Source organism: Sinohyriopsis cumingii, chromosome 2 (assembly GCF_028554795.1).
Source record: "Sinohyriopsis cumingii isolate HCF-2022 chromosome 2, ASM2855479v2, whole genome shotgun sequence".
NCBI lineage: Eukaryota > Metazoa > Mollusca > Bivalvia > Unionida > Unionidae > Sinohyriopsis > Sinohyriopsis cumingii.
Window position 1 is genome coordinate 82,774,550 of NC_142962.1, and position 60,948 is coordinate 82,835,497.

At 35.6% G+C, this 60,948-nt stretch overlaps 1 long non-coding RNA gene across 1 annotated transcript; it reads left to right on the forward strand.

Annotated features, from left to right (window-relative positions):
- The first annotated feature begins 12,139 nt into the window (after positions 1-12,139).
- Positions 12,140-52,716, forward strand: LOC149805289 (uncharacterized). The gene is made up of 3 exons (XR_016414849.1): positions 12,140-12,273; positions 17,987-18,135; positions 51,929-52,716. It is a non-coding gene; the product is annotated as an uncharacterized LOC149805289 (long non-coding RNA).
- The last annotated feature ends 8,232 nt before the right edge of the window (positions 52,717-60,948 follow it).

The following is a 60,948-nucleotide window of genomic DNA, read 5'->3' on the forward strand; positions in this document are numbered from 1 at the left end:
GTCACTGATTTCAGTGTTTGCCTCTGTCACTGTTCCTACAAAAAGATGTTTCTTCCTCTTCACTTGAGCATTCTTGCATATCACACACCTATTTTGTCTTGCAGCATTTAAAAAAATGATGCTGTTTTCAACACCTGTAGCAAGATTTTACATAGGCTGGACACCTACCTTTTGCATGTAATGTGACAAACTTACCACAGTTGAATAATCTGGAGTCTGATTTCATATATAAAATTTCCGCTTTCTTTGGTTGTGCCATTTTCTTTTCTTTTTTCTTTATTTTCACACCATGAACTTCTGATGCAGCTGCTTCATTTTGCATAATTTGAATCTGCTTTTTGGATTCTTCATCTGCTCTGAAAATAGCCAGTGGTTTTTGTAATGTCAGTTGATCTTCTTGTGAAAGGCTTTCTTTTACTTTCAGAATTAGTCCCACAGATAACTCTATCTAAATCATTTCATCCTGTAGATTTTCAAATTTGCAGTTCTTTGCAATCAATTTAAGTTCAGTTGCATATTGGTCAATGGTTTCATTCTTTTGTTGGATTCTTGTATCGAATCTGTGCCTTTCTACTGTAATGTTCTGCTTCTGACTGTAATAGTCCTGGAACTTCTTGATAAGTGGAGCAATTTTTTCAGCTTAATTGGCTTCAAATGTAAATGTGTTGTAAATGTCTCTACCATCCTGACCAATTATATATAGGAAAGCACTTAATTTTTCTTTATCTTCTTTATCTACAAGTGCAACATCTAAGTAAAACTGCATAGTCTGCTTCCACATCCTCCAAGTTTCTACTAGATGGTGTGAATTAAAGTCCATTTCAGGTGGCTGATTGAGTTTCTCCATGATGTCACAATTAACACATAAACATGTGTATCCAAATTTTAGTATTGTTATGGAGATATACTTCTTAATAGTATAAATCCAACTTATTCCAAAATTTTCACTTCTGACACCATGTTATGTTTTGATAAATAACAAAAAACATGGTTTGGTCTAACTACTTTAATGGCTAGGTTCAACTGACTCCAAACAGAAAATACCCATGCACCCTAGTTTCTCACACTAATGTTATCATGAGGCATATAGGGTTACAACTGAGTGAAAGCCTGGTGCTGACCTTAGGTGACCTGTAACTGTCAGACCATTTGTAGCAACAGAATGTTAATACCACAAGGCCCTGTAACAGACTTATATCATCCATCATATGCCCCCACCCCCACCTATCTCTCTATATGACTGTACTAAAGGCATATTCACATCATGTCAGCAGCTTCCATATTAACTGAATGTGTTTGACAGCTTTCCTATAGTTTATATTGTAAGTATCACACTTGAAATAAATTCTTTGAACATCGGCAATATGCAAAGTTTAATTATCCTAAGGGATAAAGACGTCAAGAAATCGTGTAGGAATTTTTCTTAAGACACTGTGAAAAACGTGTCGTAACAGAACATATACACTTTCAAGGAGTCCTTAAATGGGGTTGGTAGGGTCTTATCCAATCTTGTTATTGAAAATACTTTTCACAAGCAGCTGCTAGTTGGATCACCTGAAATAAAGTCAGCTCAAATAAACAGTGAGTGACCTTAGAAAGCTGGCTCAATAAAAATCAAATATTGACCCATGTTAAGCATGCCTCAGACTGAGATCAGTATAGACCCAGATCTACTGCTTCACAATGTGCCAGCAGATTGGCGATGACATCGAAAGAAATCTAGTCAGTCTGCAATTTTCCTGCAAGAATGAAAATATAAGGGACTACGAGACTGAATTTGGAAGAAATTCTCTCATAAAACATTGGTCAAGTTGACCGGATGTCTGGAAATTCAACGGACACAATTTTGGCAGTAGAAGCAAACAAAGCTTGAAATCATAAGGTATTTGCAATTTTAGATGATTTCACGTATGATAAAGACTTGAATGTGTGTATTCACTGAAAATAACATAGTTAAACCATGTAATGAATTTCATTCATTCATTTGTGTAACTGAGATGAGAACAGAGCCGTTATGTCTTGTTTAATGTTAATGGGAATCAGTAATGAAATAGCCATTAGGAAGTACATTAATCTTGTGAAACTAGGTTTGTTTATGGTCTGCCATGTTTAGCTTGACCAGATAGCCTTTGGTCTGTTTGCATTCGGATAGAATGATAGCTGACATAATGAGAGGGGAGTAATGATCTGTTCCCAGTAGGACAACTGACAGACTATTTAGGTTGCTTCTCTATTTATTTTGTATGGGGAAATAGCTCCATTGACATACCAACTGATGTATCCATGTACCTACTTATCCAGGTATCTATGTACTTATGTATCCACCTACCCACACAAAGCTTGAGGGCCCAAAAGAGGCGAGACAGCAAGGAGGTAGGAGAAGGGAAAAAGCAAAAGGACCTCGAGGAACCACCACAGTGAAGTTGGAGTGGACTGTAACAAGCAGGTTATGAAGTTATACAAGGCAATACTTCAATCGTTCACTCGATTATGTGATGAACTAATTCTATCATTTAAAACAGATCAGCTATTTATATAAATATATTTGTGTTTGAAATTTGATGAAAGATTTATTCCAAAAAGAAGTGTATCTTCCTAATGTAATGTATTATCCAGTTGTTTATGTAATTGATTAATTTTTTTTTCATGTATGGGGCTCATGTCATTCTGTTCTATATATCTATTCAGATCTCTATTTATTCCATCTATAATTTCACATTTTATTTTAAAAACCAAACCGTATCTGCCTTGTGTATACAATCTACATGGGTATGCAGCTTTGAATGCATTTTCACATACTGGTATCTAAAAAATATTTTTTTAAAATTCTGCATGCAGAAACAGTCTGGGCATTCCAAGACTTATTTCAACCTGAGAGTGCAAGAATCCATGGGAATTCAAAGTGCATTTCTGCTGTGAAGATGACTTTGAAGAAAGCAATAAGTGATACAATATTGCACTGTGCCATTAAAAAGATCCAAGATCAAGATTCACTCTCACAAAATGACCAATTGATGATATATCAGTGAGTCTGTAAGCTATTATATTGAAGTTACTATGGAAACATAACAAGAATTGCCCTTTCAATGGTGATCTTTTGTGAAATAGGTACTATTTTAGTATTTATTACACAAATTTGGAAAGACATTTTGTTGCAATTAGGATCATCGACATATTAGGACATACTAAACTGATTTAATGACAATCCTGTAATGTCTTTCTTCATTCTAAGTAAGACAATCAATTTCAGCCTAAATACCCTTGCATCACTATAATGACTTGTATCAAAGATAACTGAACTGAATAGCTTGGGGCTGTTCATCATTTCATTAAAATGATCCATTTTCTGGATAAGTCAAGAACTCTAAAAAACTGTTGCCATGGAAACATTCACAAAACAATGCATATAAATTTTAATATACAGGTATGCCCCCAACTTACATTGTGCTAATCTTATGTTATACATGATTTCGGATGAAGTATGTTTTCATTAAATTTTGTAGTGAAAACAAAAGAGATAATGAAATTTTTCTAAAAGCAAACAAATTAGGATTTGTAAAATGAGTATACATACATATATATATATATATATATATATATATATATATATATATATATATATATATATATATATATATATATATATAAGAGAGAGAGAGAGAGAGAAAGACTTACCTACAAGTCATTATCTAGTGGTATTGGTCATAGTTACAAAGAAATATTCACTACTTCCATAAGTGTTAAGCATGTGCCTGCATTCAATGAACAACTTCTGACAAAGGCTGAATAAAAATGGTGCTGGGAATCTGATGGTTACCAGAATCCAACAACTGTAACCCTTTCTACCTGACACCAGTGCTGTTGAATCCAACAACAACTGTAACCCTTTCTGACACCATTGCTGTAGAATCCAACTACAGCTGTAACCCTTTCTATCTGACACCAATGCTGTAGAATCCAAAAACAACTGTAACCCTTTCTACCTGACACCAGTGCTGTAGAATCCAACAACTGTAACCCTTTCTACCTGACAAAAGTCCTGTCAAATCCAGCAAAAACTGTAACCCTTTCTACCTGACACCAGTGCTGTAGGATTCCAACAATAACTGTAACCCTTTCTACCTGACACCAGTGTTGTAAAATCCAACAACAACTGTAACCCTTTCTACCTGACACCAGTGCTGTAGAATCCAAAACTGTAACCCTTTCAACCTGACACCAGTTCTGTAGAATACAACAACAAATATAACCCTTTCTCCTGACACCAGTGCTGTAGGATTCCAACAATAACTGTAACCCTTTCTACCTGACACCAGTGTTGTAGAATCCAGCAACAACTGTAACCCTTACAACCTGACACCAGTGCTGTAAAATCCAAGAACAAATGTAATCCTTTCTACCTGACACCAGTGCTGTAGAATCCAACAACAACTGTAACCCTTTCGGACACCATTGCTGCAGAATCCAACAACAATTATAACCCTTTCTATCTGATATCAGTGCTGTAGAATCCAACAACACATGTAACCCTTTCTGACACCAGTGCTGTAGAATCCAACAACAGTTGTAACCCTTTCTACCTGACACCAGTGCTGTAGAATCCAACAACTGTAACCCTTTCTACCTGACACAAGTGCTGTAAAATCCAACAACTGTAATCCTTTCCACCTGACACCAGTGTTGTAGAATCCAACAACAACTGTAACCCTTTCTACCTGACACCAGTGCTGTAGGATTCCAACAATAACTGTAACCCTTTCTACCTGACACCAGTGTTGTAGAATCCAGCAACAACTGTAACCTTTCTACCTGACACAAGTGCTGTAGAATCCAACAACTGTAATCCTTTCCACCTGACACCAGTGTTGTAGAATCCAACAACAACTGTAACCCTTTCTACCTGACACCAGTGCTGTAGAATCCAAAACTGTAACCCTTTCAACCTGACACCAGTGCTGTAGAATACAACAACAAATATAACCCTTTCTACCTGACACCAGTGCTGTAGGATTCCAACAATAACTGTAACCCTTTCTACTTGACACCAGTGTTGTAGAATCCAGCAACAACTGTAACCCTTTCAACCTGACACCAGTGCTGTAAAATCCAAGAACAAATGTAATCCTTTCTACCTGACACCAGTGCTGTGGAATCCAGTAACAACTGTAACCCTTTCTACCTGACAACTGTGCTGTAGAATCCAGCAACAACTGTAATCCTTTCTACCTGACACCAGTGCTGTGGAATCCAGTAACAACTGTAACCCTTTCTACCTGACAACTGTGCTGTAGAATCCAGCAACAACTGTAATCATTTCTACCTGACACCAGAGCTGTAGAATCCAACAAAAACTATAATCCTTTATACATGACACCAGTGCTGTAGAATCCAACAACACCTGTAACCCTTTCTACCTGACACCAGTGCTGTAGAATTCAACAACAACTGTAATCCTTTCTACCTGACACCAGCACTGTAGAATCAGTAGATCTAACTCTCATCCACAGAAATATATGTATAAAGAATATCTGTATACATCCAAAAACTTAAATTGCAGATAGAAAAAAGCAACATTTAATTATTGATTGATGATAATAATAAAAAGGAGGCTAGTGATCACTAGTTGCTGCTTTTAAAATATTCAAGAGAGAGAGAGTCACTCGAACTGACCTTTTATACAAGGTATCAGTGAACCATTCCTCTCATTCTCTTTGACAAACATTCATCGCTGAATGAGAATCTTAACATGTACATGCACTTCCACAGTAGCGAAGTAGTGTGTATTACTACTGTAGTATTGAGATTTTATCCATAAATTGTACAATGTGTATATCTGTACAGTACTCAGGTTTCATTAATAAAATGCACAAATGTGTATTACTGTACAGTACTCAGGTTTCATTCATAAAATGTACAAATGTGTATTACTGTACAGTATTCAGGTTTCATTCGTAAAATGTACAAATGTGTATTACTGTACAGTATTCAGGTTTCATTCATAAAATGTACAATATGTCCAAAAAATTCAATATTATGTTTTGTTTCAATTGAGTTATTCCTTTACCACAACCACATATATGCTTGTTTTCAAATAAATAATAGGTTATTGACTGATTATTAAAAAATTTGGCTCAGGAATCCTGTGCCACATGACCCTGGGGCCCAATATTTTGCAACCTATACATGTGTATACAGGTTAACCCTACAATAACAGAGTGCATGTAGTTAGGGACTTGAACTGCTCACTGCATTATGTAGCAAACCATGGTATAGTAAAAATGATAAAAAAGTAAACAAAATAAATGACAGTTAAACATATAGTAATAAATTAATACCTGCCAATTTATATCTCAGTCAATGTCAAGATGGCCTCATTTTCGATAACAAAAGTACCAACATTATGTTCTGTAAGCCATTGCTTTCTGAAACTTAAATTATTTTGACCTATTTATCATAAAGCATTTAGAAAAACAACAAAAATAGAAATAAATTATTGCATGTCTAAAATGGGGTCTATGAATAAGGTGAGCAAGTTATCAGCACAATAGTGCTATACTGTTTGGTATGACCTAGTTGTCTACATCATTGCATGTAGTCTGAAGTATTGTTTTATTTCTCATTTTGAGCTTTAAATCTTAAATATAACTGCCACTCTGAGACACAGAAACATATCCAATCTTTAGTCAATCCCATGAACATTTACTGTCCAAAAATAATAACTGTTACTGAGACCTTTCAGTAAAATCGCTGATTGTGCATACCATTCAGAAGTGAATTATGTGTGTGCATATGTGTGATTTGGATTTTTAATGTAGCTTTAAAAATATTTCAGTCATATCACTGCAATGTCTACAGTATGGCAGTCTGTAGTGATGTTTAGCATAGGGGCATCATACTGAGCACATGGTGAGGCAGCTGTTAGTACTATTTTTATGTCTTTGGCATGACTCAGCCAAGGTTTGAACCTCCAACTTCCTGCATCCGAGGTGAATGCTGTAACCGTTAGGTCACCAAAGCAGTCAAATTACAGTCCAGTCAGAAATAAATTAGGACTCAGTGACTTTTAAATATGTTTAAGAGATGTAAAAGCGTATATAGTATTTCATCAGTATTCTAATCTTCTGGCATGAAACTTCTCCCTATTTTTGCCAATTTAACTCTGATCTGGCTGGACTGAAAAGCCATGTAAGCGGGTGTCATGCTACCCATGGTCCACTTTGTAGAAACCTTACACAAAGTACCCTCTTCTTGCAAGAGGTGTGGGTTGGCGGATTGTACCTTCTTTCAAGGTGTCCACTTAATTTGGATTTTGTTATCTAGAGGTTGACCGCCCTCGATATTATTGCCCGGTTCGAGTAAATATAAATATAAGTGGTGAAACTTATAGATGGAAAAAGTAGAGATCTGAGCAGATATATAGAACAAATCAACACGAGCCCCTGTACATATAAATAAACAATTTAATCAATTACATAAAACAACTGTGAGAATTCATTACATCAGGAATATACTCTGCCTTTAGATATAAAACTTTCACCAAATTACAACAAAAAAAACCCCCACAAATATATTTAAATGAAATAGCTGATCTGTTTTACTGATTGATTTATTTCATCATAGGATCGAGTGAACAATCAAAGTAAATGCCTTGTACAATTGCATAACCTGTTCGTTCACTCCACTTCCACTGTAGCTGTTCCTTTGACTTTTGTCGGTCTTGCCTCTTTTGGTCCTCACTCTGTGCATAGCACATAGACACATAGATTCACAGATACCTGAATCTCAGGATAAGTATATCTCACTATATGTCTCAGAATAATACGTCACAGGAGCTATTTTCTCACTTTGCTTTCAATGATCCTTGCTCTATTGCCAAATTTGTTCGTCAGTTTTCCCTTGACAACAGTCCTCTTGGCTAACAGTTTTATGAGAGAATTTCTCTCAAATTTCTCTCAGTATCTTCTTTACACTTGTTTTTCTCTCGCAGAAAAGCTTAGATTAAAAATTTTGATGTGGGTGATATTAAAACTAGGAAATTTAGTGTGGGAAACATGCCCCTTATTTAGCATAACCAATCAGGATTAAGTATATTTGCCGATTTTTGCAGAGGTACCAAATCTGGGATTAATTTGACCTTCTATGTTGCGACTACTGGTCACTGGAAATTCTCAATTTGTGACAGTTTTACCATGAAATCAAAGTTTAGCATGTCCCTAATAGTCTGGCTGCTATGTAAACAAATGCTTAATTAAGAATAAAATTCTCCCCTCGAAAAGACATCACTGATCATGGCAGTATGGCGATTTGATATGTGCCTGTTCCCATAAATCTAATCAATAGTTCTCTGGTCTCAAACTAATGTGTTCTTCATAGTTTGCCAGAAATTTGACCCTTCACATAGGTCCCTCTTTGAAGAGAAAAATTAGGGATTTTGCTCTCCAAATTTTTCGAGATCTAATCTGATCAGTTACACATCCTCAGGTGAACCCTTCACCTCAGACGTCCCTATTCTACTAAAGTAGTCATCCCATACATTCTCACTGCCTTTAATATATCTTACCTGGATTTGGTACTGTTGTAGAAATAATGACCATCGCATTACTCATCCATTTGTCAATTTAGCTTGAGCTAAATAGGTGAGTGGTTGGTGGTCAGTTTCCAAAATAAATTTTTGTCCATACAGGTGACGTTGGAATTTAGATATCCCAAAGATAATTGCCAAGCATTCTTTCTCAGAGACCGAATAATTGCGTTCTGCAGTTGACAATTTCCTGCTACTGAAAGCAGCTGGGAATAAGCTTCCATCATGCTCTTGTAATAGCACAGCCCCATAACCTCTATCACAAGCATCACTACATAGAACAAAATCTTGTGTCACATCAGGCAATTTCACTACTGTGTCTGACATCAGTCTGTCCTTTAACATCTGAAATGCTCTTTCACATGTGTCTGTCCATATAACTTTCATCTGAGCTTTTTCCGAGTTAAGTCTGTCAATGGGCTTGTAATAGCACTGAAGTTAGCAACATATCGATGATAATACCCTACCAGTCACAAGAAAGATCGAACTTCTGTCTTAGTGGTCGGTCATACTGCATCTCTAAGTTGGTCGACCTTTGAACTATCTGGGGTTAACGTGTCTTCGGTGAGGGTATGACCTAGGTAGGTTAGTTTTCTAAATCCTATATGGTACTTAGATGGTCGTGCGGTCAGTCCCATTTGTCGAAGTAGCTCTAAAACGTTTTTCAGCAGAATGATATGATCATCCCATATAGCTGTCGCTAAGAGTAAATCATCCATGAAGTTTGAAACTCCAGTCCCTCTTAATGGTTCAAGTAATTTTTGCATCATACGTGTGAAGACAGTTGGAGCACTCTGGACCCCAAATGGCATGACTACCCACTGGTAGGTCCCATCTGGAGTTGCAAAGGCAAGTTTTGCTCTGTCTTCACTTCAAACTGTTATTTGCCAGTATCCCATGGACAGATCGATTTTTGAAAAATACTTCGTATTGGTCACCCCAGCAAATAGGGACTCGGGTCAGGTAAACGTTCTACTTGGAATTCTGTGATCCTGTTCAACTTCCTGTAATTGACGCAAAATCTTTGTGTACTGTCTTTCTTCTGTACCAACACAACAGGAGAGCTATACGCCGACTCAGTTGGTTCTATAACTCCCAAGTCTATCATAGCTTGAATTTCATTTTGGACAGTTTCTAATTTCACATAGGGTAGCAGATATGGTTTCAACTTCACTCTTTTCTCATCCAGTAATTTCAGGGTGAACTCCTCCAACTCCATCTTGCCAGGTCATTCTGTCAAGACACTTGAGTAATCTTGGAGTAACGCCTCCACTTCCTTACGTTGCTCTGACGTTAACATCCTGTCAAGCACAACATCGATGTAGGTTTCTTCCCTCATCAAAGGACAACTAGGGAGTACTTCCGCTTCTCCTCCATTGTCATCGAGTTCTTCAGTTACAACCATAGCAACCATGAACTCTGTGAGTGTTTGTCTTTCACGGTAACATTTCAGGAGATTTACGTGATACAGCTTCTCTTTGTCTCCTACCTGGATACAGTAGTTCTTCCCACCTTTTTTCTCCATTACCATGAATGGTCCCCTCCATGAGACTTGAAGTTTGTTGTGCTCTAACGGTAGCAGCAGCAAAACCTTGTCACCCACCTCGAAGTGACATTCCTTCATCCTTTTATTGTAGTATTTGGCTTGACACTCCCTTGCATCACAGAGATTTCTCCTGAGCCAATTTAGAAACTTCTTCCAGTTTGTTGCGGAGATCAACAACATATTGGTATGTTGTTCGCACTTCCTCGGATGCTTGCTCATCTGTCCATAATTGTTTTAACACAGCCATGGGTCCCCTGACTGTCCTCCCATAGACTAATTCAAAAGGCGAAAAACCCAAACTTGCCTGTGGTACCTCTCAATACGCAAACAGTATTGTGGGAAGGTATCGATCGCAATCCCTGGGTCGACCTTCACAGAGCTTCTTCAGAACCTGTTACAATGTCCCATTGAAATGCTCCACCAAACCATTGCACTGCGGGTGATATGGGGTAGTTGTCAGGTGTCTAATAGACAGTAATCTATTTACCTCTTCCATCATCTGACTCACAAACTGCATTCCCCGGTCAGTCAGTATCTCCTCTGGGACATCAACTCTCGACCAAACTACTAACAAGGACTCAGCCACTGTGACTGAGTCAATGTTCTTCAAGGCCACTGCCTCCGCGTACTGGGTGGCATAATCAACTATCGTTAGTATATAACAATTACTGCCTTCTGCCACCAGCTTTATTGGACCTACCAGGTCCATCGCCACTCTCAAGAAAGGTTCGTCAATCAGTGGGGTGGTTCCTAGAGGCACTGGGCAATGGGAGGTCTTAGGTGCCACCTGCTGACACTTGTCGCATGACAAACAAAACCTCTGAACATCCCCATACACACCTAGCCAGTAGAACTCTCTCACTAACCTATCTCTGGTCTTTGCCACGCCCATGTGGCTTCTGATTAGACCCTCATGTGCAAGCCTAAGCACTTCTGCTCACTTTGCTCTGGGCACAACAACTTGCTTGAACATATCAGTCCCTTTCTTGGCATACCGGTACAAAATACCGCGTTTTGTTGTGAACTTCACCTCTAAAGAGAGAAATGAACATCTTAAACAGACATTCAAGCAAAAAGTGCATTAATATATGTTGCTCAATTATCATTTATAGAGCAAAATCAGACAAATGCACAAGAACTCTAATAACTGAAAGTGTAAAAATAGTGGAATTTGACCTTACCTTCACCTGCAGCAGTATTCAAGCATAAATAAATATCTGGAGACCATAGTTGGGAAACAGACAGCTGCCAACAATAATGGACAATTAAATTACATTATCAGATTGTTCATTTACTCCATGGTAGAGATTACTGGGAACATGAGAAAATTATATTAAGAGCTCCAAACATATCTTAGAAATCAGTTTGTCAGAGTCTTACTTAAAGACTATAAATCCCTTGGAAGTAAATGAATTTAAATGTACATTAGAGGAAAGAGAATAAAATTCAAATGATACCAGGAAACAAAAATGCCAAGTCACTGTTCTTTATTTTTAAAAAATGAATGGTTCAAAAGATTAGTATCTTTTAAATACAGTGCTCAAGCAAAAATATTCTTTTCTTTTCAAGAAGGACAGTAACAAAGTTAATTAAATAAGTAAAACTGGTTTCCATGAAAGTTGCATATCACCTGATCAATTAGATCTAAAAAATATGAAGTAAAAAACCTGAAAGCAAAGTCCTGTTGATAGATTAGAAGAAAAAATTACTAGAATAAATGTCAGACTTGAAGGCTGAATATGTGTGGGTCTGCAAGATTGCTAATATGTCAGACTTGTAGGCTGAATATGTGTGGCTATGTAAGATTGTTATGTCAGACATGAAGGCTGAATATGTGTGGCTCTGTGAGATTGCTAATATATCAAACTTGAAGGCTGAATATCAATAGCTCTCGATGATTATACTAACATGTCAGAATTGAATTCTGAACACAAGTGGCTCTGGAAGATTGCTAGTATGTCAGAATTTAAGGCTGAACATGATTTATTCTTTCAGATTGCTGAGATGTCTGACTTGATGGCTGAATGTGAGTGGTTCTGCAATATTGCTGACATGTTAGACTTGAAGGCTCAACATGAGTAGCTCTGAGATTACTGTGATTACAGACTTGATGGCTGAACAAGAGTGGCTCTGTGAGATTGTAGAGGTAGATGTCAGACTTTAAATCTGAACATAAGTGGCTCTGTTAGACTGGTGATATGCCAGACTTGAATGCTGTTCATAAGTGCTTTGGGGTGGGGTAAAACTAATTATAGTTATGCAATACTTAATCATCACATTTGTACAGTTTACTTTTTTCACTTCAGAAAACACCATCCTTACATTGTGAATAAATCCTCCCAATGAGTGGAGAAATGTCACCAAGACATGGTCCACTCATTCACCTCTAAAGCGCAGGTGTAAAAACAATCACCATTTTCATGCAGACAATGATTATGCCAGTACACACAAGTGGGGTGGGGAGAAGGCATTCAACAGTAGTGATGGACAAGTATTGCATAATTTAAAAATATATATATTTTTACCCACCACCACCAAAAGAACTATGTTTTAATTGGAGCAATAGCTTACCCATAGATATTCTGAGCTGAATTTGTCTGTTAGATGTTAAGATGATATATTGAACTAATCAAAATCAGGGAAAATGGAGTGTACTCACTGTTAAGGGAGATATCCACTTTACAAAATGTCTCTCAGCCACATGCTGTGCCACAACTATGGGTCCCAGAGAGAAAATGCCTTTGCTTTGTTGTGCTAATGAGTGGAGGTAGAAAGAGAAGTATGGGATTGCCAAAATGCTGCCTTCATTAGTCTTCCAAGGGAGAATGATTTAGATATGCCCATTAAGCTGTGACAGTTTCAAAATTGTGGGGTTTCAGTTTCATAAAAGATATGTTTCAGTTGAAAAGAGACTGACAAGATTTTTTTGATTGTGATGACCATCCACCATGAGATGGTGGAGGCTGAATATCAATGGTGAGCTTAAGAGAAAGGAAAATACATTTCTTACACTTCTTTTTCTGGAGCTACGGGAAGGTAACTGAATTTTTGCTCATTATGCTAACTGGGCATGAAGACCTATCTTGATCATCTCCAGCACAGATTCAACTGAAAGGAGGAATTTCTGTAGGTGATGGAGCTACTGAAGGTAAATGAAATTTAGCTCATTATGCTAACTGGGCACAGTGATATGTCAAGCAGATCTTCATGTTGTTAAGATGGTGAAAAAAAAGTTATAAACAATTGATCAATTTCATTTTCCAAAAATGCTAAAAGCAGATTTAATTTTGTCACCTGTTATTCTGGTGATTACTCATTTCTAAACAAACAATAATTAAATTTCTGACCTTTTTAATGAGGATTAGGAACACATGCTTTCTTTTGCACAATATTTCAAATAATGTTTTGGGGTTATTTTTTTCTCTCTCCAGTTTGGGAGATTTGACACAAAGAAGACCAAATCATCTGATACAAATAAAAGTCTTATGGAATACGACTTAATAGACCAAGAAAAGTACCAGCTGAAATCTTGGGAGCTGACAACATTATCAGTATTGGTATTGATTTATATTTGTTAAATCTTTCTCTGCCACACCCAGAACTATTTCTTGGACAAATAACTCATCATACCTTGGGCAATGGTAACAACTAGAACCATCTCATTGTATGGATGGCACCTATAGTTCCAGCAACAATGTTTTATCAATTGGATGTAAATTACTCCCCTGACCACTATCAGAATCTATTTTGTCTTAATGGAAATTAGGATGTGGGATGTAACATCTCTCATATGTTGGGATGGGGGTGCCTGCAAGCTGGTGTTCTTGAAGAATAAAATCAATTCAGATAAGTATTCACCATGTCTGGGTCACTTTATCTACTACTTATCAATAACAGTCTGGGTCACTTTATCTACCGCTTATCAGTAACAGTCTGGGTCACTTTATCTACTGCTTATCAATAACAGTCTGGGTCACTTTATCAACCGCTTATCAGTAACAGTCTGGGTCACTTTATCTACCACTTATCAATAACAGTCTGGGTCACTTTACCGCTTATCAGTAACAGTCTGGGTCACTTTATCTACTGCTTATCAATAACAGTCTGGGTCACTTTATCTACCGCTTATCAATAACAGTCTGGGTCACTTTATCTACTGCTTATCAATAACAGTCTGGGTCACTTTATCTACCGCTTATCAGTAACAGTCTGGGTCACTTTATCTACTGCTTATCAATAACAGTCTGGGTCACTTTATCAACCGCTTATCAATAACAGTCTGGGTCACTTTATCAACCACTTATCAATAACAGCAACTTAAACACAGATATGAACCCTTTCCAAAGTCACACTGCAAGTTTTCCAAGAAATGTTACAACTGTGGACACTGGCCCATTGTGAACATTTTCTTTAGGTTATGCCTCACACTTTACAGTGGGACCCTTGGTGGATGGGTGGTCTAAAGCACTCAATTTTATCGATCGCTGCTGCCTCAATTCTGTCTGCATTGGTTTGAGTCTCAGGATTGGCTTACTTGGGTATGTGAGAAAGCTTGCCAGTAGCGTCCTGTAGGTCAATGGTTCTTTCATGGGAAAACCTGCTTCTCATGTGCTGAAAAATGGTGTTAAGCCTACAACAACAACTCACCTTACAGTGCAGTAATTAGAGACAGGGAATTAATTAGTCCATAGAAAAAGGCATTTCTGCAGATCTATAACTTTTTTCTCCATGTCATTGCCACTCTTAGACAATCAATTATCTGCAAAAAAGCTACTGTTAACTCCCAGTTAGCTCAGATAATCATTTTTTTTGGGGGTACCTACTCCATTACTGATCTGAGAAAATGTCTACCCATATAATTTAATGTAAGAAACTTGTACACTGAATGGTAAACATAGGGTAAAAGTCTTTAATGAGCAATAATTGGAAAACAAATCAACTGAATAATAGAGTGCCTCTTGCAGCTTTAGTCACAGTACTGCCTTTACTTGCTCTAAGTTGGGTCCAACTACAAACAAAATAGAACCTGATCTGCTGCCACATAATATTCCAGCAGATCAAGGACAATTATATTTGTCCTGCTGATTACTCCTAAGAAACTGAAAAGACCCAGATCTGTAAGCACATCTGGGTCTATGCAGTTTCCAGACAGATCTGACTTGTGAATATACAGGTATATAGTAGTTAATGTTAGTTCATGATCAAGAGAAAGAAAAATGTTGCTAGTTTAGCTGGAAATGTTTCTTTTGTTGTTGGAGGAACTAATTTTAATTATGCAATACATACCAAGCAGAAATAGGGAAGTCCTTGCTATTGCATGGCTGAATCCGTCAGTTAGGTGGGTTCGTTGATGTGGTAAAACAGGTCAACAGCAGAAAAAAATTGTACATGTATTTTGATGTCTCTCCAGACCACATGTTGTGTCCCTGAGAAACAAATACATGTAATTTTGTAATAAAGAGCCAAGATAGAAGGAAAAGACATTATGTGATTGCAAAAATGCCACTTTCTTCAAATTCTCTAAGGAAAAATGATTTAAAGAGACCCATGAGGCACTGATACCTCAAAGGACCCTGTGTTTGATGCTATTCATTATTCAATGTTTTGTAGGGTTTTTTTCTTCTGCAGAAATGAATTTATCCATTGTAGTGCCCGACAACAAAAATATAATTATAAACTGTCAGGGTGGAAATTTTGCAAATTTCTTTCTTCATCACTGTCATACTGTACTTTTCATTCAGTAATCCAATCAATACTTACTGAATGATAGACTGATTGGTATATTTGATTGCTTTATTTAATAAGGTTTACGTCCTGATTCACAACATAACAATTACAGCAGATGTAATTTAACTTGGTGCTGATCAAACATGCTTGATATCTGGTTTCACAAGATCTGCACATCTACAGGTCCATTTGATTAAACTGAAAACAAAAGATATGTTCAGAATTTTCATAATTTGAAGGAAAAAAAAGAACATGAAAATGCATTCAGTAAGCATGAAAGATCGTATGCTGAAAAGTCAGAATTACAGATATCAGTATTTATGTGAAAATTCTGCAATGTTTGTGAAACTGAAACCTATAGCAACCTTACTGGCTAAGCATTAAAAATGTTAGAAAAAATATACTAATGATCTATCAGATAATAGAGTAACCTGATTTTTATCAAGGACCAAAACTGTCAAGAACAAAACATATTTCTTTCACTTTCACAAACAATTTAAAACAACAATCCAGATTAAACCAAACTAAAATGACGATGACATAAAAAGTAATCAATAAACTTTATTGGGACAGGTTCTTGCTCATTTTCTGGAAGTCAGAGTTCAGAGGAATGGCTATGTATCAGACTTCGGAAAAACAGCTGGTGAAATACATTGATAAGACTGGATTGAGATAGCAGAGAAATTAACAAAATCATTAATACTGTGTAACACATGGCTGAGATGCTGATATTAGAGCCATCCTAATTAGATGAAAGTTATGGGACTTGTAGATACCTGTCAAAGAAATAATGGAAGTCACAAAACCACATAAATTGGTATGGTATTTGGATTGGTATGGTATCTGATATTTGGATTGGTTTTGTATTTTATTGCACCGCAACACAGATAGTTATTTAGTGCTGAGAAAGCTGAAGTAAAGTACCTTGTCCTATTCACACCACGGTAACTGAACTGGGCTGATCTGATGGTAGGATTCAAACCTGCACCCTTTCCATAATGTGTATAACATGCTAGCCACTTAGCCACCATGACTGCTGCATCAATTTGTCAACTATTACAGTGCATCAGGCCTATTCTACATACCAGAGCTGAGACAGAACTGAATCTTTCTGTAAAATGATCTCAATGTGTATATAGCAAACCAGACCCCTTACTTTCAAAACACTCAGAGTACGAAACACAGGCACAAGCTCAGCCTCTCAGTAACTTTCATAAGAAATAGGTTAGAAGAAAAACCTTTCAGGATATAAATAATTGTGAAAAATTTGGTAGGTAATTTCACGGTACATTCTGACATGGTCAGTGTCACACACAAACACAAAGTTTGATGAATGGGCTAGATTCACAATAAACTGCTGACTGTGAGGGATGATATCTGCTCTGTTTTGGTATGAACTGAATTTTAATTTGAGTCTGTTCAATTACGGCCCAACAAATATGTCAGTGTAAGGTCATGTAAAGGGAATGACAAACCTGAGACAAGCCAGTGCACAAATTTTGTGAAATCTTAGGTCATTTAAAACAGGTGTCATAAAATGATATTTTTCAGAATAATTAATAAAGGCAGACCAGACTAGAGAGGATTATTCTGACCTCAATGGGAGTTTTTAAAATTTTTGGCACTTAGAGAAAGTAATCCTTATTGGCTGAGCTAAGCAAAGTGTGTTGCCAGACAAAATTCAAGGTTTAAGTAAAGCCCCCTCCAAAGTCAGAGAGACCAAGCCTCTGATCCAAGCCAGAATTTAGCTCTGGGAAATAATAAGTATTTCCCATTAGATTGCCCAAGGGGAGTGTTGGAAAGTTGAGTAAACAAGAATGAGAGATTCAGCTGCATAGTAAGGGCAAGTCTCAATGAAGCACAAGGTTAGTCTCAATGCATACAATATGTTCTTTGATGTAAGTTTGTAATTATTTGTTGAATTTATTTATTTTATATTCATACTTCAATTTTCCTCAAGTTCAGAAGTTATTGGTTTGCATGCATTTTGTCAAATGTTATATAACTTATGGATTATATGAATTTGTTTGAATTACCTCATTCAGACATAACAGAAATCATGTATTGTAAGAATTCCATGCATTACTCTGATACGAATTGTGAGAATTAGGATATATATTTTTTATTTGAAGGAAAAAATAGCTACATATCTGTAGTGGACAATGGAAAAGAGCACATACTGTAACCCAGATGGCTGGTGACCTGAAGAGTAGAGAGAGAAGGTATAGGGCAATGCAAACCTATCACCAACAGTGATCTGGAAAAGAACGGAAGCAACCAGGTAATGCTGACATGCCAACAATTTGAGTTAGATCAGTCACTCAGTTATATGTATGAAATTTGTTCTATTATTATAATAGAAAAACTAACTGAATTTCACTTAACCTTTTTTTACTCTATTTCTAAGAGAAAGTGTATCATTCAAATGTCATTTTCAAACTCATTTTGTTTATGTAAATGATTAAATTGTTATATTTTACATACAGGAGCTCATGTTATTCTATTCTATCTCTCTGCTCAGAATTTTGTTATTCCATCCATCAGTTTCATATTTTATTACTTCCTTTTTCCAAGCAATAACATTGTGATCAATCATCTCCTAAATAATGATAACCAAACCAAACCAAACCAAAGGTCTCATAACAAATGGCAACCCTAACAAATATAAAGAGAAATAAACCACACAACAAACTTTGCCATATATAATTTCCGAACATATATGTGTAATTTTTTGAAAACATTCTGTATGGTTTATTAATCTATAAAAATTTTGCTTAAGTTACAAAGCATGATGTGTTGTAGCTTAAAATACAAATTTCTATTTAGCGGTTGTTTATTGATTCGTGTTACTTGAAATGGCCACTTACATCAAAATTGCAGAAATGCATTGCCAGTTAAGAGATGCATAGTCACTTCATTCAGTGAGAAAACACTGTAGTCTACAACCTTACAAATTTTGTGATAACTTTGGCAACTAGCTTATTTTAACAAAGAAGTTTAATCAAAGTTGATGTTGTGTGTGCACAGAATTAGTCCCGAGTTTAGACCTTAACTCTTCCAGAAAGCCGGTGTGTACATAATACTGGGGCAAACTCTTCCAGTCTTTGATGGTCCACAGAACAAAAATAAATGTAAATATATATATTAATATTCTAGAGAATCTACTTTCCTTGTGTAACTGTCTTTCCAGTATGGCTTAATATAACAGTCATCAATAGGCATATCAACAAGAGCCTGTATTCAAGATGGATCTCTGATATGAAGAATAATGTGGAGCTAACAAGATTGCTTGATCATGTAACGTCATGTTGAATGAAATGTCATATCAAAAGCTGCAACTGCGTCTTTTTACCAGACCATTAGGAAATTAGTATAGTTCATTTAACATGTGCCAAAATTTTATACAATTTTACAGACAAGTTCAGAAAAGATTAGATGAAAACATGTGTTTAAAAGGCAGGGCTCTCCTAACAATAGTGGGCTGAACACATACTGGCCACTCTCTTTTATCGTCATATACTTACTGCATTCAAACTTTGGGATAATAATATTGAGATATAATCAGAAATAATAATAAAAAAATCTCCAAAGAGAGGAATTGTTTATGAATATATTAAGAACACAACAGTAAACTTTCACTTGCCAAAAGCTCAATACTGTTTCTGTACTTAATTTCAAACATTGCAAATACTGCACATTTTAAATAGATTTTGAAATTGGACCATTCCATTTGAAAAACCAATAGGGAGAAATAGCATCATAAGGCTTGAGGCAGTACTGCTTGATTGACAATTTAATTACTTTATAATTAGGCTCCAGCAAAGTTCACTACGGTTCTACAGAATCTCTCAGATAAAGAATCAACTCACTAACTGTGCACTGGAAAAATGTGGAAATGAAAGGCTAACATAATCCAAAGTTACATTTCCTGTATTTTCGTAATTTGCTGTTATGCAATAGTTAAATATGCACTCTGTATACCGGTAGTTACTTAAATAATATTCATTGGTCTGATATAACTTGCAATAAATTTTGTGCTGATCAAGATTAATGAACAATGTGCAAACACAGCCATTAAATTCTGTCTTCCAATCTATATCCATTAGGTACTTAATAATGATATTAATGAACAATGTGCAAACACAGCCATTAAATTATGTCTTCCAATCTATATCCATTAGATACTTAATAATGATATTAATGAACAATGTGCAAACACAGCCATTAAATTATGTCTTTCAATCTATATCCATTAGGTACTTAATAATGAGGGGAGAATCAGTAAGGGTCTTAATAAGCATGACATCTAAAAATGTTACCTGTGAACAAAATTAAATCTGGACTGGTCACAACATTAAGAAAATGCATTTTTTTGTTCTTTTTTCTATTCCTTTTGTTTTTGTTGATGCTTTGAAAAATATCTAGAGTAGCTGGCAAAGAATAGGGTCAGTGGGAAACTAGTCATAAAGCTAGTTTTCATTTGGATTCATGGAACAAATCAGTATAGTGATATCTTTCACCATGAATAATTGTCAAATTTTTGGCAAGAAAATTTAGTTTTAAGAATTTAAATTTAATGATATTCAATGTACTTCTTTGAAGAACAACTTGTGAGTCTCTCAGCTGGACTTTTACAAAGTTTTTGCATAGTTTCATGTGGAATAAACCTAATGTGTAAAGACTTCAATGAGACTTAATTTGCAGCACTTTAACAGAAAAATAGCTGCCATTAAGTATTGATTGAAGCACAATTGTATGACAGGAATATAGTGCAGAAATGCAGCAGTGAATATATGGGATGTAATCTGCCTGAGCTAATTAAAAAATTCACCAAGTCCATCTGGACATAGAACACAATTAAATTTACTATATGTTCTCTACATTTGTTTCTCAGTACTGACCTTTTCACTGTGTGACAATCAATACAAATCATATGTTAATCTAAAATACCTTCAAAGATGACTTCAGGGTGAAGTTCTCGTCAAAGGTTGACCTGCTCTTTTTTGAGATGCTGGACTGTCAACATAGCAGCATGTAAACAGAACACAGATTTCACTTCCGGATCATCACCAAGGCCTTATTACTCACTGTGCACTGTCGCCGAAATACACACAGACAACAACACCCTGAGCTCACATTATCAAGAATAAACAGTTACCTTTAAATCACTACCAAAAATGCATAAATAAAACTCTTCTATCACCACCAAAATGAGAGAGGAAAAAATGTTCTAAAAATAGACTAGAACTACATTCGTGGGTACTGAACTGGAAGTATTAATTGTGACCTGATTCCATCTGGAGTGAAGCAGCATAGCAATTCATATCCACATTACAAAGGAAATGATGTCCACTGACATCATTGGATTATCTTTGGATAAATACATCTTCAGAAATCAGAGGAAGCAATCTGAGGAAGGTTTAGATTGCAAGAGGTAATTAATTAACTTTGTTTTGAGACTTAGGACATAATCATAGGACATAGGTTTTCATTGTGCATTACTCTGAGACTTTTTTCATTTTTTAAATAAACTTCAAATATTTATAGTGAAGCTCAGATCTGTCATGTCTGCAATTATGATTACAATTTCCTGGGGAATTAAAAATTATCATTTGTGGGTTTTTTAATCAAGTTTTATATGTTTTCAAGGAATCATACTCTTTTGTTGGTGGGATGGGGAAAGGGTAAGATTAACCCATAGGCTATTAAGGCTATAACCTGAGACCCTCATATTTTGTGTGCCCTCCTTAAGGACCTCCATTCCACTGACAGCAAGAAATCACAATGTGTATCAGATATGTATAAAAGTAGCTTTTTGTATTTTGATGGGTATATAATAAAGAGTATTAAGAGAATACAAAGAGGAAATTTAAAATGTAACATATCAGTACTAACAATTATTCTAATGTAAAGGGACAAAGCTGAAGCCAAGCAAAACAGGTTTGCTTTGATTTGTAGATTTTCATGATGCTTTTAATACATTATTAGCCACATCATGACAGTGAAATGGCATCTAAGTGCCTTTCCCAAGAACACATGAAATCAGCTTATCTTGGCTGGCATAGGCGCATATCAAACCTGCAACCCATGCTTTACCAGTCCAACTACTGCAGCCTCCCCCCATCTGACATATTTAAGGTCCATGTTTTAGATTACTTTAACTTGATCATCAAATTCATCTCAAATCATTTTCCTCAATAAATGGTGTGATTACAGAAAGAACTAGTCAATGCAGGTCACAGTGACCTAATAATATTTGGTACCATGGTATACAAAATGCACATATAGTGACTGTTGACTAAATATATACATGTAATAGCATCCAAAAATGAACATAAAGGTTCATTATTATTATACTTTGGTCATCAAGAACTGGAATGTCAGGGAATTAAAAAATGGAAGAGAATAACTTGCTGTTATACAGATCTGCAAGAATAGGATCACAGTTCACAATTGTGGCACTGCTGACATACATATATAACAATGACTCCCATGCTATTATGTGCAGTGTGCTAGTAACACTGCAAGAGTAGTGTGTGTAAAATCTATACAATGAAATCTCTTTGTCCATTTTTAGTGATATGCATATCACATCAGTTGCTAATTATCACTCATAATGACGTTAATCTGCACAGTATTTATGTCTGCCAGTGTTTGAAACTAAATTTATTCAAAACCTAGTTTTCTGTATTTTCTGTGGTCTAAGATTAACAGAATCCCCCACAATCTGAATCAAAGTTGGACAGGAAAATTTAACCGGGATGAAATGAACATTGTATCAGACACTTAAATGAGCCATGTGTTTTTTAGATGTAAAATTTCTTATCCCAATGGTTCAGTTTTCCAATCCAATATCTATGCATAATTATGGAGTCTTTTTCTCACATTCATTAATGAAAAATAAGGTTTGAAGTCAATTAGGCTTATTGTGAATACTGCTGCAACTTCACTTAAAATTCAGTGTAACTTTAATTTAAATGTATATCAGCACTTAAAGAACAGTAATCAAGACAAACAAAAAGGTAAGAAGCATTTAAAGAACAGTCATCAAGACAAACAAGAGGGTAAAAAGCATTTAAAGAACAGTCATCAAGATAAACAAGAGGGTAAAAAGCATTTAAAGAATAGTCATCAAGATAAACAAGAGGGTAAAAAGCATTTAAAGAACAGTCATCAAGACAAACAAGAGGGTAAAAAGCATTTAAAGAACAGTCATCAAGACAAATAAGAGGGTAAAAAGCATTTAAAGAACAGTCATCAAGATAAACAAGAGGGTAAAAAGCATTTAAAGAACAGTCATCAAGACAAACAAGAGGGTAAAAAGCATTTAAAGAACAGTCATCAAGACAAACAAGAGGGTAAAAAGCATTTAAAGAACAGTCATCAAGACAAACAAGAGTGTAAAACGCATTTAAAGAACAGTCATCAAGACAAACAAGAGGGTAAAAAGCATTTAAAGAACAGTCATCAAGATAAACAAGAGGGTAACAAGCAATATACATCATCCTGATTGTGCACTAAAGAGAGCTTGCAGAAAGGTCCAAAAATGTGCATAGCACAAAAGATAATGTCATCTTTTAACCTTAAGATTAAATATGACAGACAAAAATGTAATATCTGATCTAGAATCAAGTTTCCTGCTAAATGTTTTTGGATGCATATTTGTGGTAATGAATATTTATCTTGATTTTTATGAAAGCCTGATCATGTGAGGATAGAAGTCTGTAAGTTTTATCATTTTATATGTACACTAAAACTGTAGGTTATCTGTCTTCTACACTGGACACTTGTAAGAATGCAAGATTGATATAATCCTTCAATTGTCAATGAACAGTCTGTGAGAACCAGTGGTCCTTGCATAGTATGTGAGAAACTATGGTCCTTGTATACTATGCAAGAATCACTGAGTCATTGTATCGTATGCAAGAATCACTAGGTTTCTGTATAGTATGTGAGAATCATTGGTCCTTGTATAGTATACAAGAATCACTGGGTCCTTTAAAGTAAGCAAGAATCACTGGTCTTTGTATAGTATACAAGAATCACTAGGTCCTTTAAAGTAAGCAAGAATCACTGGTCTTTGTATAGTATACAAGAATCACTGGGTCCTTTATAATATGCAAGAATCACTAGGCCAAGTTGTATAGAATGCAAGAATCACTGGGTCATTTTATAATATGCAAGAATCACTAGGTCCTTGTTTAGTATGCAAGAATCACCTGGGTCCTTGCACTAAAGTATGCATGAATCACTGGGTCCTTGTTTAGTATGCAAGAATCATTAGGTCCTTGTTTAGTATGCAAGAATCACTGGGTCATTTCATAGTATGCAAGAATCACTATGTCACTGCATAGTATGCATGAATCACTGGGACAATTTATAGCATGCAAGAATCACTAGGTCCTTGTATAGTATGCAAGAATCACTGGGTCATTTTACAGCATGCAAGAATCACTAGGTCCTTGTATAGTATGCAAGAAATGCTGGCCTCTCCATTGTCTCTTGTTAAAATAAATGTTGTTTCTGAATTTTTTAATATTAGGAACATGTTCTTTAACCAAAAGATGTCATACTGTATATACTCACTTATAAGTGGAGTCCACCTTTAAAGAACATAGACCTTGATGCACCAGCAGACCAGGAACTAATGTTGTTTGTTCTACAGATTACCATATATACTCGCGTATAAGCCCAATCTTATATAAGCCGACCTTCCAAACTGAATCGGTGTAACACTAAAAAAGTGCATGACCCGTGTATAAGCCTATCCACAACTCCATGACATCATAAGATGCATGTGGTAAGTTCTAAATGCATTCATTTATGTAAACTTATATTAACAAAATAATTAAAAAGAAATGGCATAAACTTGTTTGAAAAGTAAAAAAATTATTTAATTTTCTGTTTTCTTATTGTTTCTGCCTAATTTAGATTTGTGTATAACTTGATTGAACGATGACAAGAACTGAGCATTCACGAGTTGCTGTAACACTACCTCTCCCTTTAGACTCAATTATTGTTTGTTTATGCATTGGACATTTTATATCAGTGCACCAGTAATTACGTTTGTATTTTGCCTTGAAATTATATATACCTAACTCATTAAAATGTGACACCAGTATGACAACACAACGAACGACAATACGGTTTGACACAACACTCGCATTAGGCTAATGAACGTATTTACTTAATGGTACCACCGCATGTACATTGTAGGTTTAAACATGCGAAGAATGAAGTACATTCCGTTGAATGAAGTACATCCCTTGAAGTCGAATCAATGCTTCAAAAATTATGTTAATGTCGTAAAAGCTGATGTGTAGTTTGCTTTGATGTAAGCGACCTTATACCATAACTATCAACTATCACGCCGGGACGGAAAAAATTCCTGATTTTGAGCACAGGTGCTCGACGCGAGCTTGATGCTGAGAGAAAAAAAAAAACAGTAATCTAAAGGAAAAAAAAAATACAGAGTGACAAAAATACCTTAGATTACCCCCATGACCCGTTTTGATATAGGACCCTCTCTATTATAATATATGAGAGAAGATACGGAACTTCCAAATACTTCGTTCCACCCATGACCCTCGATTTCCTTCTGCTATTTCCGTCTTTAAAGGCACACGTCCATACTGTATGGCTTGTTTTATTCCTGAGATATCTTTCTATCCCTCAAGCTATCATTGACTTTTCTGCGATGTACAAAACAGAAGTTAAAGGCTCCGAAACGTGCAATTTTCGCGAATTTTTACTCTGATACAAGTCCGATCTCATGTGATAATAAGTATAACCTTTTGAGCCAATCATATTTCGGCGTTGGCGTGTGTGCCGCATAGTTTACCTATTTTGAAAATAGAGTCGCATGTATACACTGTATGTGCAGTGAAGAAGACAATGTCTAATTCTTGCATGGAACAGGATTCCTAAAGTTGAATCGAGTTAATGGTAAGTAAAAACTTACTTTTGCATCAACCAGTGTTCTGTAATTCCAGAAGGATGCACCATAGAGATTAAAACATGGTACATGTAGCTCTTTTCACCGGTTTTCACATGTGCACGCACTTGTCCAACAAGAAAAAATTCGCGAAAATCGCACGTTTCGGAGCCCGTAACTTCAGTTTGGTTCAACGCAGAAAAGTCAATGATGGCTTGATGCATAGAAAACTATCTCAGGAGTAAAACAAGCCATATAGTATGGTCATTTGCCTTTAAAAACGGAAATAGCAGAAGGAAATTGAGGGTCATGGGTGGAACGAAGTATTTGGAAGTTCCGTACCTTCTCTCTTATATATTATGATAGAGAGGGTCCTATGTCAGAACGGGTCATGGGGGTAATCTAAGGTATTTTTGTCACTCTATGATTTTTTCCTTCAGATTATTTTTTTCCCCTCAACATCAAGCTCGCGTCGAGTACCTGTCATTTTGAGGGTCGTTCCACGCCTACCTTCCGATTTCATAATACCTCCAGACTTTTGCAGAGAACTCCCAATTATTATATTAAGTCTTCGATTTTCATTTATCCTTTGAAAGAAAAGTCCTACATAAATTTATATATCGCATGCAATCTATGGAAGCCATGTTATGTTGCATATTGTTGTGACGAAATAATTACTTTACTAGAAAGAATTCACTTCTTCAATAAACAGCACGTTAAGTTTAAACATTACTCGTGTAAATTCACGATTGTTTTTAAACCTCTACAAGAATACAAAAATCAGAAAATAACCCCCCCCCCCAAAAAAAAACCACAGCAATAAAATTATCGACAATTAATTGCAATCCCAAGAATGATCACTGTGAATGCTGTAACTCCATATTCTATAGTGATATTCCCACCAAAGAAAACCGCTCCGGTGGCCTAGTGGTTAGAGCGTCCGCCTCGGATGCGGAAGGTCGTGGGTATGATCCCCGGCCGAACCGTACCAAAGACTTATAAAATGGTACTAACAGCTGCCTCGCTTGGCGCTCAGCATTAAGAGGTTAGTGTTAGGACTGGTCGGCCTGATGTCAGGATAATGTGACTGGGTGGGACATCATGCTACATGTCTGCAGCATGATGCCCCAGTGCTAGACATCACTATAAACTGCCACACTGCAGACATCGTAGCGATATGACTGAAAACTTGTTAAAGCTACGTTAAAAATGCAAATCACACACACACACACACACACACGAGTGAACACCTGCCATTTTTATACCGTATATACGAACGGTAATTACCATCGTTAAATTAAAAGAAGGAATGCAAATACATAACATGCATCATATGTGTCCTCAAAATAAATAAATCATACTACATATGTTTTATAGTAAACAATACTAAATGCCTTGCAGGTTGACAATAAGGAAATAAGGTCAGATACAAGGGGAAAATAGTTGCAAAAGCAGCCGCGTTAGGTGCTGTTGGAACCGCCGCTGGAATGGCATTAAAAAAGCAACGGGAAAAGGTCTAAGATTACCAGGGAGTCGTTTCACATACGGGAGTGGCCTAAGACTTCCAGGGAGTCGTTTCACATACGGGAGAGGCCTAAGAGTTCCAGGGAGTCTTTTCTCGTAACTTCCAGGGATAGTTTAATAACGCCAATGTCAAAGTTGTATTTAATCGATGCTGCTAAACAACTCAAAATAAAAAACTTCAGAGGGGTTTTTATGCGAGATCAACTACCACAACATCCAAATAATATTGAAACTGGTATTATTAATCTCGATAACAGCACTGGACCTGGAACTCACTGGGTATCATACGCGATTGACCCTCGTGGGATTGTTTATTTTGACTCATACGGTTTAGCTCCACCGCAGGAATTTATCAGATATGTCACGCCGTACAACGTGCCAATCTGGTACTCAACGCTACTAACACAAAAATTAACCGATCTACCGATACGCGGCCGTGAAGCATTTGCGGTGCTCGAGTCTATATCGAAATCGTCGTTACCACCTCACAAAGCTGTGCACGATTATATAAGTCAGCGTTGGAAATCTACGATTTGAAAACGAAGACAAGAATAATGGTTGATATTTACGGAAGAACCCGCGATGTGAGTAAAAAAAAAATCTGACATAGATTTATCAAAGTACGTGACAAAAGATGATCTTAACGATCTCATGAACCTGGCTGGAGTTGGCCCCGACCGATATTGCAGGCTAAAAACCAGCAGCATCAAATGGAATGTTATAGTTCGAGGAGTACTCCGTGCGGTCACGGATAACATCCCTGTGTTTACTGACGGCGGTAGAACCAGAGACTCAAGTATAACGTACAACCATCAGAGGTGAAATCGCTAATCGTTTAAAGAATACTGGCGACACAATGACAGGTGAACTCAGCATGAACAGAAATAAAATAGTAACGCTTGGAAAGCCAACATCCGACGAAGACGCGGCAACAAAAAATATGTTGACGTTAACTACAGCACCGTAGATAATAAATTATCCACGTTGCGGGCCGAGTATGACGTTCATGTGAGTATGTTCACGAATCTTCGTAGAAATTTTAGAAAAATTGATGAAATCGCAGATGATTTCTTTGGTACTCCGTTGACCGCTGACATGAAACTCTCTGATATCAAGATGAACATTAATACAATTAAAACAAAACTAGATGTCATAAGTGGGATTCCTGAGATCGTAAAAGAATTTGATTAAAATTCCTCATAAACAGATCATCAATAACGTATACACAGTGTCATCCGGGTTCGCAAAATGGCCACAGCAAAATAATACTATCAAACATACCGCGGAAGTCACTGGTGTGTACAGGTTGTCTGTGTTCAGCGCTGCAAAATTTAGTATATACACTACATATCCCTGGCGGCATTCAACCGATAAGTTTTCCGGGATTGTGTCTGTTGTGTTAAATAGCGGAACCGAAGAAACATTTATACTGGAAGCAGCTGATAAAAAAATTAACCGCAGCATCTTACTGGTGGTGTCTGGAATTTGTTGCTGAGAGGCCTCAATTGGTTACTGCGTAAAATAATAATCTCGTTGACAGAGTCAAGTGTTCAGAAATATAGATATGTTCAAGTACGTGAATGGCAATCAGCGTTAAAAACCATCATTGACAAATATACCGTGAAAGTAAAAAAATACAAGCGGAGTTCAGTTGCCATTGATGTTGTAGTTTATTCAGTGTCCACGTTAGTTGCGTCCACCGGTAAAGTGTTATCAGCGCTGACTCCGATAACAGTAGCAGTAGAAACAATATGTGTTTCATCATCAGCAACAATTGCAGGTGTTTTTAATATTATCGCGAAAAAGATATCCACGTGCACGAGTACAAAATTGCACGCTTATGTTACGCGGTTGCACACGGCAACAGCCGCGTACTCGAAATTATCGTCGCTTATATCATCCAGCCTCGACGATACAACAATATCAGATTTCGAATTTGCCAGCATGGTAAAGATATACAATGAGTAATTGATTCAGAAAACCACCATTTGAAATATGAAAATTTAAATAATGACCGAACTACTTCAACAGATACCCGCGAACACATCGCCGATAAAAACAACAATGATATCGACAAGCTCAACAACCCCTGAATTCAGTATTAATTTTCCAACTGCGATTCAGGTAAGCGAGATCGCGTTAGCGCGGTTGCGAGTATACTACAGTTGAACAAATATCTGATCAACATCAATCGGTAGATTACAATCAAATAATTCGCTGGTGTTTGCAAATAAAAATAAACCAGATAGAACCCCCGACTGGACCGTCGTTGGAATACCAACCGGAAGTTATGATATCGAAGATATCAATGATGAATTTCAACGTGGAATAAAAAGTATCACAGGCCAGGAATCCAAAATAAAAATACCAGTTCATGAACCAACATTATCATCTGCAATAGAGATAAATTCTCCCGATTACGCCGTTGATATATATCAGTCATCAATCAGATAAGTGTTAGGCTGGCCTGATGTTGCCCTGCCACCACCACCACCACCACCTGAACCAACCCGGGATGATTTTACCACGGATAATGCTTCATATCCTACGGGAGAAAAAGATTTTTTTTAGAGACTATTTAAAATGGTTTGGTCCGGGTGGAGTAACCGGATTAATGAGACAAGATTTAAATATTACAACATTTAGTCTTTCCAATAATGAGTTTATTTGGAAGGACCCTCAAGGTGCAGAATTTGATGGATGGAGGATCACACATTTCATCGAAGATACTGCTAAAACTTCATATGAAACAGCATTAAAAAGGTTACGCCGGTATTTTACGGAATACCTTACTGATATAAGATCAGATAAAAAAAATATTCTTGAACAGATTGAGGCGTTAAATCAAATTATGGTCGATCTCAAATACGTAAATCAGGTGTACAAGCGTTAATTAACTCAGAAGATAAACTTAAGCAACAATTTCTTAACAAATACAAGATAACAAAATCTGATCTACCGAATTTTAAATTTCCCGGGTATAACCCAGACGAGTTATAAAAAAAAAATCCGTCAACGATATCATTGATGAGTTTTTCCCCAAAATTCTCGCTGAACAGAGAAAGATACCACCGGCAACTATTCTCCGACACAACAATGACCCAACGGGGACAGGCCGCCATGTATCTCCGGAAATCGTAAATAGAACCTCAGTGATCGCGGTCAATCTTGCATGTGATGTAATTGATGGAAGCTATCAGACAAACACCGACATATCCATACAGGCACAGCAAGGATACATCTTATATACTTTTACTCCGCGAGTTTCACCTGGTTCTCTCATTGTGCAAGAACCAGTCAATCCCGTCTATTTGCAATGTCATGATCCACTGTTATCAAGAATAAATTTCAGACTAACTGACCAGTTCGGGAACTTGATTGACCTTCGTGGGAAAACGCTGAATCTGAATTTATATGTAAAATCGTAAAAATCTATGATTTTCAAGGAAGCAGTACCAAAAAAAGTAATTCTCCTCCTTGACAGTCAAGGTGGATATTTTTTACTGACAGAGACTAATACTGGATCAGACCCAAACTGTCGTTCAGATTTCACAAAAATATTATTTTCTTTGAAAATCTTTCAGTGCTATTAATTCTGACAAAATAACAGGTAGTCAAAATCGTGCAAATCGACTGATTTCTTAATTCTGATAAGGTAATAGGTAGTCAAAATTATGTAAATCGACTGATTTGTTAATTCTGACAAGGTAACAGGTAGTCAAAATCGTGCAAAACTGACAGATTTCACAATAATTTTATTTTTTTAACTGAAAATTGGTCAGTGGTAAAAGACAAGGGAACAGCACACAAAAAAATAATTCTCCTCCTTGACAGTCAAGGTGGACTGACAAATGGACTATTTGCACGAAGGAGTCTAACTTTCATTTTCATTACTTGACATAATTTTTCTTAGTTGCCTCACACGAGTATTAATTGTATTCTTTGCTTCATATTCACGAGATAATTCTGATCTAATTTTTTCGATTGTACGAGAGACAAATTCCTTTACTTCACTTTCTTTTATTGTAGCTAGCGATTGACACATTGCAATCTGAATCTTCTTTACGAATTTGTACTCGGATGGTAAAGTATATCTTTTTTCTTCCCTTCTTTCTTGCAGTGTCTCAAAATCAGAAATAATTTTTTCAGGATTTAGTTCATCAGATATATTTATGCGGTCGCTTTCTAATTTTTTAATAGCAGCAATAACATTATTGATATTTTCGTAATTCATTATACTATATATATATATATATATATATATATATATATATATATATATATATATATATATATATATAAAAGAAAAATATTTTACCCCTCACGTGAACCCATAGGGTGTCCATATAACATCCTAGCAAGTCCAGAGGGGTGGGGCTTTTTTACACCGAAGACAACACAGTCCCATATGAGCCTCTAGGGTGTCTATATGACATCCTACCAGGCTCAGGGGCACACGAAACACATCCCCCTGTGTGAGCTCCTAACCTGTCAAACAACAGTCTAGCAGACTCAAGAAGGCGTGTTTTCGAGGACGTCAAAACACGTAAATCTTAATTCTAAGGAGGACGACACAATCCCCTATGTGAACCTCTAACCTGTCAAACAACAGTCTAGCAGACTCAAGAGGGCGTGTTTCCAAGGACAGCACAACACATAAATCTTAATTAACTTCATTCTAAGGAGGACGGCACAATTTCCATGTGAACTCCTAGGGTGCCACCGCATCTTAGCGAGTCCAGAATGATATAGTAGACCTTTACTAAGGACGGTACAGCACATAAATCTTAATTAACTTAACTTTAAGGAGGACGGTACAATACATTTACACTATTTACAAGTATTTACAGTAAAGGACGACACAACACATGTATTTACACTTTTACAGGTATTTACAGTAAGGACAGCATGGTACATGTATTTACACTATTTATAGTAAGGACGGCACAACACATATAGGACGGTACAGACGGACACGGGGTCATTTTCTACGCTCAACAGATTTTGTACACCCTCCCCCCAAAATCATCCCCTAGAGGATGCAAAAGGCTCCCACCACGTGTTCACATGGTGGAAAGATGTGTTTATCTGTTGAGTTTCGCGAAAACCCCAATAAAGAAAACGTGTCCTATAGTATATAAGCTGGACTGATACTTGGAAATTCAAAGATAGGCGTGACTTATATTCTTAATTTTTCTGAATTATAATCGCAGAAAAAATGTAGATGAACCAGAAAACCGGACGGATTCAGTAAAAAAACATATTCTGTGAGAAAAAAAAAAATTATTTATCCCAATAATCAATTACACTTGCCTGTGCTGACAGTCCTTGATAAAAAATCTACGGGAAGTAATCGGAGATAATTGTTAGGACTTGAAATAGAACTGATACCAGATAGACGGTAGTTATTTTACGTCCTTGTTAACCGTTACCACAAAAAAAAATATTTCTTACAGGTATTCTGAAAGGATAGAGAAAAAATAAAGATAGGAAAGAATGATAATTTACCTTTGAGTCTATTGTACATTGAGAAACTGTAAGCAACTCATTGATTTGGTGTAATGTGTATCTATGCAATAATGAAACTAGGATGTGGTTTAATCAGTACAGGAAACGAGGATAACTCTGTCAACCGCGTTAAATATCCTCGGTAGAGTTGTCTCCGTTCATTGCCCGAACAGAACAAAATGAGATCCAATTTTTGTACTTGTTTGAAAAAGCTGATTTGGTCACTTTATGTACGACTTTTTTTACGGAAGGCATACAGATGTCAAAATACTTGGCAGCTGCGTTCATTGACTTAAATATGATTCCGTTAGCGGCCTCTATATTGAAAGAATTAACTGTCTTAGGCTTTCTGTTTCCCCCGTCCCCCCACGTGTAGTATTCTCGCTCTGTGTGATGGCCTGTAAATTTTGTAAAGAATTATAGTTTGTTGCTGTTGATATGATCGAACACAAGACCGTCTTTGATCTCCCCGTAAAAAACCTCGAATGTAGATCAGTGATTGTGATACCTCTTTTTCCAACAGTAAATCTAAGATAACCAGCATTATCAACTACACCGACTGGCTTTTTTCTCTGACAGTGTTTTACTACACCATCACGAGATGCTTCATTCTTTTGCTCCATTTATACATAATATCATTTGTCTAAATTATAACTTATCTTCAAATCTAGCTATACAGTCTTCAGGAGATCTTATAACCTTATAAATGACAGGATTTGTTTTAATATCATAATAACGTTTTAACTGTCTATATTGTTTACCACCACAACACGCACACAGCTGTGTTTTCCCTCTAACTACAACACCACATCTTAAACAAGGATATGGACCAAGGCTCCCCCTCCTCACACTTTTGCAAATGTTGACCGCATAATTCCTTCAAGCAGGATTTATTACAAGGAGTTGAGGACCCTATCATCAACCACTTGCATTGATTTCTTATTTGAGTCATCGTATATATAATATTTTTTATTTAAATACTTGTCTCAAATATAATATGAAAGAGTTTGAGAGATTATCTACAATCGAGCCTTGGAAAACTTCCAGATTCGAACTTGACAGAAGAACCCCTGACTTTCGGAGGCGAACTCTGACTGATCCGACGATTAATCTGATTAATATTATCAGGGATGCTAAAAAATAATTTCGTGATGATGGGGCATCTCACGTATGGTCAACATTCAAAATTGTACGCGGCGCTGACTAAGTCATCGACAAAGGTGTCGACGAAGTCATTGATGCTACAATGAACGATACGTGAGCGGAAACGATGATCGATTATCTCAGCGATCGGAAATATTTTTTCAGAATAAAGTTTATTGTGCTAGCAGAAACAGATTCCGCTGAGTGGATTATCCGTGATAAAAGTGACCCTGTCCTTGCTAATGGAAAAACCGCTCTGTTAAGTAAAAATTCCAAACCAGGAATGTTGACTGGTATTGACAAACCATATTACGTTCGAGCGTATCCGATAACAGCGATTGTTTATGCAATTTATCTGCTAAATGATAAACCCAACATTAATGATCTTACACCAATGAGATTTTCATCCTTGACAGAGTTAAGGCTGAATTGTGTAGCCGAGCGAGTAACTGAGCATTTTACAAATGCGGTGCGTGGAAAAGGGTTAACTGATTTAAGACGTAAAAAAAAAAATGAGTGGAATGAATCGGTTAAGGATACCGGAGCTACAATAAATGTTGTCGCAGAGTTATCAAGTAAATTAAAATTTCCAAAAGTAGTAAAAACATTAACCGGAGAGGTTTTATATTAATCAAAGAATAAGTCGAAAGGAGCTCCAATTGAAATTATTGATCATAACTCACACGCGTAGACCAGCGCGGTGATATTTCCGCGGAATCGAACTATAAGAGTTTACCCAGACTCTGAAAATATATTTGATGCTATTTATCAGAGAAGTTCAGATGATAAAACATATGATCAATTTGTACGACCAAACGGCGAAATATATCGTAAAGAATCTCTTCATGAAGAAATGAAAAATCTTGCGCAGAAATTTCAAACAGAGAATACTGAGCAATTATTAAAAATTTGTTTTACACTTCCGTCAGTTGCTGCCCACGCTGCCAGAGAGAGAAATTCATGGAACCCAACCCGATTTGAATTACTTAAAGATGTTCAGTTAAGTTGTTGTGAATATGGCCATGACGGTTTGTGGAATACCAAGTACAACCGCAATGATGTTATTTCATTTGACATGGCCGCGTGTTATCCGGGAAGTTTTCTTGGAATGGGTGAGTGCGCCGAGTATTTTAAAAGATTTGGACACCCCACGCATGAGATGACCAGAGTGGCAGTTAATGGACCACTAATGATTTTGACTTGACAGGATTCGCTTGTGTTGTATTATTCGAATTTGCTAAAGGTTTTCATCCAATCTGTTACGTTTGGCTTGGCAGACATTTTTCAGAAAAACACTGGGTACCAATAGTATTATTATGATACATGCTTGATAGTGCAATATTAAAAACATTAACGGTCAGTGAAGCGAATATATCATATCGGAAACAAATTGATGTTTGGTTACCATCACCAAAACCATTCCCTTATCCTACTGACCTTGACGACTTCGATGCGCGATTATACATTTTCGCGAAATATACCACCGAAGAAAGCATCGCAAAGAATCTCGGTAGAAAAATAATCGGTAAATTCACTCAAGGTGGTGCATATGATCATAAACGACATTATGCACGATTAATTCTAGATAATACTGAATATGATTTTATAATCGTTGATGCAACATCGAAAAATATATATTCTAATCGAGAAGATGCTTACCTGTCCAACGGAAAAAGGCTAGGCACAATTGTTAGTTATATTGATGGAGAATCACCGCAGTATACATATCTAAGATCCTCAATGCTCGCTTATGTTTCTATAAATCTATTATCAATGATAAATAGATTTCCTGACACCGCAGTCAGAGTTGCAACGGATTCATTTTACATCGATAAAAAATATGAATCATTGGTAACTCGTTTTACAGATATTGATGAGTCGTGGGGTTCACGTAGAATAAAAGATGAAAGGTTGTATTGTTATGATGAATCTGCGGATGTTACAATCGAAGATAATTATTATAAAAATAATCAAATGTCAGAATTATCGTCTGCGGCATCTGTGTATGATCCAGTATCCAGACATAAAACTGTTTATCTAAACGGCCTAGGAGGTTCTGGTAAGACGACTCAGGCGATCGAATTATTTCGACATAATTTAAATGACATGATTGTGCTAACACTTACACACATACTCGCAAGAGAAATGAAACAACGAGGAGTGCAATCGTGTACTTATCACAGCTTTTTCAGATACAAGGGTGACACATGGCCTCCTGACAGAATGGGAGAGAAATATATTCCAAAAATTATTATTTGGGATGAAGTGTGCACTGTATCTAAAGATATATTAAAAATGTTTCTCGATTGGTTGTTATTGAAAAATACAGCTGTGATAATGTGCGGCGATCACTGTCAACCACCACCGTTTGTTGGACCATCTCTGCACGATTGGTTAAGAATTTTGTAGATTATTACTCGGAGATAACTGATGATCACAGATCTCTTGATGCAGAATTAAACGAGTTCAACAAATTAATCAGACTACAACCGAATAAAATTCAGTGTGAAAAAATGCTTAAAATAATTTCAGAAACTTCAATGAACGACTTTCTGCAAACGTAGAATCTAACCGATTTGATAGTGGCAAGTAGAAAGATAGTTCGTGATACACTTCAACGGAGGTTGTTTGAAGCGCATAAGAAAGGTTTTCAGTGTTACGTGTGCCATTGTGTTATAGACCAGCTGATACATGACGACAGAATATCAACGTTGATATACCAGGACAGTCAAGGAAACAGAATCTCGTATTAAATGATGTTGTCGCAGTTGATATTAGTGTTGTTGAGGATGCATTGCGCGCAGACAAATCCCCGTGGACGTTAGGTTACGCAATGACAATTTACTCATCTCAGCGGTTAACCATCTCTGATACTCGAGTTTGGATTGTAGATGATTGTGTCGAGTGGTCAAATTTAGTTTATCTCGCAGTGTCCAGAGTCAGAAGAATATCTCAGCTGCGGAGAATTGTCATGGACGTTACAGAAACCATCAATGATTTTATTAACAGCGATATAGTAAGAAAAAAATTAGCCGGTTATATACAAAGTGACCAAAAAAGAAAACTGCTACTTTGATCTAGATGTTGAATTTATCAACGCGTTGAAGCAGCAGCAAAATAATAATTATGCAAGCTGTAATTCTGTAATGTTGTGGCAGTACTCGAGTAATAATCCAAGACAATTTACCTTAGATAGAAAAGATAGTAGTCGCGGTCATACACGTGAAAATGTGATGTTGACCTGTCTCGAGTGTAATCGACGTAATGGCGCTAGTTAAGTGATCGCGGTGGTAATTGCGTGTCTTCGGGAATTACTTGTAATTATTCACGTGTAAATCCACGTTGAGGAGCAGTTGAATCTAGTCTGTAGATTGCAGGTCTACCCGTAGATCTTACTACATTAGAAATTTTGTGTGTCGTAATACTCCAGACAGGATCAGTTGCTCTTTTTTTACCACCTTCGAGTTCACCAGGTTCATATAAATATCTTACAGTCACATTACCTAATACTGGCTACACTGAAAAGTCACGTCGTTTTACTGCTATATTTTTTTTTGTGATCGCGTTAATAGGCTTCATGTTGGTTATTCGAGTAATTTCGTTATTTAGCGCAGCTGTTACACTTAGTAATCTTGCAAACCACTGGCGAGATCTTGTATCCTGAATGATTTCCTTCGCGTATTGATATCAAAATAACCGCTCAGCAAGTTTTCGATTAAATCGCTTAACAATTGCCTGATCGCGGTGAATTGCAGTATGTCCTCGTCGTATTTTGACGTTGTGTTCCTTCATCAGCGATAATACTGCGCCCTGAAATTCTTTGCCAGGATCAACCTGTAGCAACTGTGGCCATCGTAGAGGTCCTCGTTGATAAATTCGTTTAAACGCAGAAGCTACTTCAGCAGCTGTCTTTGTTGATAACGGCTCTGCTTCTTTATACCTACTTGCAACATCAACGGCAGTTAACGCGTATTTGTACGTTACTCGACGTCTAGTATCATGTGGTAAAAATAGAATATCAGCCTGATGAACTTCATTAGGGACGCTGACATCAAAATGCGCGTATTGTATTGTTTTAGACGGTGGTAGATAAATTTGCCATATTGCCTGTCGGGCTTACCATTTTTCAGCAGTAGAACGTCCGACCCCTGCTGCTTCAGGAGTTTACTAATCGCTGCTCTACCCCTTCAGTATCCTCTTGGGGAATAATAAATCGACTTGATTATTTCAATAATCGGTTGATTAATTACCGTTTCCCAATACAAGCTTACCCTTCATTGCAGATCTACCAACCAATTAGCTAATGATTCTTTGATATTTTTATTTTTTATGGAATTTAGCGCGTGAATCAACTTCACATCTGCAATATGTCTATCTTGTAGGTTGTTGCTTTTATATGCTACAACATAAGCGTGGCACGATGGCGTTTATTGGATATTTGCCAGGTTTTGGTTGGTCTTGGCTGTCAAGCCTGATATCAAGTCGAGTTCCAGGTCCGCAATAGTTATATCCTGGGAGGAGTTTTTCTCCTGGGTACTTTGCCCATGGTGTTCCTGGTAGTGTGGCTAACTGGGCGGCAATATCACCTCCTCTTTTTTATGTATTGTTTGGATCAGAAATAAACTTCAATTTTTTTGTACTGCATTTTTCACACTTACCTGTAACTGCTGACCTCTTATTTTGTTGTTGTAATAGTTGTTAGTTCACCTGTGGGGGGTACGCGTCCTGCATTTCACATAATATAAATCCATATTATAATTATATGGATGTATATGATTTTTCAGCGACAAGAAAACAAGAACCGATCAAGCATCATGCTGCGTTACCAAATTATGTGCGAATGATTATCATTTCTCACCCATGCGACAGAGAAATCTACTTATTTTGCTAACCTTACTTTTCCTGTCTCAGTCTAGTCATCTCAGACCAGTCGTCTCAGTCAATGTGTCCACGTGCTCAGAACTACTTTTACAAAAGAAACCCTTGTTGTCTTCTGCTGTGTCTGACGTAGTTGTACTAAAATCAAACAACAACAACAACAGCAACAAATATATAACAAAAACATAGTAACTTAAGTTAAATCCATCTTTGAGAACACACCATACAAAAACATTTCGAGAGAGACAAAGACAAATGCATATATGTCGAGCTTTTTGGTATTATGCTTGTTCGTTCCATACAGCATGGTCAATTTGATCCTATATGCAGTCCTAGCTCAGTACAATTTAAAATCAGCGTCATTAAATGTAGCTAAAGCTATCTAACTAGTTTTAAATACTTCGTGTGAAACAAAGTATATACTGTTAGCTACATTTAATGACGCTGACCTGAAAATGACTGTGCTACAGATAGGATAAAATTCTCAATTCTGTGTGAAATGAACAATATAATAGAAAACACTGCTCCATGCATACAGATTATAGACCTATACATTACATAGCGTCCCAACTCTCTTAACAACTGCGGAAAACTTAGTAACAGCCAGAAAGGTGTTTCCAGGACAGAAAAATAAATCTTCAAAGAATCCGTGAACTTGAAAGTTTAGCACATGGTTATCCGCTACAGTCCGTTTTTGGAGGGTCTATTATGCACAGAGGTAATTTTACAAACAATATTAAGGACAACACAAGTATGTCACACAGTTTCACCTCCTCCAAAGAAAAGAAAAGTTATATATGATACTGACACAGATCTCTAATTACCCATGAATAATCTAAAGAAAGATGTTACTCCTCGTTACAGCTTGTACTAAGTATAACTACAGTAGACCTGAGTAGTCAATATCGTTTTATTATTTACAATATAACTTTTCAAAATTGGAACTGATGAAAATAAAACAGTTTCTTGTAATAAATATTAATTATTTATTGTCAATTTCATATAACATCCATATATGTGATAATACCTCATTATCGTGCGACGTTTTATGTTTATGTTTTTCTTTGCTCACGCGTATAAACTGTGTACTTGGGAGACAACGGTCACACCACATCCCTCATTAACATATTTATATTAATACGCCGCATGTAAACATTGGACGCGAACACTAGTGCAGAATTCTTTTTCCTTTAAAGGAAAATATTGGGTGAGAAAAATAATCTACGTTGGGGTTTGGGCCGGGACAAGGAAATCCCAGTCGCGGGTTTATATTATATGTCTCCCCACTCGGGCAAGCCTCGTGGGGAGACAAATAATATAAACCCTTTACTGGGATTTCCTTGTCTCGGCCCAAACCCCAACACAGATTCTATATAGGTCCATCTGGGTCTGGTAAGACGCAACTGCTGCTTAATTTGATAATGAGGTGGCTCAAATGGGAAAAGTTGTACTTGGTTGTACCGTCTGTAGATGATCAGCGATGCTACGATGTATTTAAAGACTTTAATGAAAATGCAGCTATGTTGGACGAGAACGGTGGTGGTGTTATTGAATTTATCACTGACATCAGTGAAGCGCCGTCTGTAGATGATATTGATGGGTTTATTAACAATTTAGTTGTGTACGATGATGTGATGTTAGATAAACAGGCAAAACCCTGCTCGGATATTTTCTCAAGGAAGGCATAACAACAGACGTGATTTATGTTACCCAGCGGTATACACAAATCCCTAAAGTGACCAGGGATAATTGTAATATTCTTGCTGTGTTTAACGGAGTTGACACGCACACGTTGCAAAATATCCATCGGACATGGTGTAGCGGAGATATGGATCATAATCTTTTTAAAACTTTATTTAGTCAGGCTCGGTTATCCCCGCATGGTTTTATAACGATAAACTTGCATGACCCACGGTCACGATACAGAGTCGGTCTTGACACAATTTTTAATTAATAGCAGCAGAGAGGGCGAAGTCTCATACTACGCACTCGAACTGGTAAATCCTTCGCTTCAATCATTGCGAACCTTTCTTTGCGATTTCCAGGAAGGCTTATTTTTACGAATAGATAGTGAGTTAATTAAAAGCTACCCCCGCCCCCCGCTGCTGCTTGTTGTTTTCACTCTTTCTTGTGTTACTGTTTATTCGAGCCAAAAACACGTAACACATCCAGTTTTACAAATTTACGGTAATCGTCCTAATATTATAGAATGAAAGGCAATTATACATCAATGTACTGTTATAGTTGCCGGTCAAAAGTCCCTCTTAACAAAAGCCTGTTTCAGTGCTTTAATGATTAACTGGCCTGTATTGCTGTCGGAAAACGAAAGACAAATCAGGCCAACTATCAACAAAGGAGACGCTAGTCCTACAATGCAAGACATTGCACATGTTGGTTTTGTTTTAGTGCTGACGCCCAAAACATAAATATCAGCGTCAAGGTCTTACATGTAGGACTAAGGACACGCCACAATTTCAAGCTTTCCATTGTGTGGATAGTTATGATATTGTTCAGCCAAAACACAAAACTAAAGGAGATTGATGATGATCTTAGTTGACTAAAATGAGAATTTTAGCCTTTATTATTGCCACTCTTCATGAACATCCAAGATATGCTGGTTATGTGCCTTGTAAAACTAAACGTGCGTACCTTTTCATAAGTATTACTTCAGTTTGTAGGATTGCTTATATCATTGAAAATGAGTAACTTGTGAGCACGTGATTCAACGTAAATGAAACAGCTTTAAGGACTAGCTGAAATGTTATGTGGAAGAATGCAAGTTGGTCAAAACAATGAATAAAGTAAACTCTGCATCTAATATGTTTGGGAATAAATAAGGATTTAAGTGACGCTATGCACGCTTTGCACCTTGTAAAGTACTGTACATTATAGTTAGCCTGATCACCCGGGTAACCTAAACCGGCCTGCGAATTATTAAGTCTGTATTTACCTTTATTTAATTTCGTGTTGGAGAAATCAGAAAACATGCACATGCAACATAATTTTAAAAAATCAATCATAGTACTTGATAACATTTCAATAAGTGTCGAGACACCGCTTTTAAAAAAAAAAAAATTTAATTTTTTTTTACATGCATGTGCGTTAGTACGTGGAAAAAAATAACTTTTTCATGATCCAAGATTTACAGCCATTACAGTAGTCGACAAAAAGACTTAAAAACGTCAAGTTTAGACATTAGCCCGCGGATAATCCGACCCCTCCTTCTTCCAGGGATTTATTTTTTCCTAAATTATTCGGCTTATACGCGAGTATGTACGATACTCATTACAAAACTGCATAGACCCGGATATGTCAGCAGTCTGTGTAATGACAGATCTAGGTCTGTACAATTTAGATTTTTAACACAACTTATAAGTTAGTATGTATGGCTCTTGGAAATATTTTTGGATAAACTATATTAATCCATGAACACCTGAAAACAGCATAGACACAAAATCGGCTGAGGGTTCATCTGACTTTCTTTTAACAGTACATCACTCCCTCAATGTGCTAACCATTCCAGTATAACACTTTAAAACTGGGATCACCTTACAATGATATATATTAAATAATGAAATGGGATCCATGACTATACCAGTCTTATAAAAGGGACTTCCTTATACTAAAGCGTATTACAGTGAGGGAAAATAGTAATGGGTTTCTTGTAAAACGGACATCCGTTATATCACTCTGAGAAGTAATCTTCACAGCATTTAGGAATCTTTATTTCTCTGAGACTGCAAATTTCCATAGAATAGCTCATTCAATTGTTAAAGGCTTCTGACATCACCTTTTTTATATAATAATTTCAATATTTTGATGAATCACAAAAGACAGATTTTAATCAACTTTTCATATATTTCATTTGAGATGTCCACTCATTAAGATCCACTATTTAGTGACATCTGGTCTGAAACAAACAGCTAGCAATGAAACTTCTGATACAATTTATCTGTCTCATATACTGGGTGTAAATTCAGACTAAGTTTCTGACTCTGTTAAGCCAAAACAGATTATAGTAAATAATCAAATCAGGAACAAATTCAGCTTAGGCACAGGACAGATAATTATGTCAGTACTATTTCCATTTCTAGTTTTTCTATCTCTAACAGTTAGTTACAAGAGGGCATCCAACTAATGAAGAAAAAAAAAGATAAATGAAATATGTCAGAACTAATCACTGATTCTGTGTCAAGCTGTATTTTCCTTAAAAGTGAGGCTGTCATGTATAGTACAATCAGGGTCAAACTTGATATTTAGCTATGTTCAAGTCTGTTATATACTCAAACTTGGTTGCAGACCATGTGTTTGAGTTTTCATTCAAGACTGACTACTAATAATACAGTTGTAACAGTACAGACATATTATATTTTCAGCATTTGCTCAAATCCGACACACTAGTTACCTTTTTAAGCAATCTAAAACAAATATAAGCATATTGAAACAAGCCAAAAACTAAAGCAAACATTTGAACTGAAAATGCAAGAGGCAAGCATTACATAATAAATCGCTGTAGCTTTGTAATAATTCAACTCATGTATGAACAAATTCCACAAGGGATTGAGAAAATATAAACAGATGTAAAAACTTGAACCCAAATTATAACACATATTTTGACTGTGACCTTTACCCCAGGGTCAAAGGGGCAATCCAATCATGTTGAAATAACCATAGAATCAATCTGAGTTTTAGTTTTTGTATTTTAAAATACATTTAAAATATAATGTCATAAAAATGATTTTTGCAATTCTTGTTTGAAGATCTCTTTTCTGTTTGAAAAATAAATTCTGAAATTGGACATTATACCGAAATGAAACGGTGAACAAAATTATACAAACTGCAATGTCAGTTAAAGAACAAAAATTCCAAGCTGCAATAAACAATTCCAGGAGAGTGTTAATGAAGAAATAAATTTTGGTCTTGAGAAATGATGCACAATTATGATGCATTCAGTTCATTTTTCAGCACAATTTGTATGAAAAAAATCATCATCCTAAAAGACATTCTAAAATAAATCCTGCTGGACTCTAATATAGATTCACTTACCTAAAATTATCTTCAAGAAAAGCAATGTCATCTTAACCTAATTTTAAAATTTTGAAGACAATGAATAACATACCTTTGATGATCACAACATCAAGGACGTATTTATTTTCCTTTCCAAAACCTTTTCTGTAAATTCCTTCAAAGAAATATAATAAATCATTCATTGGTACAATTACTTAATTGATGTTAACTCTTTTATTTAAGTCTGTTGACAGAATATGAATGATACTGAACCTCCACTGACACCAAATGCCACATAAATTTCTCAAGATTACTCAGTTTCATTTGTTCATTATCCATAATTTTATCAATGATGCCAGCCATGGTATTAACGTATTAGAGTTTTTATTTTTTTTAAATCTGAAGAGATCATTTACTTGACATTTATCTTGACACCCTTTTCGGGGCCCCGAGTGGCCAAGTGGTCTAAAGTGCTCACCGTGACGGATCACTGCCATCTCACCTCTATCTGCATGGGTTCCAGTCTCGGGCTCGGCTAATGTGGGTATGTGAGAAAGCTTGCTGGTAGCTTCTCGTGGGTCGGTTGTTTTTTCCTGGGTTTTCTCGGGTTTTTCCTCCACCATTAATACTGGCCACCATGTATATCCTATGTGCTAAAAATGGCGTTAAACCCCATTACAACAACAACAATAACAATGACACCCTTTTCATTGATGAATCCAATCTATAAATAGTGTTTTGTCCCCTAGATCAAAATAAAAATTATATCCCTCCCTCCGATTTCAATAATAGAACAAAAGACCCAAGTAGCCTAAATCTGCTCACTCCCAGGAATTCTAAGGAAATACTTGTAGGATTCTTCCACAAATTTCTTGTAATGATGTCTATCAAATATGTTCAGAAATTTTTTATTGTCAAAGTTAGTCAAATTCTGCTGAATGGCTTTTCTTAAATGTTTTAGTAATTGTAACCATATTTAGTGGTGGATTGATATAACTTTTAAAATTTGGAAGACTTGCATACTATGAAACATTTTATCAAATTTGGCCAGATTCTGCTCAGTTGTTATTTGAGCAAGAGTCGTTTCAAGTTTTGTCTACCTCTAAAAAGGCAAAAAAATTGCCATGTGTTTCCTATTGTACTGGTTTTTAAATTAAGGTAAGTAGTTTATTTTATTCTTTTAACCATTAAATATATATATATATATATATTTATGTGAGTCAAATCCAAAACCTATGAGCCGATTATCAGTTTTCAGTGGTTTTAAAAAATAATTATATTGTTTAAATACACAACAATCATATTTGTTAGACTAAAGCCAATAAAGCAAGTCCCTTGCCAGAAGCACCTGAACATTCTATATTTGTTAAAAATCATCAGAAATAATTGGAACATATATGACAATGCGTTTATTGGTGTCTATGTCTGTGCTTTCATCTGTCACTGCTGTCACAAATGACGAATTTGGCAAGCCGTGTATAGACTATCCTCAACAACGTTTGACAGGCTCTCCAATAACTCTGAACAGGTAGTTGCCAAGTCATAGCGATTGGCATAATTCTTCAAAATGCGAATGGCATCAATTTCTTCAGCTGTTAAGTCATGTATGTATTAAATTAAGAAGAGATTTGTATTTTGAAAAGGGATGTCTTCTACACTCAGCCAACGTACACACTTAAGTAGTACTTTCACTGCTATGTCTTGTTTGAAAGAATGTTTTTGTAAACCTGCATTTAAATCTGCTTGGTGTTGTGGATCTTCAATCAGCAGTTTGTGTTCTGGCAACCCAGCATGTCTTGCCAGTGTACTGTTTTGAAAGTTATTGTTTTTTGCCTTATTTGGTTATGGAGTTTTTATTTATTTATAGCCTCTGTACATATATGGCAAAACATAAAGGCGTCTTAACTGTCACATTTTTCACTCGACTTAACTTCTTTTTCGAAATGTAGCCAGTTGTGTTTTCAACCATTGCTGCACAAATTATGTTTTATCTTACGAGTAATCATTACCTTATCTTTGGATGACGAAGGCTCCACTGGTTCGATAACAATACTATTATCATCGGTCGGTCATAAGAGCAGTCCAAAGGATAATTTCATTTGTTTCAGATCTATTTTAATTTTGTTGCCTTGGACACCATTTTCAGTCGAACACTGACAGTATCTTGGAATAATAAATGGAAATTGTTGCTTCATTGTGTGACAAAGGTACACATAAAATAATAGTATCTCATGAGAATTATTTTAAAATCACGTGTTTATTTTTTGCCTCTTTCTTGCTGGGGAATTATATGGTTCTAACATACTGTTGCTACAAATTATGTTACAGTTACAGGTCATAATAAGGTCAGCTCCAGGCTCCACACTAAGTTGTAACCCTAATTATTATGATAACATTAGCGTAAGAGACTGACGTGTGTGTTTTCCGTTTGGGAGAATTGTAATCTAGCCATTAAAGTAGTTATACCAAACCTTAATTTTGTGCTAATCAGCAACACGTAATATTGGGGTGTCAATTTAAGTACCATCGACGATTTTAGACCAAACCGTTGTTTCTTTGTTAATCAGCAAAACATAACATTGAGGTGCATCAATTTACCTACCGGCGATGATTTTTATGCATCAAATTGAAAAAGTCTGCATTTTTTACGCATAAATTATAAAATAAACAACACCAACACGTAGAATGTGTGGCTGGTTTTGCTTTAATGCTTCGTCAGATTGAATTCAAACTCCAAATTCAAGTCTAAATTCAGCAACACTATACGATATTCATTAATCCTGTTTTTTTGTTGTTGTTTTTCTTAATTATGTTATATATATATATATATATATATATATATATATATATATATATATATATATATATATATATATATATATATGTGTGTGTGTGTGTGTGTGTGTGTGTATATGTATGTGTATACATGTATGTATATATGTATGTGTGTATATGTACGTGTATATACATGTGTATATACATGTGTGTCTATATGTGTGTATATGTATGTGTATATACATGTGTGTATATCTGTATATATGTGTGTATAACTTTTTGTGTATAAACGTGTATATGTGTGTATATCTGTTTGTGTATATATGTGTGTATATGTGTGTATATCTGTTTGTGTATATATGTGTATATATATACATGTGTATATGTGTGTATATGTTTGTATATACATGTGTATATGTGTGTATATCTGTTTTGTGTATACATGTATGTGTATGTGTGTGTATATATGTGTGTATATACATGTATATATATATGTGTGTATATAAATGTGTGTATATGTGTGTATATATGTGTGTATACATGTGTGTATATATGTGTGGATACATGTGTGTATATATGTGTGTAGATACAAGTGTATATATGTGTGTATATATGTGTGTACATATGTGTGTATACACGTGTGTATTTGTGCATATATATGTGTGTGTATATACATATGTGTGTATACGTGTGTATGTGTGTGTATATATGTGTGTATATGTGTGTGTATATGTGTCTATATACATGTGTGTGTATGACAATGTCCGTATCTAATTTGATCAGATATAGCAAAGTGGGGTGTTGCACCCACCCACACATTGCCTACCCACTGCTGAAATAGAATTCTGTAAAGATTTATTCAAAAACTTCAATATGAGTAAATGTACCAATGTATTTGTATGGAATAAGTCTACACTAAGATGATAACAGCAACTACTTGCCTTTTCTAGGTGTTGTCTGAGAGCTTTAAAACAATTACTGTTTATTGCAAAAAGAAAGTAACGCTAAGCTGAAAATGAACAGTGTTTGATAACTGAACATATAATATAAAGGAAAAACTTGCAACCTGCCTTTCTGAGATATAAATAGCACAAATGACTGTGACGTTTGCACGCATTGGGGTGGGGTTCTTCCAATATAATTTAATTAAATTATGATGAAAGTTCCACCCTGGCTCGTGAGGTTAGAAAGTTAAATTAGTGATGAGGTAGATTTACAGCTCTGAGCCCCCAGCCAGCAATGCTAATGGTTAAATTATAGAGAACACGAAGATGAAATTCAATCAATAACAATTTAATAAATTCGATAATTTAAAAATGATAACTTCCAATCACTTGTCTTTCCCTCGACCACATGACAGCCTAATTCATCCCGTGATTTACAGTGTGAGTTCGATTTTCCCCCTGTCCTTGCATCTACTCATCTATTTCTTTCCTGCTAATCCCTTCCTTCTTTCCGTTCCTCCAACTCCTCCTTCATCTCTGTTTCCCTCTCTACTCTCTCCTCCTCCAATTTCGCTCCCAGACTTCAACTTCTCCTGACTTCTCTCCTTTCTTCTCCTTTCCTCCGTCTCTCTATCTGAGACTACGGGACCAAACTGTAACTGGTCTGTCCCTCAAAGCTTCCTGTAAAAAACCACAAGGCGTTAACATATGTTTTATCGAATCTCACCTCACACTATATCGACCAATAATCATCAGATAAGCTATCACGGTTTCGGTCACGCATGCATACACATCGAAATTCCCACACACTTCTTGCAGGGTAAACAATGGCGTAATAATAAGGTATCAGCGAATTGTCATACAGACATCAATACATTGTGTCAGACAGTATATAAACATATATATTTAATCTCATCGTACTACAATCTGACAACAATCAGACGCATGTCTGTACATTACACAAATATTCAGCAATGGCAAAATCTATAATCATATGAACACATGTGTTAGTCTACTATAAAATACCCACATAGTGAATTAAAATATTAACTCTCACGACGGCTAGCAAGCTATATAATTCTTTACAAATATCAACTCATTTCTTCAAAATATGCAAACATATTCACAAAACAAAGTACTTCTTCGTACTACAATTCTAGTAATAATAAAACATACATATGACCTATAATTAAAATGCAGTCGCATTCCACAAAGACGGAACAAATATCCCACTGACCTTATTTGAAGCTCTCTACTTAGAATTTCCTACTCTAAGATTTTCCCGCCAATAACGAATGGCTATTCGGAGTTACGCTAACCTCTTCTCTGGGTAATTTCTCTCAGCGAACTAACTCTTGCCGGAAGACGCGGAGATATCATTCTACCCAAATCAAGGTCTCTCCCCTATCTCGATTCTGATTGGGTGGCGCTGTGGCCCTGTCCAATTGTCTTAGCGGCCAGTTCAACCTGTCGGTCTGTTTGCAGGGAAGAGAAGTTAAGACACTCCCACTCCTTCAGGCAACTTCTTTTGATCTTGGAAAACATTTCCACACCTAGGTGATAATTGGCTATCTGTGGCTTCGCAACTCCTATGTCCGGCTCTCCACTTCTAATTACGGCAATCTTACGTAATGGATTAGTGCTAGCCTTTGGCAGTGTTTAACATCAAACAATGGCCTGTCAGAATTACCTTGATTATACATGTTTCAAACTGGGGCTACTCTGGGTTGGGGTAAACATGACAATGACATTAAAAGAAAATGAGAAATATGAGCCATTACTGTAATAATACAATAAACTGTATCAAAATGAGTTCGCAGACCAAGTTTACTTAACAATTAAAAACTGGGCTAGGTATCTGCTGGTTGGATCAGGGGCAATGTCATGTTCAAAAATCTTCAGGTTCACTCTAAGAAGATAATGAATTCTCATCACAAGGTAGGGTCTATTTTCTGCCTGGAAAAGTAGCTGCTATGTCATCGCAACAGGTTTTGTTGTTGTTGTTATGGGGTTTAACGCCATTTTTTCAGCACACGATAGGCTATGCATGGCGGCCAGTATTAATGGTGGAGGAAGAACCTGGGAAAACCCTGGGAAGAACCATTGACCCTCAAGAAGCTACTGGCAAGCTTTCTCACATACCCACATTGGCCAAATCCTAGAATTCAACCCACGCAGACAGAGGTGAGATGGCAGTGATCCATAACAGAGAGTGCTTTAGACCACTCGGCCACTTGGGGCCCCAACAGGTTTTGTATTACTGATACTAAATTTGCCTTTTTTCATTGAATTACTTTGATCTAAGTCAATGACAAACACCATTTATTGAGGCAGGTATGTGCAGTGCATAAAATATACCATGCTGAAGATTGGTCTATACTAAGTACATCAAAGTGAAAAATGTTGGGGATCAGCAAACAAGTTTTGTCACTATGGGATTCCTTGTAATGACATCCTCCTGATTAAATGTTTTCTCCAGACTACATCTTTGTACCTCTTAGCACAGTAAAATTCAAAACGGAACATGTAAATTTTGACATTACACCAGAAAGGATGCACTGAAATAACCATTTATATCATTTACAAACTTGTGCTCTGTGTCTGAACTACTAGGCAAATCCACTTATTCCTGAGGACAACTGATTTTATTACTAGGGCCATGTCATGAGTTTCTTACTAAGATTATCTTGTGCATTGATAGATAGCACAACATGAAAAATCAAAGAACACTGTCTCAGCTGCATATCTGTTGCTGTAGCTTGTATCCTTAGAAATACAAACTACTAAATGACTCCTGTGACCCTAAACTTGATCTTTTCCACATCCAATTGCTAGAACTGTTTGATATCCTCTGTTGAAATTAATTGCACAATCAGACAACAATTAACTTATCGAAAAAAAAGATGCACTCAATAAAGAAAATTTCCAAATATTTACTACAAAAATAAATTCTACCACTGACTTTGACCATGTACCTTTTGTTCTGTAGTCCTAAAGGATGCTCTGTGCACATGGTGACCCTGGTTTACAACCAGATATCATGCACTTGATATAAATAAATAATTTTTAATAAACAAACGAAGCAAAACTATTTTCACCTTTGTTCTTTACATTTAACCCGATAAATATCTGATTGACAGAAAACTAATTAGTCCCCAAAAAAATGTTCCAAGAGTATATGGTAAACTAACTTGCTCCCCAAATGAAATGCTCCAAGGGTATATGTTAAATTTGTTCTCCAAAGAAATGCTCCAAAGAATATACAGAAAACTAACTTGTTCTACTAATGAAATGCCCTGAGAGAAAATTGGGACTGGGACACTGGATGTGTGGCCAATGTAAACATACCATAATAACAGTTATTGTATTATACAGATTAGATTTCCAATGAAGGCTTAATACAAATACTGTTTATTGATTCTTACTCAAAATATATTGTCCTGAATGACATGTTTGATATGGCATAGCAATTAAATGGGCATTCCATCTTTACTAATGTGTACTGCTGTCAAAGAAGAAAGAAAAATTACATGGTCATTCACACTGATGAATTTGCTTTGCTTGCTTAATAATGTGTTTTGCTGTCCAACCAGAAAGAAATATTGTGTGGTCATTTACAATGATAAATTTGCTGTGCTTGCTTAATAATATTGTCTGCTGCTGTCCAGCAAGAAAGAAATATTGTGTGGTCATTTACCATGATAAATGTAGGGCAAACCATCACAGATTTTAGTGTCAAATGTTTATTAAAGGTCAAGAGGCAAAAGAACATTTAGACGCTATGAAATTTTGATACAAAAGCTTAAATCTGCTTCTAGATCAAAGTGTATGATAGGTGTTCCTGACCTCCAGATGCTGAAGAGTATAAAAATACAGCTCTTTCAATGAATTAACTATTGTATCCCAAAGAAGAAATTAAGAAATGGTAGAGAATGTAATTTTAATCATCAGATTTTTTGTACACCATCAAATTCATAAAAATCAAAGTTACCCTCTATGACAACTTTACATTCTTAATACAATTTATGCAAATACTTGGGCTTACAATCAGCTGAAAATTAAAATTATCTTTATAAACAGCTTTGTTACACGTGCACCCCAAATAAAAACAAACTCATAAAACATACAGGCAAAAAATCTAATCTACTAACATTCAGAACATTTCTTTCTAATAATTAATATTAAATTCATTTTTGTATAGTTTTACACTGCATTTTTCTGCTTGCCACAGCACATAACCTTTGAAGTATTGTTGTACCATGCAATTCAAATGATGTTGAACTGATATACATGTAATGTCATTACACTTTATCAAATATGCCCGTGTCACACATAGTACACAGTCTTAGATGTATTTTCAGCTGACCAGAGTGATCCGAGTGATTGGAGTCAATGTGGTACCAGCTGCAGAGCTAACCATAGAAGTTGACCATAGCAACTGAGAAGGTGAACCATAGCAGCTGTAAACAGTGTTGCTGGTCGAGTAGCAGGTGATCGGGTGTTACTGACCAAGATTGGTGGGTGCTGATTGCTTGACTGACCAACCTGGAATACTGACTGCTTGATTGACCACTGTGACTGGTAGTCAAGTGTGCTGGTGACAGAGTGTGTAACGCCATACATGCAATCTTTTAGCCATGGGCTAATCTTTGGGGTTTGTAATACTCAGTGTGTTTTGGGACTGTAAAGATATTTTGTACATCTATCCCCTTGTTTTCATCATTTTCACTATATGAGTGAATACATTTTTACTATATGAGTTAAATACCATAGTTTTACTATTTGAGTAAAACACATCATTCTTTCATTGTGAAATCACTGAATCATTCACACCTTGTCCTTGTACTGTGTAAGGTCATTTATTTGCATTGCCATTACTTAGTTCGTGCGGATTATGTTAATTGATCCAGTATTTGGATATTATACGCCTGTATTAATAATAATTCTTTTCTCATTCAAGTCATTCGTCATTGTATTTGTATCACCATAAAAAGTGTTCTACTGTAAATCAGAAATTCCACCCTTTTATCTTGTTACATTAGGACTGGTCCCTCAAAGAGATGTCCATATTTCAGACATCTATTTACCATGACTATTTAATACTTAGCTAATTTTACTCAAGGAATATTTCAAACTTTACTAAATATATGTTCAACAGATATATTTTCAGCTGGCCTTGCAGTCACTTTTTTTATACAGACTTTGATCTGTTCACTTCTAAATATTCACACTAAAAATTTTGTTTCATGGAATCCTGAACCAGGAGTATAAACCAGTAATTCTGGATGATATTTAGTTTTACTTTTGAACTTTACTCGGATGTTCCAGGTAAGGGAAATACTTTCCTTGAAAATCCCTCACTTTTTAGACAAACTTTGTTTTATGCACACACAATTCAAATTATCCTAATAAAGCTCAAATCTTGGAAAATATGATCCATTGTTTCTTTCTGAACTTTTAAAGCACTTAAAATAAGAATGCTAACATGTAGTGGTGCTAAATGTCTGATACTGATTTCCAATATTTAAATGCACATTCAACATTCAACATTTCAAGTTTTCTTCCAGGAGAAATATCATATTGGACCAGAGCCAAGAATGTTCACAAATTTGACCATTGGTACCAAGATATAATTTTAAATACAAATGTTATACAAGTGGTTTTACATATCAAATTACTGTATTTGATTTTGAGATGTTGTTTTTTTTGTCTTTCTTTGAACATGCAAGTTTATTAATGTGTGGATTATGAAAATTAATGGGCGCCTGTCAGAGCCAGGACATTAGATGTAATGGATTATCAGAGAATGCCACATGCTGAGCATGTATAAACTCTCTCACTGACAATGCTTCCCACCCTATTCTTTTTTTTTTATTAGCCAACAAACAACAGATTTTAAAATGACAAGAGAAGTGGGAACAGCTGACTGTAACTTGTCACATGACTTCATTTCTGTTTACAAGATGGCCACAACTTTGAAACTTGAAACTTGTCATTGCTGATGTATAAAAAAAAAGAATTCATTAACTGTTGCTGTTCACATGAGAACTTTTGTTGTTTCCTCAACTATGTGATGGAATCTGCATCCCTTAGAAAGGCAGTGTTTAGGGCTATTTAAAGCACATTTCCAATCTTATGGGAAGAGAGTGCACATCACTATTGAGACAGTCTGTTGATAACAAACAGATGTGTGGAAATCACTAGTTTACAAATAGGCATTGTATGTGGACATCAGGATTCTGTAAAGGTATCACATGGACTTAAACATTTACCCTTGAACTTTAAACTCACTTACACAAGATATCTGGCCAGGACTGGACTCTGCCATAATTGAATGTTGTAAACAGAGACACTTTTTTGGGACTTGACCTTTTGAAATCAACTTTGTGTGGATGGTGATATATTTCATCCATGTCAATTCTAGGAAGGAACATGCAGAATAAGTTAAACAACCATCTTCATTTAATTATAAGAGAAAACTTTGGAGTAAAACTTTAAATATTAACTCTTCTAATTGAGAGGAAGTTTATTTTTTATTTTAATTATAGCGATAAAGGTTAAACACTTCTTAAAACAAAAGTGCTCATTTTCATCACAACAGATACTACAAAGTGCTAGTTTCTTTCACAAGTTTCTACAAAGGCACTTATTTCTTTCACAGCAGATTCTACAAAGGAATTTATTTCTTTCACAACAGATTCTATAAAAGTGTTAAATTTGTTTGCTGAAACACTGAGACGAGGGGGGCTTGGATGGTCACCTTCCTTATTAGGGAAGAGGAGGTGTCTTATGACAAAGCCCCAATGACTGTCATCTGACACTACTCAGCGACCAGTGCTTGATAACCAGTCACCAGGAACTGACAAAAGATGATGTAGTCTTTTTTGGGCTGTCTCATGGAATTGTGTGAAAAAAGAAACACAAAAATATAGTTGATATAGTTGATGGTATCAATGCTCTAAGATGACTTAGACGAAGAAATGTTGAGAACCCAAGAAATGTATACCAACTCCAAGGACAAGAAGAGGATATTCTGATTATCATTATTGAACTAAGGAATCAGAAAGGGATTATGTCAGTTTTTATTCTTGACTATTACTAACTGGAAAAGTGAATAATCTCCTTGCATTGGAAACTAGCTGTAACAAAAGATACAACAATGCAATAATAGCAGCTGATGTATTACTGGTACTGAAATAGGATTTCAAAAAGTTTCCAGTATGCAAAGATACAGATTACCAAAATCACTTCTTAGTTCAATTTGAAAAAGAGCCTCAGCTGATGCTAACAACCTCATGGTTCTCACCATAAAAATTATGGTACTGTAATATATTTCCCTGATTTATTAAGTTTAATAATTGTTAATTATCTTGGTAATGATGATGAGGTCAAGATGCACTGTGGAGGTTATTAATGGTACATCATCTAAAACCAAAGCAATATTGTGGAAACCATTTTTTACTTATGTTGACCATGACCTTTGACCTTTTTGCCTCAAAACTTTTCCTTGGACCAACTACAATCCATCCAGAAATTTTGGTGGAGATCTGTGATCTACAACTGATTCTTAACTTACTGTCCAAACACCATTTTTCTTCTTTCAGCCAGTGACCTTGGACTTTGAACTTATGATTCCATAATTGCTGTTTCTTTTCTTACAAGTGCATGCCATCCACAAAGCTTTGTCAAGGCTGATTATCTAGAATTAAAGTGACTGTGTGTTAATCAAAACAGATTAATAATATTTATTAATAATAAAAATATGTGACTTTAATTAAAGAGGGTAACAGTTTGCCGAAGAACTATTCTGTGGTAAACTGTTACCCTCTTTAAATAAAGTCACTGGAGGTCCTCATACAAAGGAACTTATTTATATATAAATACCCACATATACATATGTATACAGTAATTTTTAGCATGTATATACAGCAATATATTCACATTCTTTCCCTTCTCTCCACCTCAAGGACATTAATTCATATATTAAAATACATGGTTAATATCCATGCAATATTTAACTAGTTCCAAAAATATATTGTGGTATATTTAACGATGCCCAGAGGCATTCATGCATACAAGTACAGTTATTTTCATTCTCATTTTAACTACATCTCCAAAGCCGCTAGATATACTGAGTTTGGAAGAAGGAATTAAGACATTTCTAATCTCAATTCCAAGGCACAGTTTCTGAGTACTGGAAACTCTTTTTGAATAATTCCTTATTAGGTGTGGTAATTTTATACTGTTTGGTAGACATGGATCAGAAGTGGATAGTATTATCAGGGTAGCCTATACTGGAATATTGCTGTAATTATACAGAAGCACTGATATGGGATACCTTGTACATTAACTTAGCTTTTCTCAAATGGATTTGACCTTTGATAGGAACTGTTTTTAACTTAATTATTCCCCATTTTGTTAGGATTGCTAGCTGCTGTTTTCATCATCTGAATTAGCCCATACTATATTGCAGTAATCTAACTAGGATTGTATTGTTTTAATTACCCCATACTGTATTACATTAATCTAACTAGGATTTTGTTGTTTGAATTACCCCATACTGTATTACATTAATCTGAATAGGATAGTATTGTTTGAATTACCCCATACTGTATTACATTAATCTAACTAGGATTGTATTGTTTGAATTACCCCATACTGTATTACATTAATCTAACTAGGATTGTATTGTTTGAATTACCCCATACTGTATTACATTAACTAGGATTGTATTATTTGAATTACCCCATACTGTATTCAGTAATGTAATTAGGGTTGTATTATTTGAATTATCCCATATTGAATTAAAGAAATCTAATTAGGGTTGTATTATTTGAATTACCCTGTACTGTATTACAGTAATCTAATTAGGGTTGTATTATTTGAATGAACCCATACTGTATGATAGTTATCTAAATAGGTTTTTTTTAAATTTTATTACCCCATATTGTATTACAGTAAATCTAAATAGGATTCTTTCATTTTAATTACCCATACTATATTACAATAATCTAAATAGGGTTGTATTATTTTAATTACCCCATACTGTATTACAGTAATCTAAATAGGATTCTTTCATTTTAATTACCCATACTATATTACAGTAATCTAAATAGGGTTGTATTTTTTAAATTAACCCATATTGTGTTACAGTAATCACAGGATTCTTTAATTTGAATTACCCATACTGTATTACAGTTATCTAAAGAGGGTTATTTCATCTGAATTACCCCACAATGTGTTTCAGTAATCTAAATAGGGTTGTAGGTAACTGATATAAAATAGTCACCTGTGCCTTTCTGGGAGAAAACATATCATCGTACTAGAAGCCATGAACTTGAATTAACTTTTTTACCAGTATATGTTTTATGTTCAGTCCTTGATAGACTACCAGTATTATCTAGAAAAGCACCAAGTATTCCATCATGACAGATCATTATTACATTATTATCTGGAAAAACACCAAGTACTCCATCATGACAGACCATTACTACAGTATTATCTAGAAAAACACCAAATACCTCTTAACCTGATTTGTGAACAGGCATAATATTTTCCTTTATCCATATTTTGGGGACAGGTCAGGTTACTATGCTATCTGAAATAGCTGAGTCAAATGAGTTGTTGACCAATCTGATTCTGAACCAAGTCAAATGAGTTGTGGACCATTCTCATCAAGCCCTGAAGCTTTCTTGGTATACAATTCATTGAGATATATTTTTTAACAAAGTTCTTTGATACTGGTGGTACAGAGAAAGATAACACCACAGCATACATGTGATCCTAATGGCAGTAGGCTACAAATAATGTTTTAAAGGCCATCTACAGCACATACCAGTTTTTAACTGAAATCTGCCACTTTTGAAATTTAAAAGAGACTGTTAAAAATAATTTTAAAAATCCCTAACCCAAACACAGTATTGTTATGTGTTCTATCAATACACTGAAGAAAAAAGCCAGCACCAATTTAATGGGGACTGCAAATATTCCACCAGTGTAATGACCAGTGTGATGATGCATGGCACAGTAATAGGATTAGAGTTGTTAAAGAACTGCTAACATGTGCACACACAAAACTGTTAATTGATTATCTTATTGTGGTAATTTTGGGAGTTTTGCAGGATGTTTCCTGAGGTGTTATAAGTAATATAGGGAACAGAGGTGGTCCGTGTCTTCTGAGCCTGTGATGAACATTGGCTGACTTTTGGTTTAAACAGTATTTATTTACACAAGTTATTATCGAAATACAAAAAAGTCAACAAAAGAAATTGAGAATTGAGCAACAAGCATAAGCTTATTTCAAGCTCTCTCCTCATTAACAATAACATACTTAAATAATGCCACAGATGCGATTAACAATGGCATAATTTTGCAAACATTGAAACATTACATGATGCTAAAGAATATTATACCTACCATATTGTTATGTCTGACAGTAAGTGATAAGTTTTTACAACAGAAACATTTTACTGTACACTTACAAATCAACAAATGTGAAAGAAAAAAGCATCAAGGTGTTGTCATTGATGGAGTGGTGGGAGGTAGATAAAGGTTTTCAGTGCAAGTGGTACATATTTATAATAAATACATACCAGAAGCAAAATGTAAAATAAGCCATACATTCTCCCACCCTGCAAGAAACTGAAAATACTGAATCTGAAAAACTGAAGAATTGTGAATAACAAAACACACAGATGTACCATTATTTAAATGTGTACCAAATTTCATAGAGTTATTTTAAAATGTTTTGGAGGTTTGAACTGGAAATGAAAAGTCTGGATAAATGATGGATGGATGGATGGATAGACAAATCAACAGAACCATTTCAAATATTGGAACTAAAAAAACTGAGAATAGTAAAAGTCTAAATTTTTACTGCTAGTTTATTCTTTGTACCAAGTTTCATGGAAAAATATTTGACAGTTTAGGACCTGTGCTCCAGAAACAAAAGTGTGAATGATGGACAGATGGATGAACAGATGAAAAATTTAAAATACTGAAAATGAAGAAATATGACTAACAAAAGGAACAGCTGGATGAGTAATTTAATATGTCCAACATATTGCAAAGGTATAACATGAATAGTTTTAGAATTTTAACCCAGAGAGGGAAGTGTGGTTAATGGATTGACAAGCAAACTGACAAAAACATTCAAAATACTGAACTTAGGAATAGCAAGAGTTCTAGAATGCTTACAACCTCAATTAATCAGATGCAAGATAACCCAATTAATATGCACAATTAACTTTTGTAACAAAATAATAATGCATGATGAAGTACAACAACAAAGACCCCAATCTGCCATTACATAATGCACCCACAGATCAGAGTTTGTGTTGTTTGTTCTTCTTATTACTACCAACAAACTGGATGGACCCAGATCTGCTAGTGCATTATGCAATGACATATCTGGTTTTGTACAGTTTGCAGGTGGACTAGACTTATAAGTACATACAGTACTGACACTTTTAAGAACAAATATGTGTAGTCATCTTATTTATAACACCTACGCAATTGCACTTTAACATGTCAAATGTAGTCCTCTTATTTAAAACACCTACACAATTGCACTTTAACATGTCAAATGTAGTCATCTTATTTAAAACACCTATAAAATTGCACTTTAACATGTCAAATGTAGTCCTCTTATTTAAAACACCTACACAATTGCACTTTAACATGTCAAATGTAGTCATCTTATTTAAAACACCTATAAAATTGCACTTTAACATGTCAAATGTAGTCATCTTATTTAAAACACCTATAAAATTGCACTTTAACATGTCAAATGTAGTCATCTTATTTAAAACACCTATAAAATTGCACTTTAACATGTCAAATGTAGTCATCTTATTTAAAACACCTATAAAATTGCACTTTAACATGTCAAATGTAGTCATCTTATTTAAAACACCTATAAAATTGCACTTTAACATGTCAAATGTAGTCATCTTATTTAAAACACCTATAAAATTGCACTTTAACATGTCAAATGTAGTCATCTTATTTATAACACCTACACAATTGCACTTCAACATGTCAAATGTAGTCTTACTTAAAACACATACACAACTGCACTTTAACATGTCAAATGTTTTATTTAAAACATACACAACTGCACTTGAACATGTCAAATGGATAGTCATCTTTTTATAAAGCATACATAACTGCACTTTAACATATCAAATGTATAGTCTTCTTATTTATATAACATACACAACTGCACTTTAACATGTAAAATGTGGAGTCTTATTTAAAACACCTACACAACTGCATGTTAACATATCAGATGGAAATCATGTTTAGTTGATGCATTCAAACTGAAACCTTCCAAAATTTACTTAATAAAGGCTCTCCCCAAGTGACTGACATTTAAAAGTACTGGCAATATCAGGATAAGCAGGCTTTTGTTGTTAAAAACAAATTTGAAGGGATTTTCTTTTGTTGCTGCTGGGTAAGTAAATTTTGTTGATAGACAAGTAAACTTCATTTTTACTCGTCCAGTGGGCAAGTGGTAAAAATTTCAATTTTTCCAGCTTTATCACTAGATCTCATTTATATTACTTCCATCTCAGAGTACATGGGAACATGGGACTTGTCTCAGAGTACATGGGACTTATACTCAGAGTACATGGGACTTGTCTCAGAGTACATGGGACTTAATGTACTCTGAGAGCATATGTGATATATTCTTATTCTCATGGTAAAATAAAACATAAAGTCCCACTTCTCCAAAATGGTTTTATCATAGGGATTTACACAGAATGCTTTATTCAGTATCAAATCAGCTGTTATTTTGGACAAACATTATTCTGGACAAATTGCATATCTCCTGATGGATCCAGATAAACAACATTTATTACAGTACCTATATAACACTCAACTTCCTTCAAAGTAAATTTTGTGAGACAAGTTGTATATAAAAGGACGTACAAGGGCGTAACCCTTAATCCCATGTTTCATCAACAAACAAGAGTGTCAAATATGAAGAAAATCAGGTAATCAGCAGATCTGTGTCTAATGTGCAGTTGAATCCAACTAATAAATGAGTACACACTGTACAAGGGCTGATAAGGAAAATACTTGAATTGACATCAACAATCTGAAAACAACTGTTATATATGTGAAAATGTGAAATATTACACTGTTATCTGTGTGAAAATATGGAATACTAAACTGCTGTCTAGGTGAAAATATGGAATACGACACTGCTGTCTGTGTGAAAATATGGAATACTACACTGCTGTCTGTGGGAAAATATGGAATACTAAAACTGCTGTCTGTGGGAAAATATGGAATACTACACTGCCGTCTGTGCGAAAATATGGAAGATTACACTGTTGTCTGTGTGAAAATATGGACTATTACAAACAATGTTGTC